The 72,089-nt window shown below is 45.0% G+C and overlaps 1 protein-coding gene and 1 long non-coding RNA gene across 2 annotated transcripts; both read right to left on the bottom strand.

Moving 5' to 3' along the window:
• Window positions 1–30,376: 30,376 nt before the first annotated feature.
• On the bottom strand, window positions 30,377–42,067 carry LOC141213270 (dynein axonemal heavy chain 12-like). The gene is made up of 4 exons (XM_073665165.1): window positions 42,025–42,067; window positions 40,607–40,889; window positions 35,941–36,058; window positions 30,377–30,954 (listed from the first exon to the last, which is right to left on the bottom strand). The coding sequence occupies exons 2-3, from the start codon at window positions 40,862–40,864 to the stop codon at window positions 35,972–35,974; spliced, it is 345 nt and encodes a 114-aa protein (XP_073521266.1). The 5' UTR covers window positions 40,865–40,889; window positions 42,025–42,067; the 3' UTR covers window positions 30,377–30,954; window positions 35,941–35,971.
• A 376-nt stretch (window positions 42,068–42,443) lies between these two features.
• On the bottom strand, window positions 42,444–54,204 carry LOC141213269 (uncharacterized). The gene is made up of 3 exons (XR_012282785.1): window positions 54,122–54,204; window positions 46,104–46,210; window positions 42,444–42,621 (listed from the first exon to the last, which is right to left on the bottom strand). It is a non-coding gene; the product is annotated as an uncharacterized lncRNA (long non-coding RNA).
• Between the last annotated feature and the right edge of the window lie 17,885 nt (window positions 54,205–72,089).

Genomic DNA, 72,089 nt, shown 5'->3' with positions numbered 1-72,089 from the left:
CAAATTCCAGTCTGGCTTTTTTATGATTTTTTTTCAACAATGGTGTACTCCTTGGTCGTCTCCCATGAAGTCCACTTTAGATCAAACAACGACGGATGGTGCAATCTGACACTGATGTTCCTTGAGCTTGAAGTTCACCTTTAATCTCTTTAGAAGTTTTCCTGGGCTCTTTTGTTACCATTCATATTATTCGTCTCTTTGATTTGTTATCAATTTTCCTCCTGCGGCCACGTCCAGGGAGGTTGGCTACAGTCCCATGGATCTTAAATTTCTGAATAATATGTGCAACTGTAGTTACAGGAACATCAAGCTGCTTGGAGATGGTCTTATAACCTTTACCTTTAACATGCTTGTCTATAATTTTCTTTCTAATCTCCTGAGACAACTCTTTCCTTTGCTTCCTTTGGTCCATGTTGAGTGTGGTACACACCATGTCACCAAACAGCACAGTGAGTATCTGTAGCCCTATATACAGGCCCACTGACTGATTACAAGATTGTAGACACCTGTGATGCTAATTAGTGGACACAACTTGATTTAACATGTCCCTTTTGTCACATTATTTTCAGGGGTACCATCATTTCTGTCCAGGCCTATTTCAAGAGTTTAATTTTTTTTAAATTCTGTGGAAGCAGGGTTGAAAAGCAATGTCTGTCTTTCATTTGTTCATTTTCATCGATTTTTAATTTATTATTACTTTTGTCAGATTCAAGTTTTTTCTGTGACCATTGTGGGTTTTTCTTTCATTAAACGAGGGGTACCAACAATTTTGACCACGTGTGTATATAGTATATACAGAGCTCCTGTGTATGTCACTGGTGATCACTGTATTACCTATACACTATATACAGAGCTCCTGTCTATAATGTCACTGGTGATCACTGTGTTACCTGTACACTGACACTATATACAGAGCTCCTGTGTATAATGTCGCTGGTGGTAATAACAGTGTTGTTAGTTTTGTGGTTTTGTATTCATGATCAGTACTGTAGTATTTGGTCACCTTGGGGTGGTAATATATGGTCTGGTCATAGTTTGGCCATATTTGTTCCTTGTATGTGGTATTATTCAGTCACTATGTAGTGGTAATATGTGATCTAGTGAAGGTGTGGCGATATTTGTCCCTTTTGTATGTGGTATTATTGGTGTTGATATAGTGGACTGTGCTGTGTATGGCGGTCATTTTGTTCTCGCTGATCTTAACTAGGAAAAGATTTTTTTCCATTAGGCCACAGCCCCACCATCAGTATTTGGTCAGTATTTTTCTCAGGAGTGGGTGCCGAAACCAGGAATGGTTGATAAATGCAGAATTGGTGACTTGTTTCTATTATACCTTTTCTCTGATTGTTCATCACCTGTTTTGGCTCCCACTCCTGAGAAAAAATACTGACTGGATACTGACCGAATACTGATAGCAGGGCCGTGGCCTTAGCGATTAAATACTTGGACCAGAGCGGCAGAGATGCACTTACAGGGGTTCTCCGGTGAAAACAAGTAATCACCTCTCCACAGGATCAGTGATAATATTGATTGGTGGGGGTCTGACTGCTTGCACACACCGGCAGAATGTGGAGCTTTTCTCCCCATTAGACTGGAGCGGCATGTGAGATGCGACCACTGATCCATTCATTCTCTCAGTGGCTGTGAGCGCTGCTCTTTTTTGCAAGTCTCTAAGAGAATGAATAGAGCTGCGGTCAGACGTCCCACCTGCCGCAGCATTTTAAAATAGGGATAAGTGTTCTGTCAGGGATAAAACTTCCCCATTCTTCCGATAGGTGCGTTTTCCAATGTTCGGACACAAATGCTCAATAAGTGATCACCTATCCTGTAGAGCCCATGGATCGGTGATAACTTGTTTTAACTAGTGTTGAGCGAGTATGTTCTGTCCGAGTATGCTCGGGCCGAGCGCCGAGTATTTACAGCTGCTCGGTGATATGGTTGAATCGCTCCCGTGTGCATGATTTGCAACTGTTTGACAGCTTTAACCCCTTAACGACATGTCACGTATTAGTACACGCATGTCGTTATCCTCCGGTTCAGTGAGGGCTCCGGCGCTGAGCCCGCACTGAACCAAGCACATGTCAGCTGATTATTACAGCTGACATGTGCCCGCAACAGGCGCGGGTGGAATTGCTATGAGCGCCATCTAGTGGTCGGTGCTCATAGGACAGGACCATTTCTGCTGCATACAGGGGATCTGCTGGTTCCCTGTATGTAGCAGAGGTGATCGGACAGTTGCTGCTTCAAGTCTCCTATGTAGAGTACAGAAGCAAGCAAAAAGTGAAAAAAAAAGTTTTAAAAAATATGAAAAAAAATAAAAAAATTTAAAAGTTTAAATCACCCCCCTTTCGCCCCATTCAAAATAAAATCATAAAATAAACCCCACATACACATATTTGGTATTGCCGCGTTCAGAATCGCCTGATCTATCAATATAAAAATAGAATTAATGCGATCGGTAAATGGCGTAATGAGAAAAAAAATTCTAAACGCCAGAATTACGTTTTTTGGTCACCGTAAAATTGCAATAAAATGCAATAACGGACGATCAAAACATCGGATCTACCCCAAAATAGCATCTATAAAAACTTCAGCTCGGTTCACAAAAAATAAGCCCTCACCCTGCCCCAGATCCCGAAAAATGGAGACGCTACGGGTCTCGGAAAATGGCACCATTTTTTTTTTTTTTTACCAAACTTTGGATTTTTTTTTCATCACTTAAATAAAAAAGAACCTATACATGTTTGGTGTCTACGAGCTCTTAATGACCTGGAGAATAATAATGGCAGGTCAGTTTTAGCATTCAGTGAACGTGGTAAAAAAAATAAAAAAAAACCTCAGTGGTATTGCACTTTTTTTGCAATTTCACGGCGCTTGGAATTTTTTTCCCGTTTTCCCGTACACGGCATGGTAAAACTAGTAATGGCGTTGAAAAGTACAACTCGTCCCGCAAAAAATAAGCCCTAACATGTCCATATTGACTAAAAAATAAAAACGCTATGGCTCTGGGAACAAGTGGAGCAAAAAGCGAAAATGCAAAAACGGAAAATGCTCCGCGGCTTAAGGGGTTAATACATGTGAGGAATGTCTATTTCTTACACATTCCTCACATGTATTAAAACCGTCAAACAGTCGCAAATCATGCACACGGGAGCGATTCAACCATATCACCGAGCAGCTATAAATACTCGGAGCTCGGCCCGAGCATACTCGCCGAAAGGGTTAACAGAACATACTCGCTCAACACTAGTTTTAACCAAAGAAGCCCTTTAATGCAAACATGTCCATCCCAGTTAGAGTGTCGCCCAGTAGATGTGCAGGAGCCGCCAGTCAATGCTCCACTATAACAGCGAGAGCGGATAACAGATATTTGCATCTTGCTGTAGGTGGGCCCCTAGAGTTAATTTCCCCTGTGGGCCCCAGACACCGCAGTCCGACCCTGGTCATCAATATCAGATCAGTGAGGTTCCAACACACGGCCCCCTCACCAATAAGACAGCAGCTGGAAATACTCAGCGTAGAGCCCAAACAGCACAGCGCTGTACACTGTGTAGTGGCCGATCTTGGTACTGCAGCTCCTATTGAAATGATTGTGATCTGAGCTGTAGTACCTGAAACCAGCCATTGCACAGTGTGCGGAGCTGTGCTATTCCAGCTCGTAACACTGTGTACATCATCTTGCAGAAGTAGCTGATGTCTGGGGATTTCAGGTGTCAGACCCCCACTAATCACTGTATGAGTTCTGCTCTACTCCTTTATTAAAGGGGTGGTCTTGTGTTCCTCTCATCAGAAGCTGAAGATTTACAGTTCTGGCCGGTGGCTTGGCTGAGCCGCTTGTCTGAATTGTGCCCTCTTGCATTCTGCGGGCAGAGGCGGCTTTGCCTCTGCAGAATGGGACAGGCACAGGGGCGCTGAAGTCCACCAGTCTGCAAGTGAGCGCTTCTTGCCAAGGAGACCAGCCACTTCTCAGGTGGTCAGTAACCATAGCAATGAGCTGTACACTGCAGAATTAAAAATCTTTTCCTTCTTGAGAACAGAGAAGATTTTGAATAAGAAGGAAATTGCAAAGTTTCTTGTTTTTACAAGCTCTTTGCAATCTTAGCCTTTTAATACATTCATTTTATTTAGTTATATATTTATTTTACTCTCTTATATAGCGCCGTTAGATTTTGTAGCACCTTACAGACATTATCATCACTGTCCCCATTGGGGCTCACAATATGAATTCCCTATCAGTATGTCTTTGGAGTGTGGGAGGAAACTGGAGAACCCGGAGGAAACCCACACAAACACGGGGAGAACATACAAACTCCTTGCAGATGTTGTCCTTGCTATTATATGAACCCAGCCCCACAGCGTTAATCATTGACCCACCATGTTGCCCACATTCCTCGGCTTTTTTAAGATTTTCTGCAATGAATAAGAACACTGAAGAAAATCTAGATTGATCAACATTTCCTATCACAAATGCAGTTGCTGCAAAACTTGTCCATAGTCCTGTTCCCAGCTGAAAATTGGATACAATTGTATCTTGTGTAGACAATGCTCTGTGAGCTAAATAGCCGGGATCCACTGCTACAAGGCAGGAAACAGATTCTGCTGATGGGTTCTGCTCCCAGAGCATTATTCAGCCTGGACATCTCAGCTCAGAGCAAAACCAGCTATAAGGCTGTGTGCACACCTAGCAGATTTGATGCAGATTTACATGCGTTTTTTCTGCCAGAGAGAAGCGTTTTCACATGCGTTTTTTCAAGCACTTTTCCAAGCAATTTTGAGCATCACTTGGAAAAGTGCTTGACAAGTTGATCACACAATATAAATCCATGCAACCGACATGGATCTATAATGTGTGAACAACTTAGATGCTTTAAATGCAGCATCTATAGTAAAAAAAAGAAAACGTTAATAAATAAAAAAAACAACGGTATATTCACCTCTCCGGCGGCCCCCGGTCTGCTCTCCGGTCTCCTCCGGTCTGCTCCCGGCCGCGTCTTCTCTCTTCAGCGTCCTGCAGTGTACGGTCAGGACCTGCGGTGACGTCATTTAGTCAGCTGATGGTCACGTGACCATCACCTGATGCCGACGTCAGCGGTCATGCGACCATCACCTGACTAAATGACGTCACCGCAGGTCCTGACAGTACAGACAGCAGACCGGAGGAGACCGGAGAGCAGACCGGGGGTCGCCGGAGAGGTGAATATACAGGTTTTGTTTGTTTTTAACTTTTTTATTTATTTTTTTCACCGCGTGGTAGCCGGGATGAAGAGGAGTTGTAGTCTCGTCTTCCTCCCAGATACCACATGCATCGCGAATAAGCTTCAGCGTAATCGCAGTAGAAATGGTCATGCTGCGTTTTGCAAAGTAATGCGAATTCGGCGCGCAAATTAGCGCATCATGTGCACAGCACATCCGAATTCACATGGCTTTGCATGGCAGACTGTTCTACAAACGTTTTCGCGGCCGTAAAAATGCCGCAAAAATGCTACAAAAACGCTACGTGGGCACATGGCCTAAGGCTGTGTGCCCACAATGCGTTTTTTAAGCGTTTCAGCATGGTAAAAACGCTGCAGAAACGCTTAAAAACGCATGTTAGAAGGTCTGCCATGTTCCCCAATGATAATCCGCATGTGCTGTGCACATGCTGCGGAAATTTCCAGTGCGGATTATCATTGCGGAAAAAAACGCAGCACTACCAATTATTTCGCGTAAGCGCTGCTTTTTCGCCGCCATTGACTTGCATTGGAACAAATGGATTCCGCTTCACTAGATAAGCACATGCGGAATACATGCGTTCAATGTGCGGATGGTACCCGCTTGTGGAGGATGGGAGACTCTCCTCCGGACCCGGGTACCATAGAACCTGTCAAAAAAAAGAATAAAATATAAAATAAATGTTATATTTACCTTCTGACGGCCCCCGCTGCGCTCGTCCTCCCATGCCGGCAGCTCGCGATGGACTGAAGGACCTGCGCTGACGTCATAGTCATGTGACAGCAGGTCCTTCAGTGTACCGCGATCTGCCGGCAGCCAGGACGGAGCGAAGCAAGACTGCGGGGGCCATCGGAAGTTAAGTAGAGATTTATAGATGGTGGCCTGATTCTAACGCATCGGGTATTCTAGAATATGTATGCGGCAGACCGGGCGCAATCAGCAGAGCGGTGTTTAAATTTGGCGCCAAAATCGCTGATTGGTCGCGGCCAACAACCGCGACCAAACAGCAAAGCGGTGTTGAAATTTGGCGGCTATATCGCTGATTGGTCACGGCCGGCAGTCGCGACTAATCAGCAGGGCGGGGTTTAAATTTTGCGCCAATAATGCTGATTGGTCGCGGCCAGTGAACGTGACCAATCAGCAGAGCGGGGTTTAAATTTTGCGCCAATAATGCTGATTGGTTGCAGCCGCCGGTCGCGACCAATCAGCAAAGCGGTGTTTAAATTTGGCGCCAATAGTGGTGACTGGTCACGGCCACGACCATTCAGCAGAGCGGTGTTTAAATTTGGCGGCAATAATGCTGATTAGTCGCGGCCGGCAATTTGGCGCCAACAATACTGATTAGTCGCGGCCGGCAACCGCGACCAATCAGCAGAGCGGGGTTTAAGTTTGGCGCCAAAATTGCTGATTGGTGGCGGCCGGCTGTCTCGACCAATCAGCAGAGCGGGGTTTAAATTTGGCGCCAATAATGCTGATTGGTCGCAATCGCCGCCCGCGACCAATCAGCAGAGCGGTGTTTAAATTTGGCGCCAAAATCGCTGATTGGTCGCGGCTGGCCACCGCGACCAATCAGCAGAGCGGTGTTTAAATTTGGCGCCAATACTGCTGATTGGTCGCGGCCGGCAACCGCGACCAATCAGCATAGCGGGGTTTAAATTTGGCGCCAATACTGCTGATTGGTCGCGGACGGCGACCGCGACCAATCAGCAGAGCGGTGTTTAAATTTTGCGCCAATATTGCTGATTGGTCGCGGACGGCGACCGCGACTAATCAGCAGAGCGGTGTTTAAATTTGGCGCCAATACTGCTGATTGATCCCGGCCAGCGACCGCGATCAATCAGCAGAGCGGTGTTTAAATTTGGCGCCAGTAATGCTGATTAGTCGCGGCCGGCATCCGCGACCAACTAGCGGAGCGGGTTTAAATTTGGCGCCAAAATCGCTGATTGTCGCGTCTGGCGTCCGCGACCAATCAGCACAGCAGTGTTTAAATGTGGCGGCAAGATCGGTGATTGGTCGCGGCCGCTATTTAAATGTGGCGCCCAAATCGGTGATTGGTCACGGGCAGCGGCCGCGACCAATCAGCAGAGCGGTGTTTAACTTTAGCGCCAAGATCACTGATTGGTCGCGTGTGGAGAGCGAGACCAATCAGCGAATCGTATTGGTGAGGACCGGGGAGCGGAATCGTATTAGTGAGGACCGGGGAGCGCCGCTGCCTGTGCGGCTACTTCCGCTGCGAGAAGCCGGGAGATGAGCGACTGCTCGCAGCTGAAGTATCCGGACCCGCAGCGCCGCTCCCCGGTCCTCCCTTGACACCCTAGCCGCTGATGTCCCCACAGTATCCGCATGGTGTTACAAAGGTCCGGACATTTGTGTTAAAAATCGGTGATTGGTCGCGGGCGCTGCCCGCGACCAATCACCGATTTGGGCGCCAAATTTAAATATCGGCCGCGACCAATCACCGATCTTGGCTCCACATTTAAACACCGCTGTGCTGATTGGTCGCCGACGCTTGGCGCGACCAATCACCGATTTTGGCGCCACATTTAAATAGCGTCCGCGACCAATCAGTACAGCGGTGTTTAAATGTTGAGCCAAGATCGGTGATTGGTCGCGGCCGATATTTAAATTTGGCGCCCAAATCGGTGATTGGTCGCGGGCAGCGTCCGCGACCAATCAGCACAGTAGTGTTTAACTTTTGCGGCAAGATCAGTGATTGGTCGCGGGCCAAGACCGCGACCAATCACCGATTTGTGCGGCACATTTAAATAGCGGCTGCGACCAATTGGATGTCAGCGCCGCTCCCCGGTCCTCCCTTCACACCCTAGCCGCTGATGTCCCGACAGTATCCGCATGGTGTTACAAAGGTCCGGACAATTGTGTTAAAAATCGCTGATTGGTCGCCGACGCTGGGCGCGACCAATCACCGATTTTGGCGCCACATTTAAATAGCGTCGGCGACCAATCAGCGATTTTTAACACAAATGTCCGGACCTTTGTAACACCATGCAGATACTGTGGGGACATCAGCGGCTAGGGTGTGAAGGGAGGACCGGGGAGCGGCGCTGACATCCATGCGGCTAGGGGGTGAAGGGAGGACCGGGGAGCGGCGCTGACATCCAATTGGTCGCAGCCGCTATTTAAATGTGCCGCACAAATCGGTGATTGGTCGCGGTCTTGGCCCGCGACCAATCACTGATCTTGCCGCAAAAGTTAAACACTACTGTGCTGATTGGTCGCGGACGCTGCCCGCGACCAATCACCGATTTGGGCGCCAAATTTAAATATCGGCCGCGACCAATCACCGATCTTGGCTACACGATTTTGGCTCCCGGCTGTATCTCCGTCCCGCAGATGGGTCCGGCGGTCGATGTCCTTCTGCTGGTACCGGCCGGGAGATGAGCGCCTCGCGGCGCTCATCTCCCGGCTGCATCGCCGCTGAGCTCCGTCCCGCAGATGAGCCGCTAACGGCCGCCATCTTTTTTCAGAAATCCCGCGGCGCTGATTGGCCGCTGCCGGACCAATGAGCGACGCGGGATTTCCAGGACAGACGGACAAACAGACAGACAGACAGATGGGAAAAGACAATTATACAGTAGATTTTTTTATTTTTAACCAGTCTTTGGGGTCACACTATATAAATCCATGCCGTTTTCATGGATTTCTATAGTGTGACCAAATTGACAAGCACTTTCCAAGTGATGCTAAAATCGCTTGTAAAGCGCTTGTCAACCCGCATGTGGAAATGCATCTGAAGAACGCTTCACTTCTGCATGTCCCTGGCAGGAAAAACGCATGTACAATCCGCATATGCAATCCGCATGTACAATCCGCATATACAATCCGCATATACAATCCGCATGTACAATCCGCATGTACAATCCGCATGTACAATCCGCATGTACAATCCGCATGTACAATCCGCATATACAATCCGCATGTACAATCCGCATGTACAATCCGCATGTACAATCCGCATGCGTTTTTTCTGCCAGGGAGATGCAGAAACGCTCAGGAAAAATCCGGAGCATTTCTGCATCGTGGGCACATAGCCTAAGTCTCTGCATTTGTCTGCTTACACATCTGTACATTTCTGAACACATTCAGGAAAAATTGCAGTACATTTGTTAAAATTGGGCATATAGCATACTATAGGTGCTTCTCACAAAATTAGAATATCATCAAAAAGTTAATTTATTTCAGTTCTTCAATACAAAAAGTAAAACTCATATTATATAGAGTCATTACAGACAGAGTGATCTATTTCAAGTGTTTATTTCTGTTAATGCTATTATCTCAGTAAATTAGAATACTTTATAACACCAGCTTGAAAAATGTTTTTAAAATCTGAAATGTTGTCCTACTGAAATATATGTTCAGTAAATGCCCTCAATACTTGGTCGGGGATCCTTTTGCATCAATTACTGCATCAATGCGGCAATGTGGCATGGAGGCGATCAGCCTGTGACACTGCTGAGGTGTTATGGAAGCCCAGGTGGCTTTGATAGAAGCCTTCAGCTCGTCTGCATTGTTGGGTCTGGTGTCTCTCATCTTTCTCTTGACAATACCCCATAGATTCTCTATAATAGATTCTCTATGGGGTTAAGGTCAGGTGAGTTTGCTGCCAATCAAGCACAGTGATACTGTTGTGTAAACCAGGTATTGGTACTTTTGGCCGTGTGGACAGGTGCCAAGTCCTGCTGGAAAATGACATTTCCATCTCCATAAAGCTTGTCGGCAGAGGGAAGCATGAAGGGCTCTACAATGTCCTGGTAGACGGGTGCGCTGACTTTGGTCTTGATAAAACACAGTGGACCTACACCAGCAGATGACATGGCTCCCCAAACCATCACCGATTGTGGAAACTTCACACGAGACCTCAAGCAGCTTGGATTGTGGCCTCTCCACTCTTCCTCCAGACTCTGGGACCTTGATTTCCAAATTAAATGCAAAATTTACTTTCATCGGAAAACAACACCTTGGACCACTGAGCAACAGTCCAGGTGTTTTTCTCCTTGGCCCAGGTAAGATGCTTCTGGCGTTGTCTATTGGTCATGAGTGGCTCGACACAAGGAATGTGACACTTGTAGCCCATGTCTTGGATACGTCTGTGTGTGGTGGCTCTTGAAGCAATGACTCCAGCAGCAGTCCACTCCTTGTGAATCTTCCCCAAATGTTTGAATGTCCTTTCCTTAACAATCTTTTCAAGGCTGCGGTTATCCCGGTTGCTTGTGCACCTCTTCCTACCACACTTTTTCTTTCCACTCAACTTTCCATAAATATGCTTGGATACAGCACTCTGTTAACAGCCAGCTTCTTTAGCAATGACCTTTTGTGGTTTACACTCCTTGTGGAGTGTGTCAATGACTGCCTTCTGGACATCTGTCAAGTCAGCAGTCTTCCCCATGATTGTGGAGCCTACTGAAACAGACAAAGGGACCTTTTTAAATGCGTAAGAAGCCTTTGCAGGTGATTTTTGTTAATTATTCTAATTTACTGAGATAATGACTTTGTGTTTTCATTGGCTGTAAGCCATCATTATCAACATTAACAGAAATAAACACTTGAAATAGATCACTCTGTAATGACTCTGTATAATATATGAGTTTCACTTTTTGGATTGAAGAACTGAAATAAATTAACTTTTTGATGATATTCTAATTTTGTGAGAAGCACCTGTATGTTTGATGCATCTCATTAGCTAAGCTCAACCTCTTCCTTGCTTCACCTCAATTTGAGCCATAAATTGTGATATTTCATTTTGGTGCATTTTATGACTCCTTTTTGTCACACTTTTCTCATAACTATTTTTTTTATAACTGAGGGAAAATAACAAAATCTTATTTGTTGTACTCAAGTTTTCACAGAAACATCTGATAAAGTGTTGACTTATTTTTCTGAGTTAAACTCTTCCTTTTGGCCCTCTATATATTTGAGTTTGACAGCCCTGATGTAGATGGATGATGATGTGGCAAGAAGGGGCAGAGGGGCAGAGCCTCCTGGCTCTCAGCTTCGCTCTCCACTGCTCACAGGAGACAGCAGTTACTTCACAAATGTAACTGATAGAAAAGATGTCACGTAAGAGGGGGTCAGGGGTGCGATGTGCTGCAGGAGGGGGAAGATTAGCCAGGGGAGTGGTGTGCTGCAGGGAGAGGAGGATTATGCAGGGGAGTGATGTAATGCAGGATAGGGAGAATCATGCAGGGAGCGATGTGCTGCAGGAAGAGGAGGATTAGGCAGGGAGCGCTGTGCTGCAGGAAGAGGAGGATTAGGCAGGGGAGTGATGTAATGCAGGAGGGGGAGGCTTAGGCAGGGAAGCGATGTGCTGCAGGAAGAGGTGGCTTATGCAGGGGAGTGATGTAATGCAATAGGAGAGGATTAGGCAGGGAGCGATATGCTGCAGGAAGTGCAGGATTTGGCAGTGGGCGATGTGGTGCAAGAGGGGATTTGGCAGTGGGTGATGTGGTGCAGGAAGGGGGAGATTTAGAAAGGGCACAATGTGCTGCAAGGAGGGGAGGATTAGACGGGAGCAATGTGCCGCAAGAGGGGGAGGTTTAGACAGGGGAGTGATGTGCTGCAGGAGTGGGAGAATTAAGCGGTGAGAAACATGCTGCAGGATGGGGAGGGTTAGGCAGGGGAGCAATGTGCTGCAGGTGGAAGGAGAATCTGTGACTACAGCCCAGTGTTTAAGGTTTATTGGAGCCTGTCTTTTATATATTTTATTGTTTTTTTTCTGACAAAACTGCATAACATCTGACATGAAGTCCGCTTAGCAGTCACTGTCCCTGTAGATTGTTACTGTCCAGGTTCACCGCGGTCTCTTTTTGTTTTTAGTGCCAATCTGACAGCAGTGAAGGTTCCGCTGATAATGGCGGTCGGGTTCCGAATAGAATGTTCATGTCTGTTCTCATTGTAGTAACATCACGGAATATGCTAATTTCTTCTGACCACACCTGATGACTGAATAAAGGCGCCTCACCCACTTGTCTATGTCATCACTTTGTGTTGTCACAATGATCTAAGGGGATAAAAAAACGCTCCTGGCAGCTTTACAGTCATTCGTCCCTTCGTGTTAAAGGAGCAGGATGATAGAGCCGCACCATGCCAGCCAGAAGAAAAGAAAGTGGAGCCCTTCAAGATGATGAAGCAAGAAAGCAGACTGTGGAAGGCCATCCAGGACCAAGAGCATCATGAGGGCCTGGTAACGTATACTACACAACTGTTCTGTATATGCTCATGCCATGTAAACCTATGGTGGCCGATTCATCAAGGCTGGTGGATTTCTATACCAGCATTCATGAAGCGCCTATTGGAGGAACGTGCACCAAATTCATTAAAAAGACTAAACCTCTTAATGAACTTGACTCATCCTTAAAGGGGTTGTTCCCTTTCAATAAATGAATGTCCCTAGCTGCAGGTCATTTAATTAAAAAAAAGAGGTTCCACCATCTCAGAGCTGCAGCAGCTCAGTGCGCTCAGCTGGGCAGTCCGTCTGATTACATTTGTTGGCTGCGGCAGTATTGAGGTGATGTCAGTGCCATACACAATCCCAGGAATGGGTCAGGACAGCACAGTTTGATTCTTTATACCTGCAGCCAGGGTCATTCATTTATTGAAATATCCCCTTAAAGCTGACGTACTAGACCTCAAGAAATGTACTCCAGTCAAAAGATGGAGTCAATTTCAGTCCTAATTTACACCACTTTTCCAGCCTAATTTGTAATAAGTTTTCAGGTAAAGCTAAGCCACAAGCGGTCCAGATAAGCTCTGTTCACTATTTAAGAAGTTAAAAGAGTGGGTGTAAAAAGGTCAGAGTATTTAAATGTAAGTTGCGCAGGAATTTACTGAGATTCAAACAGTTGTGCAACACATTTCCGGTGAAAACTGCTTGATGAAAAATGTTCCTTGAATAATATAACATTTCAGGTTAGTGGTAATAGATTTTATTATGGGACGTTGATCCAGGGAACTAGTCTGATTGCCATATGTGGAGTCGGGAAGGAATTTTTCCCCTAAAATGGGGCAATTAGCATCTGCCTCATGGGGTTTTTGCCTTCCTCTGGATCAACACATTAGCTTTTAGGTTGAACTTGATGGACTTGTGTCTTTCAACCTTAAAACTATGAAACTGTCCCTGTATTGAGGTTCAAGGGTGAAGCCCAGGGTTCATTTGGAACCATCAGAAATGGTGTGTTTTGCGCCCAGTCTGTCCAAGGAAGCCTGTTTGAGCCAACGGCCTCAGAAATATCCTAACATTTCAGAAAGTAGCAATAGTTAGGGTGGCTGAACCATTCTAGCCTTAAGTTTGCCCCTCCAGTCAGCATCTACTATGTAGATGCAATCAAGGCCCTGCAATAAGTCTTTATCGCTGTACAGAGCTGAAAGAGTGAAGGCCAGAGTTCCTTTGGAACCTGTAGGATAGACTGGCTTTTGCCAAGTCTTTCCAAAGAAGCTTTTTTGAGCCATAGGCCTCAGACAGGTCCTAAGAAGAAAGTGGCATTAGATAGGTTTTTCTTTAGTTAGGATTGATTCAACTACTCAAGCCTCAAGCGCACTCCTCCGGCCAGCAGCTACTCTGTAGATGCAACCCTGGGCCTATGGTAAGTATCTATCCCTGTACAGGGGTGTAATGGTAAAAACCAGGGTTCCCTTGGGATCTGCAGAATGGAGTAGCTTGCGCCAAGTCTGTCCGAGGAAGTCTGTTTGAGCCAACAGCCTTAAACAGATCCCAGTATTTAGGAAAAAAAAGCTTTAGTTAGAGTTGAATCAACCACTATAGCCTCAAGCTCGCTCCTCCGGCCAGCAGCTACTCTGTAGATGCAGCCCTGGGCCTATGGTAAGTATCTATCCCTGTACAGGGGTGTAATGGTAAAGGCCAGGGTTCCCTTGGGATCTGCAGAATGGAGTAGCTTGCGCCAAGTCTGTCCGAGAAAGCCTTTTTGAGCTGATGGATTTAAACAAATTTCAACATTTAGGAAAAAAGCATTAATCTATTTCAGTTAGAGTTAATTCAATTACTCTAGCATAAAGATCCTAATTCACTTTGTCTAAAGGAAGTTAGTTGGCAAATTTTTATTGTGTGAGTAATGAGGTTATGAAACTCTCTACCATATGAAATTGAAATACTTAATTTTCTAAAAAAAATTCAAGGAGGGCATGTGTGTGCCTTTCTTAAATAATATAAAATTGCAGGTTATCCGTACTAGATTTTGTTATGGGACGTTGATCCAGGGAACTAGTCTGATTGCCATATGTGGAGTCGGGAAGGAATTTTTCCCCTAATATGGGGCAATTAGCATCTGCCTCATGGGTTTTTTGCCTTCCTCTGGATCAACACATTAGCTTTTAGGTTGAACTTGACAGACTTGTGTCTTTCAACCTTAAAACTATGAAACGGTCCCTGTATAGAGGTTTAAGGGTGAAGCCCAGGGTTCATTTGGAAACATCAGAAATGGTGTGTTTTGCGCCCAGTCTGTCCAAGGAAGCCTGTTTGAGCCAACGGCCTCAGAAATATCTTAACATTTAAGAAAGTAGCAATAGTTAGGGTTGGCTGAACCATTCTAGCCTTAAGTTTGCCCCTCCAGTCAGCATCTACTATGTAGATGCAATCAAGGCCCTGTAATAAGTCTTTATCACTGTACAGGGCTGTAAGAGTGAAGGCCAGAGTTCCTTTGGAACCTGTAGGATAGACTGGCTTTTGCCAAGTCTTTCCAAAGAAGCTTTTTTGAGCCATAGGCCTCAGACAGGTCCTAACAAGAAAGTGGCATTAGATAGGTTTTTCTTTAGTTAGGATTGATTCAACTACTCAAGCCTCAAGCGCACTCCTCCGGCCAGCAGCTACTCTGTAGATGCAACTCTGGGCCTATGGTAAGTATCTATCCCTGTACAGGGGTGTAATGGTAAAAACCAGGGTTCCCTTGGGATCTGCAGAATGGAGTAGCTTGCGCCAAGTCTGTCCGAGGAAGTCTGTTTGAGCCAACAGCCTTAAACAGATCCCAGTATTTAGGAAAAAAAAGCTTTAGTTAGAGTTGAGTCAACCACTATAGCCTCAAGCTCGCTCCTCCGGCCAGCAGCTACTCTGTAGATGCAGCCCTGGGCCTATGGTAAGTATCTATCCCTGTACAGGGGTGTAATGGTAAAGGCCAGGGTTCCCTTGGGATCTGCAGAATGGAGTAGCTTGCGCCAAGTCTGTCCGAGAAAGCCTTTTTGAGCTGATGGATTTAAACAAATTTCAACATTTAGGAAAAAAGCATTAATCTATTTCAGTTAGAGTTAATTCAATTACTCTAGCATAAAGATCCTAATTCACTTTGTCTAAAGGAAGTTAGTTGGCAAATTTTTATTGTGTGAGCAATGAGGTTATGAAACTCTCTACCACATGAAATTGAAATACTTAATTTTCTAAAAAAAATTCAAGGAGGGCATGTGTGTGCCTTTCTTAAATAATATAAAATTGCAGGTTATCCGTACTAGATTTTGTTATGGGACGTTGATCCAGGGAACTAGTCTGATTGCCATATGTGGAGTCGGGAAGGAATTTTTCCCCTAATATGGGGCAATTAGCATCTGCCTCATGGGGTTTTTGCCTTCCTCTGGATCAACACATTAGCTTTTAGGTTGAACTTGACAGACTTGTGTCTTTCAACCTTAAAACTATGAAACGGTCCCTGTATAGAGGTTCAAGGGTGAAGCCCAGGGTTCATTTGGAAATATCAGAAATGGTGTGTTTTGCGCCAAGTCTGTCCAAGGAAGCCTGTTTGAGCCAATGGCCTCAGAAATATCCTAACATTTAAGAAAGTAGCAATAGTTAGGGTTGGCTGAACCATTCTACCCTTAAGTTTGCCCCTCCAGTCAGCATCTACTATGTAGATGCAATCAAGGCCCTGTAATAAGTCTTTATAACTGTACAGGGCTGTAAGAGTGAAGGCCAGAGTTCCTTTGGAACCTGTAGGATAGACTGGGTTTTGCCAAGTCTTTCCAAAGAAGCTTTTTTGAGCCATAGGCCTCAGACAGGTCCTAACAAGAAAGTGTCATTAGATAGGTTTTTCTTTAGTTAGGATTGATTCAACTACTCAAGCCTCAAGCGCACTCCTCCGGCCAGCAGCTACTCTGTAGATGCAACCCTGGGCCTATGGTAAGTATCTATCCCTGTACAGGTGTGTAATGGTAAAAACCAGGGTTCCCTTGGGATCTGCAGAATGGAGTAGCTTGCGCCAAGTCTGTCCGAGGAAGTCTGTTTGAGCCAACAGCCTTAAACAGATCCCAGTATTTAGGAAAAAAAAGCTTTAGTTAGAGTTGAATCAACCACTATAGCCTCAAGCTCGCTCCTCCGGCCAGCAGCTACTATGTAGATGCAGCCCTGGGCCTATGGTAAGTATCTATCCCTGTACAGGGGTGTAATGGTAAAGGCCAGGGTTCCCTTGGGATCTGCAGAATGGAGTAGCTTGCGTCAAGTCTGTCCGAGAAAGCCTTTTTGAGCTGATGGATTTAAACAAATTTCAACATTTAGGAAAAAAACATTAATCTATTTCAGTTACAGTTAATTCAATTACTCTAGCATAAAGATCCTAATTCACTTTGTCTAAAGGAAGTTAGTTGGCAAATTTTTATTGTGTGAGCAATGAGGTTATGAAACTCTCTACCACATGAAATTGAAATACTTAATTTTCTAAAAAAAATTCAAGGAGGGCATGTGTGTGCCTTTCTTGAATAATATAAAATTGCAGGTTATCCGTACTAGATTTTGTTATGGGACGTTGATCCAGGGAACTAGTCTGATTGCCATATGTGGAGTCGGGAAGGAATTTTTCCCCTAATATGGGGCAATTAGCATCTGCCTCATGGGGTTTTTGCCTTCCTCTGGATCAACACATTAGCTTTTAGGTTGAACTTGATGGACTTGTGTCTTTCAACCTTAAAACTATGAAACGGTCCCTGTATAGAGGTTCAAGGGTGAAGCCCAGGGTTCATTTGGAAACATCAGAAATGGTGTGTTTTGCGCCAAGTCTGTCCAAGGAAGCCTGTTGGAGCCAACGGCCTCAGAAATATCCTAACATTTAAGAAAGTAGCAATAGTTAGGGTTGGCTGAACCATTCTAACCTTAAGTTTGCCCCTCCAGTCAGCATCTACTATGTAGATGCAATCAAGGCCCTGTAATAAGTCTTTATCACTGTACAGGGCTGTAAGAGTGAAGGTCAGAGTTCCTTTGGAACCTGTAGGATAGACTGGCTTTTGCCAAGTTTTTCCAAAGAAGCTTTTTTGAGCCATAGGCCTCAGACAGGTCCTAACAAGAAAGTGTCATTAGATAGGTTTTTCTTTAGTTAGGATTGACTCAACTACTCAAGCCTCAAGCGCACTCCTCCGGCCAGCAGCTACTCTGTAGATGCAACCCTGGGCCTATGGTAAGTATCTATCCCTGTACAGGGGTGTAATGGTAAAAACCAGGGTTCCCTTGGGATCTGCAGAATGGAGTAGCTTGCGCCAAGTCTGTCCGAGGAAGTCTGTTTGAGCCAACAGCCTTAAACAGATCCCAGTATTTAGGAAAAAAAAGCTTTAGTTAGAGTTGAATCAACCACTATAGCCTCAAGCTCGCTCCTCCGGCCAGCAGCTACTCTGTAGATGCAACCCTGGGCCTATGTTAAGTATCTATCCCTGTACAGGGGTGTAATGGTAAAGGCCAGGGTTCCCTTGGGATCTGCAGAATGGAGTAGCTTGCGCCAAGTCTGTCCGAGGAAGCCTTTTTGAGCCAATGGCCTTAGACAGAACCCATCATTTAGTAATAAAAAAGCTTTAGTTAGAGTTATAGCCTCAAGCTCGCTCCTCTGGCCAGCAGCTACTCTGTAGATGCAACCCTGAGCATGTGGTAAGTCTCCATTCCTGTAAAGGGGTGTAATGGTAAAGATCAGGGTTCCTTTTGACCTGCTTATGCCAAGTCTGTCAAAGGAAGCCTTTTTGAGCTGATGGCTCTAAACAGATCCTAATGTTTAGGAAAAAAGCTTATGTGTATTTCAGTTAGATTAAAAGTAAAGCCAACAAAAGAGAATTTAACTTTCCTCAAAAAATCAATTATTAATATAGCATTTACCTGCCCAGATCTCAGAACTAATGCACTATTAGGATGTAGCAATCCCATATAATTTTGTGTGCAGTTTTAATACTATGTAATCACCCCCCTCCATTAATTGGTAATATGTGAGTGGTTGTCGCATCAGTATTTTGCACCTGTATTGCTGTCATCGTTATTATATGGTATGATTAGTACTGAGACCTAGGCAGGTAAACACTGTTGCCCTTTTTTCCTGTGTTAATTCTTGAATTTTGGTGGGAATTTAAATTTGTCTTTGCTTTAATGTTAGTGTAGGGACTCGCAAGTATGAGGACCCTTGACGCGGGTTGCGAGCTTGTGTATTTTGGCCAAAATATTTACTAATACCTCATATATATCATATATATTTTTTGCACGTTATTTTTATTCAGGGTGCAGCCAGACCCATCAATGTTGGCCTTGTAAACTAGGGTGTCTGTCTTCATGGGGTGTACTTAAAAAGTGCTGGGCAGCCCGCCTAATCTAATAGTTTGGGCTTCACTAATAGGCTGTAAGCCAGACATTGTGCACTACCTATGTGTGACCAGTGCCCTATACAAGGCTTATTTGTGTGCAGTTTTAATACTAAGCAATCACCCCCTCCATGAATTGGTAGGTTGTGAGTGGTTGTCTCATCAATATTTTGCACCTGTGTTGCTGACTTCTTCATTATATGGGTTTGCTGCATCCTTGTAATTATTGTTGCTGTATTTGCTGTGTTAATTCTTGAATTTTGGTGGGAACTTTAATTCCTTGTTTTTGTGACTTTGCTTTTAATGTTAGTGTAGGGACTCGCAAGTATGAGGACCCTTGAGCAGGTTGCGAGCTTGTATATTTTGGCCAAAATATCGACCAATACCTCATATATATCATATATATTTTTTACATGCTATTTTTATTCAGGGTGCAGCCAAGCCCATCTACAGGTGCATCTCACAAAATTAGAATATCACCAGAAAAGTTAATTTATTTCAGTTCTTCAATACAAAACGTGAAACTCATATATTATATAGAGCCATTACACACAGAGTGATCTATTTCACGTGTTTATTTCTGTTAATATTGATGATTATGGCTTACAGCCAATGAAAACTCAAAAGTCATTATTTCAATTAATTAGAATACCTTATAACAACAGCTTGAAAAATGTTTTCAAAATCCAAAATGTTATCCTACTGAAATGTATGTTCAATATATGCCCTCAATACTTGGTCGGGGATCCTTTTACATCAATTACTGCATCAATGCGGCAATGTGGCCAGCCTGTGGCACTGCTGAGGGGTTATGGAAGCCCAGGTGGCTTTGATAGAAGCCTTCAGCTCGTCTGCATTGTTGGGTCTGGTGTCTCTCATTTTCCTCTTGACAATACCCCATAGATTCTTTATGGGGTTAAGGTCAGGTGAGTTTGCTGCAAATCAAGCACAGTGATACTGTTGTGTGTAAACCAGGTATTAGTACTTTTGTCAGTGTGGACAGGGGCCAAGTCCTGCTGGAGAATGAAATTTCCATCTCCAAAAAGCTTGGCGTAGCTAAGGTTTTGGTTCAGGGGGCCGAAACTTCTGAGTGGGCCTCTAACCAGGTAACCCTGATTACAACTATAGCGGCGCACCCAGATAGTGGATGTAGGAAAACCTCAGCAGATGACCGCGCTGTTACTAAAAATAATCTCTATACAAAGACCAGCACTGATATTACCGCCATATGGTGACATATATTGATAGATGCCAGTCCTGCAAAACATATAAGAGATCACAGCTCAGTTATATATAGTACCTTACAGCTGACGTTCTTTCTGATTAAATTGTTCACTTTTCCCGTCTTTTCCATCTGGCCCAGACCGACACGACAACTTCTCCAGCCAGGGCTCAGAGTCTCAGGTATGCAGAGATCACAACAAAGACACATTTGACTCCTTACATTTCAGGCACTGACCACATCTATCCCCAACCTGCACAAACTTCTCATCCTGCTGATACCCCAATACTGAGCCTCTGCTGCAAAATGTGTCCCTATTACTGCACCTACTGTGTGCCCTCTAGATGGTAAAACAAACCTCTAAAATAAAGTAATGCCGTGTGCAAGTGTCCTAGAAAACAGTGCCCGCATTGTGCCCCCTAGAAAGTAATAGTGCCCCTTAGATAGTCACGATAACCTGAGTTCCCCTATAACAATAAGTGCCCACCTAAGATTTAATAATGTCCTGAGTCTCCCCCCATGTAGAGCTCCGCTCTAACCATTATGATGTTCTCCTATTCACGATATAATTCCCCCTCACTGTATAGTACCCCCACAAAGTATACTGACCCCTTAGTAGCCCCCAAGCTGATGGCTCCAACACTGTATGATAGCCTCCACACTATACAAAGACCCCACATTATCTCCCACACTGTATGATGGCCCCCACACTGTTCAAAGAACCCACATTATCTCCCACACTGTATAAATAGCCTACATATAGTATAATGCACCAGATAGTCCTCAATATAGTATAATGCACTCCCCATAGTCCTTCGTATAGTATAATGCGCCCCTATAGGCAGAGTCTGTAGTAAAATGCTCCCCCCATTGACAGAGTCTGTAGTATAAAGCTCCCCCCCATAGGCAGAGTCTGTAGTATAATGCTCCCCCCCTCCTCATAGGCAGAGTCTGTGGTATAATGCCCCCCCATAGGCAGAGTCTGCAGTATAATGCCCCCCCCATAGGCAGAGTCTGTAGTATAATGCTCCCCCCTCCTCATAGGCAGAGTCTGTAGTATAATGCCCCCCCCCTCCTCATAGGCAGAATCTGTAGTATAATGCCCCCCCCATCTCATAGGCAGAGTCTGTAGTGTAATGTGCCCCCCCTCCTCATAGGCAGAGTCTGTGGTATAATGCCCCCCCCATCTCATAGGCAGCGTCTGTAGTATAATGCCCCACCTATAGGCAGAGTCTGTAGTAAAATGCACCCCCCATAGGCAGAGTCTGTAGTATAATGCTCCCCCTCTTATAGGCAGAGTCTGTAGTACAATGTCCCCCCCATAGGCAGAGTCTGTAGTATAATGCTCCCCCCCTCCTTATAGGCAGAGTCTGTAGTATAATGCCCCCCCATAGGCAGAGTCTGCAGTATAATGCCCCCCCATAGGCAGAGTCTGTAGTATAATGCTCCCCCCTCCTCATAGTCAGAGTCTGTAGTATAATCCCCCCCCTCCTCATAGGCAGAATCTTTAGTATAATGCCCCCCCATCTCATAGGCAGAGTCTGTAGTATAATGTGCCCCCCCTCCTCATAGGCAGAGTCTGTGATATAATGCCCCCCCCATCTCATAGGCAGCGTCTGTAGTATAATGCCCCACCTATAGGCAGAGTCTGTAGTAAAATGCACCCCCCATAGGCAGAGTCTGTAGTATAATGCTCCCCCTCTTATAGGCAGAGTCTGTAGTACAATGTCCCCCCATAGGCAGAGTCTGTAGTCTACTGCTCTCCCCTGCTCATAAACAGAGTCTGTAGTATAATGCCCCCCATAGGCAGAGTCTGTAGTAGAATGCCCCCCCATAGACAGAGGCTTTAGTATAATGCTCCCCCCCTCCCCATAGACAGTCTGTAGTATAATGCCCCCCCTCCCCATAGGCAGAGTCTTTAGTATAATGCCCCCCCTCTCTGTGGGCAGAGTCTTTAGGATAATGCTCCCCCATAGGCAGAGACTGTAGTATAATGCACCTCCCCCTTCCCATAGGCAGAGTCTGTCATATAATGCCGCCCCCCACCCGGCAAAAAATAAATAAACAGTACTCATCTCTCCTCCTGGTTCCCTCGCTGCTCAGAGCACCCAGCACGCACACATCTTCAGCACAGCGGGCTGGGCGCCAAGTGATGATGTCAGAGACGTCAGTCACAGAAGGGACTAATGGGAGAGAGATCCGCGCTCCCTCTCTCATCAGTAAACTTGCGGCGGTGGCGGGCAGTGGGGCCCAATGCTGGCACCAGGGGCATGCTAGATACAGTTACACTGGCGTAGCCCTGGATGGGCCCCCTAAGAGCGAGGGGCCCGGGGCCACCGCCCCCTTTGCCCCCCTGGTAGCTTGATACTGTGGCAGAGGGAAGCATGAAGTGCTCTAAAATTTCCTGGTAGACGGCTGCGCTGACTTTGGTGTTGAAAAAACACAGTGGACCTACACCAGCAGATGACACGGCTCCCCAAACCATCACTGATTGTGGAAACTTCACACTAGACCTCAAGCAGCTTGGATTGTGGCCTCTCCACTCTTCTTCCAGACTCTGGGACCTTGATTTCAAATGAAAATTGGAACTCTGGACATCTGTCAAGCCAGCAGTCTTCATCATGATTGTCATGATTGTGGAGCCTACTAAAACAGACTAAGGGACCTTTTTAAATGCTTAGGAAGTCTTTGCAGGTGTTTTTTGTTAATTATTTTAATTTACTGAGTTAATGACTTTTGTGTTTTCATTGGCTATAAGCCATAATCATCAACATTAACAGAAATAAACACTTGAAATAGATCACTGTGTTTGTAATGACTCTATATAATATATGAGGTTCACTTTTTGCATTGAAGAACTGAAATAAATTAACTTTTTGATGATATTCTAATTTTGTGAGATGCACCTATATGTTATGGCCTTGTAAATTAGAGTGTCTATCTTCATGGGGTGCACTTAAATAGTGCTGGGCAGCCCGTGTTCTTGCCTCAGCAGCGAATTTAGCTATCCAGGGAATCTAGTCACTTTATGTGTATATCAGTTCTGACATTATGTTGCTTGCATTTGAATCCTGTCTCTTTTTTATTGTTTGATAACTGCACTGTCTGCTAGTGATTTAATGTATTTGCTCTAGTTTCAATTTGCAATGCATTATGGGAAAGTTCCAAGAGCATTGTGAGACAGTTCTTGTTGCATTGTGGTCCTGTTCTTGTCACAGTTTGGGCAGCGACCATTATTTCCTCTTCTCTTCTGATGGAGAAGTTCCCTTATCACTCATCTTGTAAAGTGGCACAGAGCGGTAGTCGTGACTGAACGTCGGTCTGATTTCGCTCTGGCACTTTACAGACAATGGGTGTCCCAGTCCCAGTGTGCTCTAGGGTGTGGGGTGCAGCACACTCTCTTGTAGGCCGCAGGCCTCCACTGCCTTCAGGCTTCTGTCCTCAGAAGCCGCCGCTCACAATTTAGGGGACACGAAGTTCTTTGTAACAGTCAAACATATACTTGACAGTTCAAGTTCATCAGGTGGGTACAGATGGGATAAGGCACAGCAATTCACATTATCCTCCTTCTTAGCATAACTCCTCTTCAGCCCTGTTGCTAGCTCATCCTGTATTTCTCGTCCACCTCTGCAGTGCACCCGGGACTGGCCTTCAACTTCCATCTATGCAGGTCCCTGTCCATCTTCCTTTGTACTTCAGAGCACACAAAGTGTCCGGCAGCTCCTATGCCAGACCTTAGGCTCTGGACGTGACTGGAGCGACTGCTCTGGATCCCAGTAATGCCTCCCACTGCCTGGAACATTGAGTACTATATACAGTGGGTACGGAAAGCATTCAGACCCCTTTACATCTTTCACTCTTTGTTTCATTGCAGCCATTTGGTAAATTCTAAAAAGTTCATTTTTTTTCTCATTAAAGTACACTCTGCACCCCATCTTGACTGAAAAAAAAACAGAAATGTAGAAATTTTTGCAAATTTATTAAAAAAGGAAAACTGAAATATCACATGGTCATAAGTATTCAGACCCTTTGCTCATATTTAAGTCACATGCTGTCCATTTCTTGTGATCCTCCTTGAGATGGTTCTACTCTTTCATTGGAGTCCAGCTGTGTTTAATTAAACTGATAGGACTTGATTTGGAAAGGCACACACCTGTCTATATAAGACCTCACAGCTCACAGTGCATGTCAGACCAAATGAGAATCATGAGCTCAAAGGAACTGCCTGTTACGATGTTAGTAGATACCCTGAAGTCCAATGGCGTGGGCCAAAAGCAGAGACTGAGACAAGAGTAGTGTGAAAGTCTATTTTAAACTCAAGTGCAAAAGATCACAGCAAACAGTTTATGAAGGTAAGTTCATTCCAAACAATACTTCTTAGAACCTAATCTGTAAGGCACGGCCTTCATTACTATTAGGGTATGTAAACGTTAACGATAGTCCAAGTTTACTTAGGTACAGTAATATGCAAACAGAAATAAGGATAGTAAGCAGACGTAGGTATTCCTCAGTTGATTGTGGACTCACGTAGTGCAGAAGAGAAGACAAACTGGAATATGGATCTGGATATTGAAGAATGCAGGAGGTGCAGCGGAGGAAACAGCGATGTCTTAAACCAGAATGAGGGAAATTATGCCAGAATGGGGACAATATGCCAGAGAGGGGCCCATGATGGGGGAAAATGTTATAGCATGAGGTCTGACCCAATTCCCAACTCCATTTGCTGAAATGCAGCCCCAAACTTACAGGACCCTTCACCGTGGTTATGCATCACTATTGACCACAGACACTCATTATTGTTCTGCTCTCCAGCCCTTCAGTGAACAAACTCCCTACAGTAACAACCACATTTTTCATATTTTGGCTCAACCGCGCACATCTTGCCAATCCCCCCCCCTCCTTCCCCATTTTCTCTGTTTTAATGCAGTGACTCAGCGTCACTTGGCCTTGTTTTGATGTGGAAGATATGGCTTTTTCACCATAATTCTGCTATGAAGACCACTTCTGGCCAGTCTTCTCTGAACAGTAGATGAGTGAAGCTGAGTCCCACTGGTTGCTGCCAGTTCTGAGCTGATGGCACTGCTGGACATCTTCCGCTTTTGAAGGAAAGTAACCATAATGTGTCATACATCTGCTGCACTAAGTTTCCTTGGCCGACCACTGCATCTATTGACCTCAACCTTGCACATTTTCTTGTGCTTCTTCACTAGTGCTTGAATGACACATCTTGAACCCTCAATCTGCTTTGAAATTTGTGCCTTAGAGACCTTGCTGATGTAGTATAACTTCCTTGTGTATTCTTGCTCAGTCTTGCCATGGTGTATGACACCTGACTGCATTATTACAAAATCCCTGACTTTGCGCAGGTGTACCTAGAAGAATTGACGCTGTTTTAAAGTGAAAAGTTGGTCACACCAAATATTGATTGGATCTAGATTTTTCGTTTGTTCATTCACTTGTATTTTGTTAATTGATTAAATAGATCATTAACATTTCTATTTTTGAAGCATTCTTACTTTACAGCATTTTTTCTACACATTTCTAAAAATTATTTTTATGTGTCTTTTATTTGCTCATTAATAATCTGATATACCTTTTGGTATTTTGTGTATAGTTGTTTTTTTTGCTGTTGGGGTAAATTGTAGGATATTGATTTCAGAGGGGTTTCCTGATCCTTTGATTGTAGGAATGAGTGGTATATATGTGCTAATAAATTAGGACAAACGTAGGAAATTTAGGAAAAAAATTGGACATATCGGCAGTAATAACATGCTGATTGTGATGTCATGAAGATGACTTGAATTTCCACCATTAAGAGAACAGCATTGCTGGTCATTTATATTAAGTAAATTGGATATTCATTCTTCTCGATTGTGATGTCATGAAGATGACTTGAATTTCAACCAATCAGAGATCAGCATGTTTCAGGTCACCCAGATAGAACAGTCCATGAAACATGAGTCACGGCCACTGTGAGGTCATAATGCTGATTAGAATTTCCACCAATCAGAAAACAGAATTGCCCAGAAGAACCACCCAGGAGGTATGAGTCATCGCCACTGTGAGGTCATAATGCTGACCAATCACAGAGCAGTCATGCCCAGATTTTCCACCAATCACAGAGCAGGCACCCCCAGATTTTCCACCAATCAGAGATAAGCAGTGGGTATAAATAGCAGCCACACCCAGATTTTCCACCAATCAGAGATCAGCAGTGGGTATAAATAGCTGCTGCCGCCTGCCCGGCTTAGCCTTGCACTGGTTGGGTCTCTCTCTTTTTCTCTCTCTTGGTATCTCCCGGTATCTATCCCTCCCCCAAATGTGTAAAAGATAGAACCAATATTTGTGTTGTTTGTCCGTTTTATGAGCCTTTGATTAACCCCTTCCCACTCTTTGCTATATATATATATATATATATATATATATATATATATATATATATATATATATATATATATATATTTATTATGTGCAGGTGGGCCTTAAAGGGATTTTCCAGGACAAACATTTTGATGGCTTATCCCCTGGTTAGCTCATTAATATCAGATTTGTGGTGGTCCGGCACACGGCACCTCCACTAATCAGCTGTTTGCAGCTTCGGCCGAGGTCAGATGTAAACAGTGTTGAGGAGCTGAAAAATCACTGATCTGTTCACTCTGTAGTGGCCGCTCCCTGGTGCTGCAGATCAGCTCCTATTACATGAATATTAGCTGATCTGCAGGACCCGCAGTACAGTGAATGGAGCTGTGATGTTCAATCTTCACACTATTTACACTTGAGCGCTGCAATCAGCTGATGGGTAGAGCCGGTGCCGCGTGTCGGAGCCCCACCGATCTGATATTGATAACCCATCCCCAGGATAAATCATCATTATTATACTACTCATACATGAAGAAAGCGAGGTGGCACACCGATTTAATAAAATCTTCTTTTATTCCATTTCCATTAAAAATACAGGGAAGCGGCGCCTTTTGCGGACGACGGCCGTTTCGCGTGTCTATCACGCTTCTACGGGTCGAGGCATATGGTCATGGGGGTGTGCAGGGGTTAAAATACTCCCGACCCCACCCCCTGCACCAAACAGCCATACAAAATGTTACAACAAAAAATACATTAAAAACAACCACCCAGGAGGTATGAGTCATCGCCACTGTGAGGTCATAATGCTGACCAATCACAGAGCAGCCACACCCAGTTTTTCCACCAATCAGAGCAGCCATACCCAGATTTTCCACCAATCAGAGATCAGCAGTGGGTATAAATAGCCGCTGCCGCCTGCCCGGCTTAGCCTTGCACTGGTTGGGTCTCTCTTTTTTCCCTCTCTTGGTATCTCCCGGTATCTCTCCCTTCCCTCTCTCTTCTCTCCCTCCCCTCTCTCTTCTCTCTCTCTCTTTGACCCAATGGCCCTCTTAAGGGCTACCCCAAATGTGTAAAAGATAGAACCAATATTTGTGTTGTTTGTCCGTTTTATGGATGGAGCGAGACATGATGTCCCAGATGTGTCCCGGATTCAGGTCTGGGGAACGGGCGGGCCAGTCCATAGCTTCAATGCCTTCATCTTGCAGGAACTGCTGACACACTCCAGCCACATGAGGTCTGGCATTGTCCGGCATTAGGAGGAACCCAGGGCCAACCGCACCAGCATATGGTCTCACAAGGGGTCTGACGATCTCATCTCGGTACCTAATGGCAGTCAGGCTACCTCTGCCGAGCACAAGGAGGGCTGTGCGGCCATCCAAAGAAATGCCACAGAACACCAGGATTGGCAAAGTCGCCACTGGCGCCCTGTGCTCTTCACAGATGAAAGCAGGTTCACACTGAGCACATGTAACAGACGTGACAGAGTCTGGAGACGCCGTGGAGAGCGATCTGCTGCCTGCAACATCCCTCAGCATGACCGGTTTGGTAGTGGGTCAGTAATGGTGTGGGGTGGCATTTGTTTGGAGGGCCGCACAGTTCCCTTTATTTTTTGAGCAGTGCATATACATATATAAAATGTTCCTCCCCCACCATGTGACATACTGCATACCTCATAGGGACAGCAGTCAGGAAGCACCAGTAGTACCAGCAGCTCCCACAGTACAATGCAAATGTAGCATTCTCAGCGTGTACTGACCAATGCTGTCCACCAGGTGGCATCAGCAGGAAATTACAGGGATGAGACAAGCACTGCATGACAGCCCCGCCCCAATCTGCCCTATACCAGACACGCCCCCTACCAACGCCCCACCCCCGCTGCCATGACAACCGAATTGTTTAATGGCAGAATGAGACCTTATATGAGCAAAGAAGTAGCGGCCGGAGAGCGGGGTCCGCACAGGTGAGCGCCCCCATAACACAGTGTATGTACTGCACGTCAGCTCTATGGCAGACTGTCACCTGTGCTGGATCCAGTACGTGTTACACTTATATCTGTACAGAGACACAGAGGACGCAGCGGGGCCCTGTTGCTATATATTTGTGTGTGTGTATATATACAGTATATATATATGTGTGTGTATATACAGTATATATATATATATGTGTGTGTCTATATACAATATATATATGTGTGTGTCTATATACAGTATATACTGTATATGTGTGTGTGTATATACAGTATATATATATGTGTGTGTCTATATACAGTATATATGTGTGTGTGTCTATATACAGTATATATATATATGTGTGTGTGTGTATATATACACAATATATATATGTGTTGTGTATATATACAATATATATATATATATATATATATATATGTGTGTGTGTGTATATATATATATATATATATATGTGTGTGTATATATACAGTATATATATGTGTGTGTATATACAGTACAGAAAAAAGTTTGGACACACCTTCTCATTTAAAGATTTTTCTGGATTTTCATGACTTTGAAAATTGTACATTCACACTGAAAGCATCAAAACTATGAATTAACACATGTGGAATTATATACTTAACAAAAAAGTGTGAAACAACTGAAAATATGTCTTATATTCTAGGTTCTTCAGAGTAGCCACCTTTTGGTTTGATGACTGCTTTGCACACTCTTGGCATTCTCTTGATGAGCTTCAAGAGGTAGTCACCGGAAATGGTCTTCCAACAATCTTGAAGCAGTTCCCAGAGATGCTTAGCACTTGTTGGCCCTTTTGCCTTCACTCTGTGGTCCAGCTCACGCCAAACCATCTCGATTGAGTTCAGGTCTGGTGACTGTGGAGGCCAGGTCAACTGGTGTAGCACCCCATCACTCTCTTTCTTGGTCAAATAGCCCTTACAAAGCCTGGAGGTGTGTTTGGGGTCATTGTCCTGTTGAAAAATAAATGATGGTCCAACTAAATGCAAACCAGATGGAATAGCATGCCACTGCAAGATGCTGTGGTAGCCATGCTGGTTCAGTATGCCTTCCATTTTGAATAAATCCACAACAGTGTCAGCAGCAAAGCACCCCCACACCATCACACCTCCTCCTCCATGCTTCACGGTGGGAACCAGGCATGTAGAGTCCATCCGTTCACCTTTTCTGCGTCGCACAAAGACACGGTGGTTGGAACCAAAGATCTAAAATTTGGACTCATCAGACCAAAGCACAGATTTCCACTGGTCTAGTGTCCATTCCTTGTGTTCTTTAGCCCAAACAAGTCTCTTCTTCTTGTTGCCTGTCCTTAGCAGTGGTTTCCTAGCAGCTATTTTACCATGAAGGCCTGCTGCACAAAGTCTCCTCTTAACTGTTGTTGTAGAGATGTGTCTGCTGCTAGAACTCTGTGTGGTATTGACCTGGTCTCTAATCTGAGCTGCTGTTAACCTGCGATTTCTGAGGCTGGTGACTCGGATAAACTTATCCTCAGAAGCAGAGGTGACTCTTGGTCTTCCTTTACTGGGGCGGTCCTCATGTGACCCAGTTACTTTGTAGCGCTTCATGGTTTTTGCAACTGTACTTGGGTACACTTTCAAAGTTTTCCCAATTTTTCGGACTGACTGACCTTCATTTCTTAAAGTAATGATGGCCACTCGTTTTTCTTTACTTAGCTGCTTTTTTCTTGCCATAATACAAATTCTAACAGTCTATTCAGTAGGACTATCAGCTGTGTATTCACCTGACTTCTGCACAACACAACTGATGGTCCCAACCCCATTTATAAGGCAAGAAATCCCACTTATTAAACCTGACAGGGCACATCTGTGAAGTGAAAACCATTTCCGGTGACTACCTCTTGAAGCTCATCAAGAGAATGCCAAGAGTGTGCAAAGCAGTCATCAAAGCAAAAGGTGGCTACTTTGAAGAACTTAGACTATAAGACATATTTTCAGTTGTTTCACACTTTTTTGTTAAGTATATAATTCCACATGTGTTAATTCATAGTTTTGATGCTTTCAGTGTGAATGTACAATTTTCATAGTCATGAAAATACAGAAAAATCTTTAAATGAGAATGTGTGTCCAAACTTTTGGTCTGTACTATATAATCAAAAGATGTCAGCAGAACATCGGATGGAGTCAGTTTATTATCTGCAATGGAGCAGCTTAACATTGTATGTACCTTTGACAATGCTATGTAGTCCAAACCATCAGAGCAGTTAAAGACCACACACTGCACGGCCAGCGCCTTGGCCAAATCTTTGGTGGTCTCAGTTTTTCCTGTGCCGGCCGGACCTTCTGGAGCTCCACCAAGATTTAGATAAAAAGCACCGATCTACCAATGAAACATGAAAGAACTGGTATGAAATATCAATAATAATTGCTAATAAGTTTCATGCATCATACAAAAGTCAAAAACATTTCTGAGCATAACCCATCACATCATAGCAGAGTCCGCTAGCATCGGTCAGTGAGCGGAGTGATGACCAGGCGTGGGGAGCTGCCCAGGTACTCATAGGCGGACTTCACATTGCAGTTGATGATTCGCACTCTCGCATTCTCATTCTCCCAGTAATAGCGGAGTTGGGCAAGCCACCGGAAGTCTGTTCATGAGAAACTCCTGAGGAATGTAGGAAAAGATAGTCAACCTCTAAGACACTGCAGAATCACAAGGGAGAGTTTCTAAAGGGAAGGCAAATGCACATACATTATAGGACAAAACTCCTAGTCACCGAATTCTGCTTTTTTCATTTAGTTCCATTGCCCACGGTGTATAACATCCGGACTCTCAGCCCCCAGTTTATAAAATCCGGCCTCTCGCCTCCCCCGGTGTATAACATCCACCCCTCGCCCCTAGTTTAGTATAACATCTCTCCCCTCGCCCCCCCCGCCAGTGTATAAAATCCATCCCCTCAACCCCACTGTATAACATCCAACCCCAAGCGCTACATTGCATAACATCTGGCCCCCAGGGTATAACATCCGGCCCCCAGCCCCGGTGTATAACATCTGTCCCCTCGCTCCCTCCCCCTGGTGTATAGCATCCGGCCTCTCGCCCCCCCGGTGTATAATATCCGTCCCCTCGCCCCCCCCCCGCCAGTGTATAAAATCCATCCCCTCAACCCCACTGTATAACATCCAACCCCAAGCCCTCCTTTGCATAACATCTGGCCCCCAGGGTATAACATCCGGCCCCCAGCCCCGGTGTATAACATCTGTCCCCTCGCTCCCTCCCCCTTGTGTATAACATCTGGCCTCTCGCCCCCCCGGTGTATAATATCCGTCCCCCCGCCCCTGGTGTATAATATCCGTCCCCTCGCCCCTGGTGTATAATATCCGTCCCCTCACCCCTGGTGTATAATATCCGTCCCCTCGCACCTGGTGTATAATATCTGTCCCCTCACCCCTGGTGTATAATATCCGTCCCCTCGCCCCTGGTGTATAATATCCGTCCCCTCGCCCCTGGTGTATAATATCCGTCCCCACGCCCCCCGGTGTATAATATCTGTCCCCTCACCCCGGTGTATAATATCCGTCCCCTCACCCCGGTATATAATATCCGTCCCCTCGCCCCTGGTGTATAATATCCGTCCCCTCACCCCTGGTGTATAATATCCGTCCCCTCGCACCTGGTGTATAATATCTGTCCCCTCGCCCCTGGTGTATAATATCCGTCCCCTCACCCCTGGTGTATAATATCCGTCCCCTCACCCCTGGTGTATAATATCCGTCCCCTCGCACCTGGTGTATAATATCTGTCCCCTCGCACCTGGTGTATAATATCTGTCCCCTCGCCCCTGGTGTATAATATCCGTCCCCTCACCCCTGGTGTATAATATCCGTCCCCTCGCACCTGGTGTATAATATCTGTCCCCTCACCCCTGGTGTATAATATCCGTCCCCTCACCCCTGGTGTATAATATCCGTCCCCTCGCCCCTGGTGTATAATATCCGTCCCCTCGCCCCTGGTGTATAATATCCGTCCCCTCGCCCCTGGTGAATAATATCCGTCCCCTCGCACCTGGTGTATAATATCTGTCCCCTCACCCCTGGTGTATAATATCCGTCCCCTCGCCCCGGTGTATAATATCCGTCCCCCCGCCCCTGGTGTATAATATCCGTCCCCTCGCCCCTGGTGTATAATATCCGTCCCCCCGCCCCTGGTGTATAATATCCGTCCCCTCGCCCCTGGTGAATAATATCCGTCCCCTCGCACCTGGTGTATAACATCTGGCCTCTCGCCCCCCCGGTGTATAATATCCGTCCCCTCGCCCCGGTGTATAATATCCGTCCCCCCGCCCCTGGTGTATAATATCCGTCCCCACGCCCCCTGGTGTATAATATCCGTCCCCTCGCCCCTGGTGAATAATATCCGTCCCCTCGCACCTGGTGTATAATATCTGTCCCCTCACCCCTGGTGTATAATATCCGTCCCCTCGCACCTGGTGTATAATATCCGTCCCCTCGCCCCTGGTGTATAATATCCGTCCCCACGCCCCCCGGTGTATAATATCCGTCCCCTCACCCCGGTATATAATATCCGTCCCCTTGCTCCTCAGTGTATAACATCCAGCCCTCGGACAGTATAACATCTAGCCCCTCGTACCCCTAGGGTATAACATCTGGCCCCTCGGCCTTGTATAACATTAAGACTCTCGCCCCCCACCAGTGTATAACATCAATCCCCACGCCCCCCGGTGTATAACATCCGCCCTCCCATGCGGTGTGCTGTTACTAACATATGACAGAACGGCTGGTGGTGCAGAGCTCTCTCATACCAGCGCGGTCCTGTAATAGGAGCCACCGGGGTAACAAGTCTGGATATTACATTTCTTCCCTCCTAAATCTTCCCCCATCACATGTGAGTGATATTATTAAGGAGTGGAAGGAACTGCAGCACCTCAGGAGACCCCGGAACATTACAGAGCGGGGTCACTGAGTGCTGAGGAGCAGAGGGCAGAACGCTCTCCTGACTCCATAACTGCAGAGTCCAGATCTACTTTGGTAACAACATCACCACAAACACTACGCCCCCGCCTGGAGCTTTATGGCCGAGCAGCTGCATGCAGCCTTACATCACCAAGCACGATGCCGAGCGTCGGATGGAGTGGTGTGAAGCCGCCACCACAGGACTCTGGAGGAGACCTGTTCTGTGCAGTGACGGATCACATTTCTCTATCTGGCATCTGATGGACGAGTCTGGATTTGGTGAATGCCAGGAGAACGTTACCCTATTAACTGCATTGTGCCCGCTGGGCAGTTTGGTGGTGGAGGTATGGCCTTGTTTTTAGGGGGTGGTCTAGGCCCCTTAGTTCCAGTGAAAAGATATCTTAATGCTTCAGCACAAGACATTTTAAACAATTGTAGCTTCCAACCCTAAGGGAATAGAAGAGCAGAACTGTTTCCCACACGTTCTCAACCTCAACCCCACTAAACACCTTTAGGATGATTAATTAGAACAAATACTGGAGAATGGCAGCATAAATATGTCACCGCCACATAGGGAAGAACAATGTCAGGCACACATCAATTACATTGCCATATGTCTGCTCAGGCTTAGAATGGCTGACCACTCGGAGAATGACATAATACCTACAAAGAAACCGAACAAAAGGTCATTAAAGCAATTGACATAAAACCCCTTTATTAGTCCATCCATGGTTATAGAACGACACTGCACAGAGGAGGGCGCACACACCATTGATAGAAAATATTACAAACCGCACCTAGGCCATCCAAACCACTGACTATAAAGAAGATCAATTGTGGCAATGAGTCATATACAGGGGATGCCGACACCTACAGATGCCAAAACATTCCTATATAGGGACCACCATCTCAATATGCAGAAATGACTACTGCCCCATAGACGTCATTGTAAGTACACCCCAAGATTGCTTTACTGTGACAAGATCAATTGTGTCCTATGAAAACTCAAAGAAAAGAGGGGGGAACAGAACATAGATATGGAAAGAACATAGGAATATGGTGAAATGTATGAAGGTGCTCGGCATACTGAGCTGTGATATCTGTAGAGGGACGGACTCCATATTAACATCCTGGATATGGATTAGAATAGGAGGCCATAAAAGCCCCTGTAGGTGTAATGTGGAGGGGGCACAATACCTTTCTCCATGTAGTGTATAATAAATAGAACATGGTATTGGAAAGTTTGCTGCCAGCCATGATGTTTGCACAAACCTGTTTCGATCATTTCCCTGACCACGTCACGAGCGTGCCCCTCTATGGTGACGAGAGCCCCCAATGTGCTGCGAGTCTGCTGGGACAATTTGCCTCCTCGCAAATTGCTCCAAATACCCAGATGTACCTCTATAAAACCCTGCTACAAACAGCATGGAAAACTCAATGCAGATGGATTAATTTTATGCTGGTATTATGGGAAATCCCATACAATGTCTTCCCTTATTGGTAGATATGACGAGAGTAGAGATGAGCGAATGGATTTGCAGGACTCTGGTCCAACAGTCGGGTCAGTATTCCACGGCCTCAGGACCGGAGCCCCGTGAACCGGCATCTCCGGCTCCTCTTTTGATGTCGATGTCATAGTTGTGGTGTGAGGCACAAATGACATCACGCCTGGCCGGCTAATCAAAAGAGGAGCCAGGGATGCCGGCATGTAAGAGGCGGTTAGCAAGGCTCCCATCCAACAGCCACAGACTACTAACCTGCTCTCTTAGACCAAGGTCCTGCAAATTTAGTTGCGCATCTCTAGACAAGATGCATGAATCAATGCAAAATCCCAACAATACTATGGAGCCTTTTGGGTACCTTCAAGATATTGAGCCGCTGTACAACTGCAACCCCCAGGAGAAGACCCCTGGGCAAGAACACTACATGGGCTCTTTGCAGTCTAATAACGTACTGTGAAATAAGCTGCTTGCATCTTTGGATGTGAATGTGGGTCCCCTTACCTCTGTTGCACCAATGGTATATCCCCCCCTGGAAACTCCTATAAGCTGCGTCTCTGGGTATGACAGTCTATTAGCAGGAGAACTCATGAAGTCTGTCTATGAATGTATATATATGTATTTCTCCCAGAAAATTATTACAATTACACGTTTTGTTGTTCACATGTTTATTTCATTTGTGTATATTGGAACAACACAAAAAGAAGATATTAGTCAACAATTTTGGTTCTCAAGTCCTCAGACAGTTCTCTTCTCCTCTTTCTGTTCTCCCTGCTTAGTGTGGCACGTAACAACGCAAAGACTGAGTCAACTTTTCCCCTTTGTATCAGGTTTCAGGTGTGATTTTCATATTGCCCGCACCTTTTACTTGCCACAGGTGAGTTTGAACGAGCATCACATGCTTGAAACAAAATTGTTTACCCACAATTTTGGAAAGATGCCAACAATTTTGTCCGACCCATTTATGGGGTTTTGTGTGAAATTATATCCAATTTGCCTTTTTTTGTGTTGTTCCAATACATACAAAGGAAATAAACATGTGTATAACAGAAAATACACATGCAATTTTTTATGGAAAAATACTTCATTTTCTGGAACAACTTCAAGGGTGCCAACACTTCCGGCCATGACTGTTTATAGTGAAGCAACCTTGATCAGTAAAGGAGCTTATGCCGTACCTCCGGGCCACTGCCGATAGCTTCATGCACTTCACTTGTCCAGAACATGAGACACACAGAGCACGACCTGTCCCGGCCATTCCCTCACCCAGTCTTTTCTTGCAGTCGCAGGGTATGCCTTTTAAAAAAGAAAGTTAAATTACGTTGACAGAAGCATTTAAGAGAGGGACAACCTTACTAGCATTATCTAGCAAATTCATTTCTACCGATTGCAGGTAGAAGATCTGCTACCTGGCTCTATTGCAAGAGATACATCATCCACAAATCATTCACTGCCGCCAAATAATCTTATACAAATATAAAAGAACTAGATGGTGGCCCGATTCTAATGCATCGGGTATTCTAGAATAGGTATGCGGCCGACCGGGTGCAATCAGCAGAGCTGTGTTTAAATTTGGCGCCAAAATCGCTGATTGGTCGCGTTCGGCAACCGCGACCAATCAGCAAAGCGGTGTTTAAATTTGGCGGCAATATCGATGATTGGTCGCGGGCGGCGGCCGCGACCAATCAGCGAACCGTGTTAGTGAGGACTGGAGAGCGTGTTTAAATTTGGCACCAAAATCGCTGATTAGTCGCGACCAATCAGCCGAGCGGTGTTTAAATTTGGCGCCAATACTGCTGACTGGTCATGGCCGCCGACCGCGACCAATCAGCAGAGCGATGCAGAGCGGGGTTTAAATTCGGCGCCAAAATCACAGATTGGTCGCCGGCCGTGACCAAACAGCAGAGCATTCTTTAAATTTGGCGCCAAAATCGCTAATTGGTCGAGGCCGGCGACAGCGAACAATCAGCAGAGCGTTGTTTAAATTTGGCGCCAATCTCGCTGATTGGTCGCGGATGGCGGCCGCGACCAATCAGCAGAGCGGCGTTTAAATTTGGCGCCAATCTCGCTGATTGGTCGCGGCTGGCGGCCGCGACCAATCAGCAGTGCGGTGTTTAAATTTGGCACCAAAATCGCTGATTAGTCGCGGCTGGCGGCTGCGACCAATCAGCAGAGCAGGGTTTAAATTTGGCACCAATAATGCTGATGGGTCTTTGCCGGCGACCGCGACCAATCAGCACAGCGGGGTTTACATTTGGCCCCAATGCTGCTGATTGGTCTCGGCCGGCGACCGTGACCAATCAGCAGAGCGTTGTTTAAATTTGGCACCAAAAACGCAGATTGGTCGCGGCCGGTGGTTGCGACCAATCAGCAGAGTGAGGTTTAAATTTGGCGCCAATACTGCTGACTGGTCATGGCCGACAACCGCGACCAATCAGCAGAGCGTTGTTTAAATTTTGCGCCAATACTGCTGATTGATCTCGGCCAGCGACCGCGATCAATCAGCAGAGCGTTGCTTAAATTTGGCGCCAATCTCGTTGATTGGACGCGTCCGGCGTCCGCGTCCAATCAGCACAGCAGTGTTTAAATGTGGCGGCAAGATCGGTGAATGGTCGCGGCCGCTATTTAAATGTGGCGCCCAAATCGGTGATTGGTTGCGGGCAGCGGACGCGACCAATCAGCAGAGCGGTGTTTAACTTTAGCGCCAAGATCACTGATTGGTCGGGTGTGGAGAGCGCGACCAATCAGCGAATCGTATTGGTGAGGAGCGGGGAGCGGAATCGTATTAGAGAGGACAGGGGAGCGCCCCTGCCTGTGCGGCTACTTCCGCTGCGAGAACCCGGGACATGAGCGGGCGCTCGGAGCAGAAGTATCCCGACCCGCAGCGCCGCTCCCCGGTCCTCCCTTCACACCCTAGCCGCTGATGTCCCCACAGTATCCGCAGGGTGTTACAAAGGTCCGGACATTTGTGTTCAAAATCGCTGATTGGTCGCTGGCGCTGCCCGCGACCAATCACCGATTGGTCGCGGGCAATCACCGATCTTGGCTCCACATTTAAACACCGCTGTGCTGATTGGTCGCCGACGCTGGGCGCGACCAATCACCGATTTTGGCGCCACATTTAAATTTAAATAGCGGCCGCGACCAAATGGATGTCAGCGCCGCTCCCCGGTCCTCCCTTCACACCCTAGCCGCATGGATGTCAGCGCCGCTGCCTGTGCGGATAGTTCCGCTGCAAGAACCCGGGACATGAGCGGGCGCTCGCAGCAGAAGTATCCGGACTCGCAGCGCCGCTCCCCGGTCCTCCCTTCACACCCTAGCCACTGATGTCCCCACAGTATCCGCATGGTGTTACAAAGGTCAGGACATCTGTGTTAAAAATCGCTGATTGGTCGCTGGCGCTGGCCGCGACCAATCACCGATCTTGGCGGCAAATTCAAACACCGCTGTGCTGATTGGTCGCCGACGCTGTGCGCGACCAATCACCAATTTTGGCGGCACATTTAAATAGCGTCCGCGACCAATCAGTACAGCGGTGTTTAAATGTTGAGCCAAGATCGGTGATTGGTCGCGGCCGATATTTAAATTTGGCGCCTAAATCGGTGATTGGTCGGCGGCAGCGTCAGCGACCAATCAGCGATTTTTAACACAAATGTCCGGACCTTTGTAACACCATGCGGATACTGTGGGGACATCAGCGGCTAGGGTGTGAAGGGAGGACCGGGGAGCGGCGCTGCGGGTCGGGATACTTCTGCTGCGAGCGCCCGCTCATGTCCCGGGTTCTCGGAGCGGAAGTATCCGCACAGGCAGCGACGCTGACATCCATGCGGCTAGGGCGTGAAGGGAGCACCGGGGAGCGGCGCTGACATCCAATTGGTCGCGGCCGCTATTTAAATGTGCCGCACAAATCGGTGATTGATCGCCGACTTGGCCCGCAACCAATCACTGATCTTGCGGCCAAAGTTAAACACTACGGTGCTAATTGGTCGCGGACGCTGACAGCGACCAATCACCGATTTGGGCGCCACATTCAAATATCGGCCGCGACCAATCACCGATCTTGGCTCCACATTTAAACACCGCTGTGCTGATTGGTCGCCGACGCTGGGCGCGACCAATCACCGATTTTGGTGCCACATTTAAATAGCGTCCGCGACCAATCCGCACAGCGGTGTTTAAATGTGGAGCCAAGATCGGTGATTGGTCGCGGCCGATATTTGAATGTGGCGCCAAAATCGGTGATTGGTCGCTGTCAGCGTCCGCGACCAATCAGCACCGTAGTGTTTAACTTTTGCGGCAAGATCCGTGATTGGTTGTGGGCCAAGACCGCGACCAATCACCGATTTGTGCGGCACTTTTAAATAGCGTCCGCAACCAATTGGATGTCAGCGCCGCTCCCCGTTCCTCCCTTCACACCCTAGCCGCATGGATGTCAGCGGCGCTGCCTGTGCGGATACTTCCGCTCCGAGAACCCGGGACATGAGCGGGCGCTCGGAGCAGAAGTATCCCGACCCGCAGTGCCGCTCCCCGGTCCTCCCTTCACACCCTAGCCGCTGATGTCCCCACAGTATCCGCATGGTGTTACAAAGGTCCGGACATTTGTGTTAAAAATCGCTGATTGGTCGCTGGCGCTGCCCGCGACCAATCACCGATTTGGGCGCCAAATTTAAATATCGGCCGCGACCAATCACCGATCTTGGCTCCACATTTAAACACCGCTGTGCTGATTGGTCGCGGCTGATATTTAAATTTGGCGCCCAAATCGGTGATTGGTCGCGGGCAGCGCCAGCGACCAATCAGCGATTTTTAACACAAATGTCCGGACCTTTGTAACACCATGCGGATACAGTGGGGACATCAGCGGCTAGGGTGTGAAGGGAGGACCGGGGAGCGGCGCTGACATCCATGCGGCTAGGGTGTGAAGGGAGGATCGGGGAGTGGCGCTGACATCCAATTGGTCACGGACGCTATTTAAAAGTGCCGCACAAATCGGTGATTGGTCGCTGTCTTGGCCAGCAACCAATGACTGATCTTGGCGCCAAAGTTAAACACTATTGTGCTGATTGGTCGCGGACGCTGACCGCGACCAATCACCGATTTGGGCGCCAAATTGAAATATCGGCCGCGACCAATCACCGATTTTGGCGCCAAATTTAAATATCGGCCGCGACCAATCACCACAGCGGTGTTTAAATGTGGAGCCAAGATCGGTGATTGGTCGCGGGCAGCGTCGGCGACCAATCAGCACAGCGGTGTTTAAGTTTTGCGCTAAGATCAGTGATTGGTCGGGTCCGAAGACCGCGATCAATCATCGAATCGTCTTGGTGAGGACCGGGGAGCGGCGCTGCCTGTGCGGCTACTTCCGCTGCGAGAACCCGGGACATAGCGGGCGCTCACAGCAGAAGTATCCCGACCCGCAGCGCCGCTCCCCGGTCCTCCCTTCCGCATGGAAGTCAGCGACGCCGGCGGTCCTTCCGCTGCTACCGGCCGGGAGATGAGCGCCTCGCGGCGCTCATCTTCCGGCTGCATCTCCATCCCGCAGATGGGTCCGTCGGTCGGGTTCCTTCTGCTGTTGCCGGCCGGGAGATGAGCGCCTTGCGCCGGTCATCTCCCGGCTGCATCGCCGCTCAGCTCCGTCCCGCAGATGAGCCGCTAACGGCCGCCATCTTTTTTTAGAAATCCCCCGGCGCTGATTGGCCGCTGCCGGACCAATGAGCGACGCGGGATTTCCTGGACAGACAGACACACAGACACACAGACAGACAGACAGACGGGATAAGACGATTATATATATAGACTAGATTAGTTCCAATTAATGCTTTTGGTCTGTAGGTAGATCCGTACCATTCGTGACCGAGCAATAACATCATGCACGCTCCTTAACATGACATCTTCCCCTTGGATGAGCCACTTCTCCACGGCCCCCCGAGCCTCGGAGGTGGAGATGGTCTGGATGAGCTCTACGCGTTCCCCCTCGGTGCTGTACATGGCTTTGATGTCCAGGTTAGGAAGGAGCTCCAGCTTTGCGATGCCTTCAAAGCCCTTCTTTAGATGTGGTTGGACCCGCAGAGGATCTTTAGTCTCAGAGAGAATTTCTAGCATTTCGTCGTTGGACAGGAAGAAAAAGCTAAAGTGAAAATGCACAATATGATAAAGATGTCATTAAAGTATTGGGTCAGGCGCCATTTGTATTAGTGTCTATGTGAGAAAATAGAAAAGCAAAGCTTTAAAGTAAAGATTCAGTCCCCATACACATTGGATTAAAATAGTTTAAACCTGACGATTGCAGCAGGACCGGCCTACCCACTGATGTGTATGGGGGTCTCCTGACTCTCCCCCGATAGAGGATGTCAGGGCCAGAAGGATCGGGCAGATGGGATTTCAATACCCGGTCTTTTGGTTCTCAGGGGAGATAACCCGCTGCCGGAGGTGTCCAGTACCGACTTTCTCCTCTCTCCCCATTAAAACCACATGACTGTTCAGCAGAATAGGTGGGAGTCAGGAGAAATAGCCAAATAACCATTCAGACCACGGGTATCTCATATGTCATGCGTATGGTTAGCTTAAAGGGGCTATCCAGCTTTGGGAACTTTTTTTTATTTAACTGAAATGTGTATTCCCATCTCCAGGATTCTACCCCAATATGTAGTATGCGTAATAATAATAATATTAGCAAATACCTCCAATTAGAAGTTTAGTATAGTTCTTCTGATTTGTTTTGTCGCTTACCCCATGTGCAGGGCATTGCAGTAGCTTAGGTTACGACCACTAGCAAATAACTGTCACTATATGAGTGGTCGTAACCATGGATACCGAAGCTACTGCAATGCCTTGCACATGGGGAAAGCGACATAGTGAATCAGAAGAACTATACTACACTTCTAATTGGAGGTATTTGCTAATATTATTATTATTACTACGCCTTCTACATATTGGGATAGGATCTTGGAGATGGGAATACCCATTTAATTGCGAGTATTTGCGACAATTCAGTTTCATTAAAAATGTTGCACCGTTAGGCTTTTTGTTTCCTGCACATTCAGCTTTGATGTGATCTGTGGTCATAAATCGGCTAAGAGGAGCTGAAAAAAGACCGATTAAAAATAAGTCCAATAGCCAGCGCAACACAGAGCCAATAGAAGGCAAACAGTGCAAAATTATTAATGAAATCCAATTACAAAAATGATTTCAATGCGTTTAAATAAGAAAAAAAAATATTTAAGGAATATATACAATCATTGCAACAAGTGAAAGGACTATACCGTGGGAAAAAAGCCTCTTCTTCTCCAGATAGGCATTCAGCCCTTTCATGGTTTTATCCAGAAGCACATTGCTGTCCTGAAGTTTCTCCAGAAGTCCGGTCAGAGAAGTGGCGCTTAAAACCTAAAACAAAGTAGATAGCCCATAAGTAAGATTCCATTATATAGTTATAGAGACTGAAAAAAGGTCACATTCATTGACTATTGTGCCAATAGTTTATATTAAAAGAAAAATTAGAACCTATTTGGATAGAAAATAGAAGATGCGGGAGGCTGGAGTCCAGGCAGTGCGGAGCCCCATAACCCGGGATCCTTGTGATGGAAGCATCAGGACACGGACTCTTGGAAAACATCAATCTTGGATGCAAGATGACCGTGCTTTCTTGTATCAGTCCACCATGAAGCATCCATTTACCTTCGGGTCTTTAACGCAATGTTTCATGATCTCTCTCCAGTTTCTGTCCACAGTCTGGAATAAGCGTCCTTCTTCAGGCATTTGCTGCATGATGTCCTCAGAAGAGAAGATTAAAGCCACTGGGTCGGCACCTTCAGCCATTCATCAATGGTTTCCTGGATCCTTATCAGTCGTTCCTCCCATTGCTTAAAGGAGGAGAGCAAAAAGTTAATTACACATAAAATGAAAAGGATAGAAAAAAAATGCTATCATTTTAGAAGATAAATTATCAATGGATATGAATTCTGAATTGTTGGACATTTGTAGGGAAAGTTTGGTGAGACTCCTTGATACCATCCCCTTTACATGTAAGCTGGAGCCGCATGTAACTTTAGCCTCGGAGATCCTAATGAAACCTTAGCTTCTGCTAATAAGCAAGTGAAGATATTAAGCTGAGTGACAACATTTACTGTGGGTGGGAACTCCTTAATCCCTTCAGGACCGGATAATTTTTTGTTTTGCATTTTTTCCTTCCCTTCTTCAAAAAGCCATACATTTTTTAATTTTTCCATTGATATAGCTGCAAGAGGCTATGTAATGTGCTGTAGCTTAACCCCTTCCCAACATATGACATACTGTTAAGCCATATGCCATGTTCCTGCAGATGTGCAAAATTTGGACCTGGGCCCCCACCAGCATGTTGGTCAGATGTATGGGCCCTTGTAGCATTCTAGATCCGATAATGATGCGCGTGTTCGTCCCTGCCTTGGATGTTTCCCATTGTAGCCCCATCCTATAATAATGTCTCTCATTCTAGGCCCCTTCCTGGTATAATGTTCCCCATCCTGCGCCCCTTCCTGTTATAATATCCCCGATCCTGGGCCTCTTCCTGTTATAATATCCACCTTCTGTGTATAATACCCCCCATCCTGAGCCCCTTTCAGCAATAACGTCCCAATCCTGGGCTCCTTCCTGGTATAATGTCCTTGGTCCTGGGCCTCTTACTGTAATAATGTCCCCCATCCTGGCCCCTTCCTGTAACAATGTCCCCAATCCTGGTACAATGTCCCCCATCCTATAACAATGTCCTCCATCCTGGTATCCTGTCCCCCATCCTAGGCCCCATTCTGGTATAATGACCTCCATCCTTGTGCCCTTCCTGGTGTAATGTCCTTCATCCTGGCCCATGTCATGGTATAATGACCCCCATTCTGGTATAATGCTCCCTATCCTGGGCCCTTTCCTTGTATAATGTTCCCCATCCTGGGCCCCTTCTTTATATAATGCTCCCCATCCTGGGCCCCTTCCTTGTCTAATTCTCCCCATCCTGAGCCCCTTCCTTGTCTAATGCTCCCCATCCTTGGCCCTTTCCTGGTATAATGTTCTGTCGTTCTTTTCTAATACATTAAATAAACAAAAATAAATGATTCTTCTTACCTTCCTGCGCTCCCACGACATGCGGCGTCTTCTTCTGTAGCTGATTTCAGTGTGCCGGCAAGGGCAGCGCATGACGTCACTTCCATGCGTCGCTCGTGACTGGCACGCCGACATCAGCTACTGGCCTTTGATTGGCTGGCGGCATGCATTGCAGCTCAGGGACCCGGCATGTCCCTGCGCAGCAATATACTTCAGCCGAATGTGCGTCCTCAGACTGTGGAAGTGCCATAAATATATGAGATGGGAATACCACTCTGCCACTGTGCGCTCCTTTATGCACTTTACCCTCCTTTTTGGCACTCTTTGTGGTAAGAGACTACCTTAAAAAATGTTTTATGTGACATGTATCTGATTATTTGTGGGCAGGAGCATTATTTAGATGGATACCTGATGCATATGGCAAGTGTAAATCCAATGACTATGGAATACTTATGGATTACTTTTTGATATATTATTACACTCATTGGATTGTCTTGATATACTAACCTTATGCTATATTATCTATATTGCTCATGTCCCACTGTGACCATATGCGTCACCATATATGTATACTTTGTAACATATCTTGCTACATTGGTAATCTAATTAGTGTCTTTATACTATCCGTATTATGTCATTTCTCTTTTTACTATGTACGTTTTTTAACTTGATGGAATAAAAATTTATATTTTTTACGCCAATTAACTCTTTCTTCTCCTATGTACCCATGTGTTTCATGAGTTGGCTCAGTTTGGCAAATCTGGGATATATTTCCCCCCGGATATGCCAACTTTACCCCTATAGGGTCTATTTAGTTGTATCACTCTGAGTCTATGTCTGATCCAGAGATACAATAATGAACATGAATCCTTATATATCACGGATCTTGCAGCCGCCTTTACCTGCTTGGACATAAGTGTTACATAGTTACATAGTTTAAAAGGCCGAAAAAAGACAAGCGTCCATCCAGTTCAGCCTATTTCTTGTGCACTGCAGCTATTCCGCAGCGTTGATCCAGGGGAAGGCAAAAAAAAACCATGCGGTATAGGCCAATTTACATCACTGAGGAAAAATTCACTTCCCGACTCCAATCTGGCAGTCAGATTAAATCCCTGGATTAATTAACTATCACTAAGCATAAGATGTAATTTTATTGTTCTCAAGAAAGGCGTCCAGTCCTCTCTTGAACTCATTAAGTGAGTTGGACATCACCACTTCCTCTCCCAGAGAATTCCAGAGTCTCACGGCTCTGACCGTAAAGAATCCCCTTCTATGCTGGTGCAGGAACCTCCTTTCCTCCAGACGCATAGTGTGCCCCCTCGTCTTTGTCACCATCCTTGGTATAAACAGGTCATGGGAGAGATCTCTGTACAGCCCCCTGATGTATTTATACATGTTTATGAGGTCTCCCCTAAGCCTTCTCTTTTCCAACGTAAATAGGCCTAATTTGGACAACCTCTCTGGGTATTCTAGTCCCTCCATTCCCTTTATTACCTTAGTCGCCCTCCTTTGTACCCTCTCTAGCTCCAATATGTCTTTCCTGAGTACCGGAGCCCAGAACTGTGCACAATATTCTAAGTGCGGCCTTACCAGCGCTTTATACAGAGGAAGAACAATGTTCTCATCATATGCCCCTATTCCTCTTCTGATGCATGCCATGACTCTATTTGCCTTCGCAGCTGCTGCCTGACACTGGGCACTCCAATTTAATTTGCTGTTAACCAAGACGCCCAGGTCCTTCTCCATGTCAGATTTCCCCAACGGTTTCCCATTTAATATGTATGGGTGACTGCTGTTTTTCTTTCCCATGTGCATGACCTTACATTTATCGGCATTGAACCCCATTTGCCATTTTTTGGCCCAACTCCCCAATTTATCTAAATCCTCCTGTAGCTGTGCCCTATCCTCATCTGTATTAACTACGTTACAAAGTTTAGTATCATCTGCAAATATTGCTATTTTACTATGCAACCCTTCCACTAGATCATTAATAAGTATATTAAATAATATAGGGCCCAAGACAGACCCTTGAGGCACCCCGCTAGTCGAGACGCAGTTATAAAAGGAATCCAATTTGTCCGCATTAATCAACTGCAGGGCATCTTGATTGGCAAATAGATTGATCACTTTGGGGTACCAAGTGTTCAGCAACTTTTCTTCTGTCTTGGCACAAGCCAAGGATACGCTGTTCCTCAGGGATTCACATTCTACAGGACCCCTGGACCCGACAAAGAATAAAGCACTTTATCATATTAAACCTGACAGGGCACACCTGTGAGGTGAAGACCATTTCCGGTGACTACCTCTAGAAGCTCATCAAGAGAATGCCAAGAGTGTGCAAAGCAGTCATCAAAGCAAAAGGGGGCTACTCTGAAGAACCTAGAATATAAGACATATTTTCAGTTGTTTCACACTTTTTTGTTAAGTATATAATTCCACATGTGTTAATTCATAGTTTTGATGCCTTCAGTGTGAATGTACAATTTTCATAGTCATGAAAATACAGAAAAATCTTTAAATGAGAAGGTGTGTCCAAACTTTTGGTCTGTACTGTATATATCCACCCATATACAGTATACATATACACACATATACAGTATACATATATACACACCCATATACAGTATACATATACACACACATATACAGTATACATATATACACCCATATACAGTATACATATATACACCCATATACCAGTATACATATATATACACCCATATACAGTATACATATATATACACACATATACAGTATACATATATACACATATACCAGTATACATATACACACATATACAGTATACATATACACACATATACCAGTATACATATATACACACCCATATACAGTATACATATATACACACATATACAGTATACATATATATACACACATATACAGTATACATATATATACACACATATACAGTATACATATATACACACATATACCAGTATACATATATACACACCCATATACAGTATACATATATATACACACATATACAGTATACATATATATACACACATATACAGTATACATATACACACATATACCAGTATACATATATACACACATATACAGTATACATATATACACACATATACCAGTATACATATATACACACCCATATACAGTATACATATATATACACACATATACAGTATACATATATATACACACATATACAGTATACATATATACACACATATACAGTATACATATATACACACATATACCAGTATACATATATATACACCCATATACAGTATACATATACACACATATACAGTATACATATATACACACCCATATACAGTATACATATACACACATATACAGTATACATATATACACACCCATATACAGTATACATATATATACACACATATACAGTATACATATATATACACACATATACAGTATACATATATACACACATATACCAGTATACATATATACACACCCATATACAGTATACATATATATACACACATATACAGTATACATATATATACACACATATACAGTATACATATACACACATATACCAGTATACATATATACACACATATACAGTATACATATATACACACATATACCAGTATACATATATACACACCCATATACAGTATACATATATATACACACATATACAGTATACATATATATACACACATATACAGTATACATATATACACACATATACCAGTATACATATATATACACCCATATACAGTATACATATACACACATATACAGTATACATATATACACACCCATATACAGTATACATATACACACATATACAGTATACATATATACACACACATATACAGTATACATATATATACACACATATACAGTATACATATACACACCCATATACAGTATACATATATATACACACATATACAGTATGCATATATACACCCATATACAGTATACATATATATACACACTTATACAGTATACATATATACACACCCAGTATACAGTATATATATATATACACACCCATATACTGTATATATATATATATATATATATATACACACCCATATACAGTATACATATATACACACATATACAGTATACATATATACACACATATACAGTATACATATACACACACATATACAGTATACATATATACACATATACAGTATACATATATACACACATATACAGTATACATATATACACACACATACAGTATACATATATATACACATATACAGTATACATATATACACACATATACAGTATACATATACACACACATATACAGTATACATATATACACATATACAGTATACATATATACACACATATACAGTATACATATATACACACATATACAGTATACATATACACACCCATATACAGTATACATATATACACATATACAGTATACATATATACACACATATACAGTATACATATATACACACATATACAGTATACATATACACACACATATACAGTATACATATATACACATATACAGTATACATATATACACACATATACAGTATACATATATACACACATATACAGTATACATATATACACACATATACAGTATACATATATATACACACATATACAGTATACATATATATACACACATATACAGTATACATATATACACACATATACAGTATACATATATACACACATATACAGTATACATATATACACACATATACAGTATACATATACACACACATATACAGTATACATATATACACATATACAGTATACATATATACACACATATACAGTATACATATATACACACATATACAGTATACATATATACACACATATACAGTATACATATATACACATATACAGTATACATATACACACATATACAGTATACATATATACACACCCATATACAGTATACATATATACACACATACAGTATACATATATACACACATATACAGTATACATATATACACACACATATACAGTATACATATATACACACATATACAGTATACATATATACACACATATACCAGTATACATATATATACACCCATATACAGTATACAAATATACACCCATATACAGTATACATATATACACACCCATATACAGTATGCATATACACACATATACAGTATACATATATACACACCCATATACAGTATACATATATATACACCCATATACAGTATACATATATACACACATATACAGTATACATATATACACACACATATACAGTATACATATACACACATATACAGTATACATATATACACACCCATATACAGTATACATATACACACATATACAGTATACATATATACACACCCATATACAGTATACATATATATACACACATATACAGTATACATATATATACACCCATATACAGTATACATATATATACACACATATACAGTATACATATATACACACATATACAGTATACATATATACACACATATACAGTATGCATATATACACCCATATACAGTATACATATATACACACATATACCAGTATACATATATATACACCCATATACAGTATACATATATATACACACTTATACAGTATACATATATACACACCCAGTATACAGTATATATATATATATACACACCCATATACTGTATATATATATATATATATACACACCCATATACAGTATACATATATACACACATATACAGTATACATATATACACACACATATACAGTATACATATATACACATATATACACACATATACACACACATACCAGTATACATATATATATACACACGCCCATATACAGTATACAGTGCTGGCCAAAAGTATTGGCACCCCTGCAATTCTGTCAGATAATACTCAGTTTCTTCCTGAAAATGATTGCAATCATAAATTCTTTGGTATTATTATCTTCATTTAATTTGTCTTCAATGAAAAAAACACAAAAAGAATTGTCCTAAAGCCAGATTGGATATAATTCCACACCAAACCTAAAAAAGGGGGTGGACAAAAGTATTGGCACCCTTTGAAAAATCATGTGATGCTTCTCTAATTCGTGTAATTAACAGCACATGTAACTTACCTGTGGCACCTAACAGGTGTTGGCAATAACTAAATCACACTTGCAGCCAGTTAACATGGATTAAAGTTGACTCAGCCTCTGTCCTGTGTCCTTGTGTGTACCACATTGAGCATGGAGAAAAGAAAGAAGACCAAAGAACTGTCTGAGGACTTGAGAAACCAAATTGTGAGGAAGCATGAGCAATCTCAAGGCTACAAGTCCATCTCCAAAGACCTGAATGTTCCTGTGTCTTCCGTGCGCAGTGTCATCAAGAAGTGTAAAGCCCATGGCACTGTGGCTAACCTCCCTAGATGTGGACGGAAAAAAAAATTGACGAGAGATTTCAATGCAAGATTGTGCGGATGGTGGATAAAGAACCTCGACTAACATCCAAACAAGTTCAAGCTGCCCTGCAGTCCGAGGGTACAGCAGTGTCAACCCATACTATCCGTTGGCGTCTGAATGAAAAGGGACTGTATGGTAGGATACCCAGGAAGACCCCACTTCTTACCCCGAGACATAAAAAAGCCAGGCTGGAGTTTGCCAAAACTTACCTGAGAAAGCCTAAAACGTTTTGGAAGAATGTTCTCTGGTCAGATGAGACAAAAGTAGAGCTTTTTGGGAAAAAGCATCAACATAGAGTGTACAGGAAAAAAAAAGAGGCATTCAAAGAAAAGAACACGGTCCCTACAGTCAAACATGGCGGAGGTTCCCTGATGTTTTGGGGTTGCTTTGCTGCCTCTGGCACTGGACTGCTTGACTGTGTGCATGGCATTATGAAGTCTGAAGACTACCAACAAATTTTGCAGCATAATGTAGGGCCCAGTGTGAGAAAGCTGGGTTTCCCTCAGAGGTCATGGGTCTTCCAGCAGGACAATGACCCAAAACACACTTCCAAAAGCACTATAAAATGGTTTTAGAGAAAGCACTGGAGACTTCTAAGGTGGCCAGCAATGAGTCCAGACCTGAATCCCATAGAACACCTGTGGAGAGATCGCAAAATGGCAGTTTGGAGAAGGCTCCCTTCAAATATCAGGGACCTGGAGCAGTTTGAAGTGACCGCGGGCAAGGCCGCGCATTGGTATCTATGATCTGGCCCAGCAAGATCCCCACACACAGACTCTATCTTGACAACCGTATCTTTACTCGCATACATTTTTAACAAAGCAAAGAAAAAAAAACAATAAATGACAACCGTAAATATGCACAGTAATAACGTGTACTGATAAGCTGACCCTCACTGTCCCTACTCACACGTTACCAGTCCTTTACTCCAGAAGGATGTGTCCCCCGTCGCAGGCCTGTCTGTCTTTGCAGGAAGGCGTCCCAGCCGGAAAAAAAACAGGAACAGCAGAATTCGAGGAAACAAAGGAAGGGATACTTCGGCCTCTCGCCAGAGGTCCCGCTTACAGTCTCTCTGATCCGGATAGAAGCTCTGGTGGGTCCCCTTATGTAGTCCACACTCCAGTAGCAGGGAGTGTAACAGCTGAATCCTTCAGCAGTGCAGGAGCTGGGGAAGGCTCCGAGGATATGGTGTCAGATAGAAGAAATCACGTTGAGAGTCTCTCCTGCGCCACACACGAGGGCCTGCACACCGTCCTGGCTCTTTTCACAGACCACAGCAGACTCTGCGCGCGCTTTTTCCTGCTTCCCACTTTGGTCACGTGACTCTCTAGGGCGGGACACAGGAGGCTCAGTCTTTTTCTCTGTCATCACACCCTGCGCAGGTGCAACCTCTGGCCACAAGGTGGCAACATCATCCTGTGTAATCACTTCTGTAACAGGCTCTATATCAATTATCACAGAACAGCCAGAGACGGCCAGCTCACTACAAGTTTGCCAAAGAAGAATGGTCTACAATTCCAGCAGAGCATTGTAAGAAACTCATTGATGGTTACCGGAAGCGGTTGTTCGCAGTTATTTTGGCTAAAGGTTGTGCAACCAAGTATTAGGCTGAGGGTGCCAATACTTTTGTCCGGCCCATTTTTGGAGTTTTGTGTGAAATGATCAAGGTTTTTATTTTTGCTTCATTCTCTTTTGTGTTTTTCCTTGCAAGCAAATTAACTGAAGATAATAATACCAAAGAATTTGTGATTGCAATCATTTTCAGGAAGAAACTGAGTATTATCTGACAGAATTGCAGGGGTGCCAATACTTTTGGCCAGCACTGTACATATATATATACACACACATACAGCATACATATATACACCCATATACAGTATACATATACACACATCTACAGTATACATATATATACACCTATATACAGTATACATATATACACACCCATATACAGTATACATATATACACAGTATAGATATACACACACATATACAGTATACATATATATACACACACATACAGTATACATATATACACACCCATATACAGTATACATATACACACCCATATACAGTATACATATATACACACCCATATACAGTATACATATATATATACATACAGTATGCATATACACATATACAGTATACATATATATATATACATACATATAGAGTATCTATAATATAACGCTACAAGCGTCCCTCTGTCTGAAGCCTTTATAGTCTGCGCTAGTGCGACACGCCTGCACAGTCTGGCTCCAGACTGAAGAACGCATGGAGCCGTTACAGGTAAGAGGAGTGTATGGTGCTGGAGATCACGGTATGCGTATACACTGAACACATACCGCGATCTCTGGCGCCATACTTACATACTTACCTGACCGGGATGAGCGCTACCGCGGCGCTTCTGTTCGGTCCGGAGTCCGGGGGAAGAGGGAGGCATTGAAATCGGCACATGCGCATAGCGCTATCCGGCGCCATTTTACTGAAGACACATTTGCAATGTGTCTTCAGCAAAATGGAGCCGGACAGCGTGGTATGAGCACACGCGTACTTCGGCGCCGCACTCCTCCCCCGGCCTCCAGCAGAACGGGAAACAGCGCTGGAGCACAGGGAAGAAAGGTGAGTATAAGTGTTTATTTTCTTGTATGTGTTTGTAGCATGATAGGGATGAGGGGTGCCATACATACCAGGATTGGGGGGTGAGGGGTGCCATACATACCAGGATTGGGGGGTGAGGGGTGCCATACATACCAGGATTGGGGGGTGATGGGTGCCATACATACCAGGATTGGGGGGTGAGAGGACCATACATACCAGGATTGGCGGGTGAGGGGACTATCCATACCAGGATTGGGGGGTGAGGGGTGCCATGCATACCAGGATTGGGGGTGAGGGGTGCCATGTATACCAGGATTGGGGGTGAGGGGTGCCATGCATACCAGGATTGGAGAATGAGGGGTGCCATGTATACCAGGATTGGGGGGTGAGGGGACCATGCATACCAGGATTGGGGGGTGATGGGTGCCATGTATACCAGGATTGGGGAATGAGGGGTGCCATGCATACCAGGATTGGGGAATGAGGGGTGCCATGCATACCAGGATTGGGGAATGAGGGGTGCCATGTATACCAGGATTGGGGGTGAGGGGTGCCATGCATACCAGGATTGGGGGGTGAGGGGTGCCATGTATACCAGGATTGGGAGGTGAGGGGACCATGCATACCAGGATTGGGGAATGAGGTGTGCCATGCATACTAGGATTGGGGGGTGAGGGGACCATACATACCATGATTGGGGGGTGAGGTGTGCCATGCATACCAGGGTTGGGGGTGAGGGGACCATACATACCATGATTGGGGAATGAGGTGTGCCATGTATACCAGGATTCGGGGGTGAGGGGACCATGCATACCAGGATTAGGGGGTGAGGGGACCATGCATACCAGGATTAGGGGGTAAGGGGACCATGCATACCAGGATTAGGGGGTGAGGGGTGCCATGCATACCACAATAGGATGGGGGCAGCACAAATACCAGGATGGGAGACCATATACCAATAAAAATGCTCGCCACCTGGGCGTAGAACGGGTTCAATAGCTAGTACATATATACACGCATATATACAGTAATACAGCATATACATACACATATATACTGTATATACACACACACACACATATATACAGTAATACAGCATATACATACACATATATACTGTATATACACACACACATATATATATCTGGCGACAGGGCCCCGCTGCGTCCTCTGTGTCTCTGTACAGATATAAGTGTAACACGTCCTGGATCCAGCACAGGTGACAGTCTGCCATAGAGCTGACGTGCAGTACATACACTGTGTTATGGGGGCGCTCACCTGTGCGGACCCCGCGCTCCGGCCGCTACTTCTCTGCTCATATAAGGTCTCTCTTTCTGCCATTAAATAATTCGGTTGTCATGGCAGTGGAGGCGGGGCGTTGGTAGGGGGCGTGTCTGGTATAGGGCAGATTGGGGCGGGGCTGTCATGCAGTGCTTGTCTCATCGCTGTAATTTCCTGCTGATGCCACCTGGTGGACAGCATTGGTCAGTACGCGCTGAGAATGCTCACATGGTGGGGGAGGGGCAGCTTATATATGTATATACACAGTCACAATGCAGTTAGGGTTATGTTCACACAGTGTTTATTTAAACGTTTTTTTCCACATTATAAAACTCAGAGTTGTCAGGAAAAGCATTGCATGTATTTTTGATGTATGCCTCATACAAAATACATTTTTGAAGATTTTTTTTAATCTTCCATCCTATACTCGGGCACTGGCTGTATATTGTTGTGGCCCCGGGACTTGCTTAGATCCGCTGGGTGGCATTGCCAGCTGCATTGCAGTAAATGGGTGACCTGAAATCCCACATTTATCCTGTGACCAGTTAGGGACTGTTTTTTCTTAAAGAAGGGGCTCATGTTATTAATCCCAGACAATCCATTAATGGAGTTTCCAGTAGTATAATAATGATGATTTATCCTGGGGATGGGTTATCAATATCAGATCGGTGGGCTCCGACACGCGGCACCGGCTCTACCCATCAGCTGATTGCAGCGCTCAGATGTAAATAGTGTGAAGATTGAACATCACCGCTCCATTCACTGTACTGTGGGTCCTGCAGATCAGCTAATATTCATGTAATAGGAGCTGATCTGCAGCACCAGGGAGCGGCCACTACACAGTGACCAGAGCTCTGATGTTCAGCTCCTCAACAATGTTTACATCTGACCTCGACCGAAGCTGCAAACAGCTGATTAGTGGAGGTGACACGTGCCGGACCACCACAAATCTGATATTAATGAGATAACCAGGGGATAGGCCATCAATATGTTTGTCCTGGAAATTCCCTTTAAGGCCCACCTGCACATACTATGTATATAATATATATATATATGGCAAAGAGTGGGAAGGGGTTAATCAAAGGCTCATAAAACGGACAAACAACACAAATATTGGTTTCTATCTTTTACACATTTGGGGTAGCCCTTAAGAGGGCCGGAGAGAGAGAGAGAGAGAGAGAGAGAGAGAAGAGAGAGAGAGAGAGAGAGAGAGAGAGAGAGAGAGAGAGAGAGAGAGAGAGAGAGAGAGAGAAGAGAGAAGAGAGAGAGAAGAGAGAGAGAAAGAGAGAGAGAGAGAAGAGAGAGAGAAGAGAGAGAGAGAGAGGAGAGAGAGAGAGAGAGAGAGAGAGAGAGAGAGAGAGAGAAGAGAAGAGAGAGAGAGAGAAGAAGAGAGAGAGAGAGAGAAGAGAGAGAGAGAGAGAGAGAGAGAGAGAAGAGAGAGAGAGAGAGACCAAGAGAGAGGAAAAAAAAAGAGAGACCCAACCAGTGCAAGGCTAAGCCGGGCAGGTGGTAGCGGCTATTTATACCCACTGCTGATCTCTGATTGGTGGAAGATCTGGGTGTGGCTGCTCTCTGATTGGTGGAAAATCTGGGTGTGGCTGCTCTGTGATTGGTCAGCATTATGACCTCACAGTGGCGATGACTCATACCTCCTGGGTGGTTCTTCTGGGCGGTTCTGTTTTCTGACTGGTGGAAATTCTAATCAGCATTATGACCTCACAGTGGCCGAGACTCATGTTTCATGGACTGTTCTATCTGGGTGACCTGATACATGCTGATCTCTGATTGGTGGAAATTCAAGTCATCTTCATGACATCACAATCAGCATGTTATTACTGCTGAGATGTTCAGTTTTTTCCTAAATTTCCTACGTTTTGTCCTAATTTATTAGCACATATATACCACTCATTCCTACAATCAAAGGATCAGGAAACCCCTCTGAAATCAATATCCTACAATTTACCCCAACAGCAAAAAAACAACTATAAACAAAATACCAAAAGGTATATCAGATTATTAATGAGCAAATAAAAGACACAATCACATAAAAAGAATCTTTAGAAAGGTGTAGAAAAAATGCTGTAAAGTAAGAACGCTTCAAAAATAGAAATGTTAATGATTTATTTAATCAATTAACAAAATACAAGTGAATGAACAAACAAAAAATCTAGATCCAATCAATATTTGGTGTGACCAACTTTTCACTTTAAAACAGCGTCAATTCTTCTAGGTACACCTGCGCAAAGTCAGGGATTTTGTAATAATACAGTCAGGTGTCTGGTCATACACCATGGCAAGACTGAGCAAGAATACACAAGGAAGTTATACTACATCAGCAAGGTCTCTAAGGCACAAATTTCAAAGCAGATTGAGGGTTCAAGATGTGTCATTCAAGCACTTGTGAAGATGCACAAGAAAATGTGCAACGTCGAGGTCAGTAGATGCAGTGGTCGGCCAAGGAAACTTAGTGCAGCAGATGTATGACACATTATGGTTACTTTGCTTCAAAAGCAGAAGATGTCCAGCAGTGCCATCAGCTCAGAACTGGCAGCAACCAGTGGGACTCAGCTTCACTCATCTACTGTTCAGAGAAGACTGGCCAGAAGTGGTCTTCATAGCAAAATTGTGGTGAAAAAGCCATATCTTCCACATCAAAACAAGGCCAAGTGACTCAACTATGCATTAAAACAGAGGAACCAGGGTGTAGAAAATTGGCAGGATGTGCTCTGGACGGTTGAGTCAAAATATGAAAAATGTTATTACAGAAGAGATTTTGTTCACTGAAGGGCTGGAGAGCAGTACAATAATGAGCGTCTGTGGGCAATAGTGATGCATAAGCACGGTGGAGGGTCCAGTAAGTTTGGGGCTGCATTTCAGCAAATGGAGGTGGAAATTGGGTCAGAATTATTGGTTCCCTCAATGCTGAGATATAGAGGCAGATACTTATCCATCCTGCAATATCATCAGGGAGGTGTCCGATTGGATCCAAATGTTTTCTTCAGCAGAACAACAACCCCAAACATACAGCCAATGTCATTAAGAATTATCTTCAATGTAAAGAACAAGGAGTCCTGGAAATGATCTGGTCCCACCTAGTGGAGTAACTAGAGTCTGATAGGCCCCCACCGGCATGTTGGTCAGATGTATGGGCCCTTGTAGCGTTCTGGATCCTATAAAAAAATATGTGTTCTCTCCCTATGTAGTAATGTCCCCCATCCTGGCTCCTTCTTGTAATAATCTCCCACATGCTGTGTTAGAACCTTGCTCTTAGGTTTTTTTTCCTTTGCTGGTCACATGACCTTGTTGGCCTATTTAAGCCTGCTCCGCCCTTCTGGCTTTGCTGGACTTCATTGTATATCTACTTTCTAGCTAGCCTGTGCTCTGTGTCTTGCTCTGTTAGTTTGCTTGGTCTACTGGCCTCTATGTTCCATATATTTTGTTTGTTCGTCTGTCTGCTACTATTTCTGTTAGGAGGTGTCCCCTGTTACATCGTAGGGATTAAGCTGAGTTCTATCGTAGGGACAGATCTCCTCTCTTTCCTTAGCTCTGGTAGCAGAACATAACAGTAAGTCCAGCCAGCAAATTCTCTAAGGAAAGATTTTTCTGTTCCATCATGGTGTCGGTTCAGGATTTGGTTCATCGCCTGCAGGGACTCTCTCTGGAGGTGGCCGAGCTCCGTCAGCACGTGAGTAACTGTCCTGGAGCACATTTCTTGGAGCCTAAGGTATGTTTGCCGGATTTATTTTTTGGTGAACACCGAGAATTTTTTTTCATTTAAAAATGCTTGCTTATTGTATTTTCGTTTGAGACCTAAGTCCTCTGGGGATGAATCCCAGCGCGTAGGGTTCATAATGTCACTTTTGCGCAAAGAGCCTCAGGAGTGGGCCTTTTCTTTGCAACCTAGTGATACATGCTTCAGATCAGTGGATAGTTTTTTTTCTGCTTTGGGACTATTATATGATGATCCTGACCGTGTCGCATCAGCTGAGACTGAGTTGAGACGTTTAAAACAGGGATCAGGTAATGTGGAAAAATATTGTACTCATTTCCGTCGTTGGTCTACTCAAACAGGGTGGAACGATTCTGCTCTGAAAAGTCTATTTCTTGCTGGGCTCAGTGAAAGGGTTAAAGACCTGCTAATTGCTTATCCTACACCTGAAGATTTGCAACAGGCTATGCAATTAGCTATACGGGTGGATAGAAGACTGCGTGCAAGGGTTAATGAGAGCAAATCCTCTGCTATGTCAGTTTCTGGTTATGAGAATGTGTGTACTAACAGTGGTGAACCGATGGAGATTGGATCGGTGGCACCTCGCTCTCAAGAAAAAGACCGTCGGTTTTCTGAAGGCTTGTGTTTCTATTGCGGAAAATCTGGTCATTTGATTAAAGGCTGTGAGCTTCGTATGAAGAAAGAAAAAAAAATGGTCAGTCATGCCCGTATTGCCTGTTTAAATTCCAAGGGTGTATTTTTAGCTGCTTCCACGATTGCTCAGGAAAAATTAATGGAATTTCGGGTGTTTGTTGATTGCGGGTCTACACTGAATGTAATTGATGGGGGATTCGTGGAAAAACTCAATTTAAAACCCGAACCTTTATCATCCCCCATTGCTGTGGTTTCTGTGGATGGTTCCCCTTTGAAGAATATTACTCTCAAGGTCTGTGAATTTCCTCTCACTATTAATGGTGTTCACCATGAGAAATTGGATTTGGTAGTTTTGAATAACTTGCCTTCTCCAGTAATATTGGGATTGCCCTGGTTAAAATTTCACAATCCTGTACTGGATTGGTCTACCAGTGAAATTAAATCCTGGAGCCATAAATGTTATGACAAGTGTTGTAACGGGCGTATTGCAGCTTTGGATAGGGGAGAATTGCCTGTTCCTATTCAGGATTTTTGGAGAGTTTTTTCTGAGAAGGAATCGCAGGTTTTGCCTCCCCATAGAGACTATGATTGTTCTATTGAATTTGTCCCTGGAGCGACTCTTCCTAAAAGTCGTTTATTTAACCTTACTATTCCTGAGAGGAAGGCTTTGGAGGAATACATACAGACAAGTTTGGCCGCCGGTCACATTAGGCCTTCTAAGTCTCCTGTGGCGGTTGGATTTTTTTTTGTAAAAAAAAAGGACGGCGGTTTACGTCCTTGTCTGGATTTTCGTGAGATTAACAAAATTACTGTACGCAATCCTTACCCACTGCCATTGATTCCTGATCTGTTTAACCAGTTAATGGGGGCCAAGTGGTTCTCTAAAATTGACCTTAAGGGGGCATACAATCTGTTGCGCATGAAGGAGGGTGACGAATGGAAGACTGCTTTTAACACTCCTGTGGGTCATTTTGAGAATCTGGTTATGCCTTTTGGTCTTACTAATGCTCCTGCATTTTTTCAGAATCTTATTAATGACATCCTTAGACCTTTGATCGGCAAAAATGTGGTTGTGTATTTGGATGACATTTTGATTTATTCGCCGGATCTGGAGTCTCATTGGCGGAGCGTACGTGAGGTATTACAGTTATTAATGGACAATTCGCTTTTTGCTAAGCTGGAGAAATGTGAGTTCGCTGTACAGAGAATTAGTTTTTTGGGTTACATTATCTCCAGCGAAGGTTTTGAGATGGACCCGGTTAAAGTTCAAGCTGTACAGGAATGGCCTAGGCCTATTGGTTTGAAATCGATACAGAGGTTTTTAGGTTTCGCCAATTATTACAGAAAATTCATAAAAAATTTTTCTAGTATTGTCAAACCTCTGACCGATCTCACCAGGAAAGGTGCTGATGCGGTTCAGTGGTCTTCTGAGGCCATTGAAGCTTTTGTGTATCTCAAGGAGAGGTTCACCTCTGCTCCCATCCTTATGCAGCCTGATGTTACTAGGCCGTTTTTGGTTGAGGTTGATGCTTCCTCTGTGGGGGTTGGCGCAGTATTGTCTCAGGATAACGGGGATGGATTACATCCCTGTGCTTTTTTTTCAAAAAAATTTTCGGAGACTGAACTGAATTACGATATTGGTAATCGGGAATTATTGGCTATTAAACTCGCATTTGAACACTGGCGCCACTTCTTGGAAGGTGCGGAATTTCCCGTTCAGGTTCTTACGGATCATAAAAATCTGATATATCTTGATGCTGCCAAGCGCCTGAATGCCCGTCAGGCTAGGTGGGCACTGTTTTTCTCGCGGTTTAATTTCTCCGTTACTTACATCCCTGGTACTAAGAATGTTAAGGCGGATGCCTTGTCTCGCAGTTTTTCTCCCATAGTCGGTGCTGAGAAAGAGGAGAACATTTTACAAGAAGGTGTTGTGATAGCTGCTTTGGACTCCGTTTTGGAAAATGAGATTCTTAAAGCACAGGAGAATGCCCCTTCTAACACTCCTCATGGGAGGTTGTTTGTGCCTGGGACCTTTAGGAGAGATTTGTTTGTTGAGTGTCACGAATCTCGGTTGGCAGGTCATCCCGGAATCTCTGAGACCAAGAGACTGGTGGGTCGCAGTTTTTGGTGGCCTGGATGGCAGAAGGAAGTCATTAAGTGGGTGCGTCAATGTACTATATGTGCTAGATCTAAGTCCTCACATACTCCTGCTGCGGGGTTGCTTTGTCCTTTGGAGGTTCCCAGTGCTCCTTGGACACATTTGGCTATGGACTTTATAACTGACCTTCCCCCCTCTGAGGGTTTTACTGTCATCTGGGTGGTCGTGGACCGTTTTAGCAAGATGTGTCACTTGGTTCCCTTTGTCAAACTGCCCTGCGCTAAAACTCTCGCTAAGGCCTTTGTCAAGGAAATTGTCAGACTTCATGGCGTTCCTACTGACATTGTTTCTGATAGGGGTCCTCAGTTCGTGGCTCCTTTTTGGCATGCCTTTTGTGACAGGTTGGGAGTTCATTTATCGTTCTCGTCCGGATATCATCCTGAATCTAATGGCCAGACAGAAAGGAAAAACCAGGATGTTGAGCAGTTCTTGCGTTGTTTTGTGACAGACAATCAAGAGGGGTGGTCTGAGTTTCTGCCACTTGCTGAATTTGCTCTGAACAATCATACATCTTCTTCTGCTGGTTGTTCGCCTTTTTTTTGTTGTTCTGGGAGACATCCGTCGTTTGGGTCGTTCTCCAAGTTGGGATCTGCCGTGCCTGAGGAGGAGAATTTTTCCGGTGATTTGGAGAGAGCTTGGACGGATGTGCGTGGTAATCTTCAGGAGGCCAACAGAAAATCTAAGGACTACTTTGATAGGAAACGACAGGAGGTTTTGTTCGCTGTTGGTGACATGGTTTGGTTGTCCTCTAGGAATCTGCGGTTGAGGATTCCTTCTAAGAAATTGGGTCCCAAGTTTGTAGGGCCCTTTAAGGTGCTTCAGGTTGTCAACCAATCTGCTGTTAGGTTGGAGGTTCCTACCTCCTGGAGAATTAATCCGGTATTTCATGTCTCTCTGTTGAAAAAAGCTGTTGTATCGGATTGTGACGCCTCTGCCTCTGTTCATCCGGTGGTGGAGGACGGGGAATATGAAATTTCTCGCATCCTTAACTCTAGACTGTTTAGAGGTAGTTTGCAGTATCTTGTTGCCTGGAAAGGTTTCGGACCCGAGGATAACTCTTGGGTGAGGTCGGATGATGTTTCCGCGTCCAGACTTATCAGAGCGTTTCACAGGAGATTTCCTGATAAGCCTGGTCCTAGGGGATCCGGAGGATCCTCTTAGAAGGGGGGTACTGTTAGAACCTTGCTCTTAGTTTTTTTTTCCTTTGCTGGTCACATGACCTTGTTGGCCTATTTAAGCCTGCTCCGCCCTTCTGGCTTTGCTGGACTTCATTGTATATCTACTTTCTAGCTAGCCTATGCTCTGTGTATTGCTCTGTTAGTTTGCTTGGTCTACTGACCTCTATGTTCTATATATTTTGTTTGTTCGTCTGTCTGCTACTATTTCTGTTAGGAGGTGTCCCATATTCCTCCCAGTCCTTAGTACTTGTAGGGATTCCTTCCCCACATCTATAGGTCTCCGTACAGACTAGCTTAGGACTTTAGCAGGTCTGATCGCAGGATCAGGTCCCCTGTTACATCGTAGGGATTAAGCTGAGTTCTATCGTAGGGACAGATCTCCTCTCTTTCCTTAGCTCTGGTAGCAGAACATAACAATTGCCATATGTGGAGTCAGGAAGGAATTTTTCTCCTAATATGGGGAAATTAGCATCTGCCTCATGGGGTTTTTGCCTTCCTCTGGATCAACACATTAGCTTTTAGGTTGAACTTGATGGACTTGTGTCTTTCAACCTTAAAACTATGAAACTGTCCCTGTATTGAGGTTCAAAGGTGAAGCCCAGGGTTCATTTGGAACCATCAGAAATGGTGTGTTTTGAGCCAAGTCTGTCCAAAGAAGCCTGTTTGAGTCAACAGCCTCAGAAATATCCTAACATTTAAGAAAGTAGCAATAGTTAAGGTTGGCTGAACCATTCTAGCCTTAAGTTTGCCCCTCCAGTCAGCATCTACTATGTAGATGCAATCAAGGCCCTGTAATAAGTCTTTATCGCTGTACAGGGCTGTAAAAGTGAAGGCCACAGTTCCTTTGGAACCTGTAGGATAGACTGGCTTTTGCCAAGTCTTTCCAAAGAAGCTTTTTTGAGCCATAGGCCTCAGACAGGTCCTAACAAGAAAGTGTCACTAGATAGGTTTTTCTTTAGTTAGGATTGATTCAACTACTCAAGCCTCAAGCGCACTCCTCTGGCCAGCAGCTACTCTGTAGATGCAACCCTGGGCCTATGGTAAGTATCTATCCCTGTACAGGGGTGTAATGGTAAAAACCAGGGTTCCCTTGGGATCTGCAGAATGGAGTAGCTTGCGCCAAGTCTGTCCGAGGAAGTCTGTTTGAGCCAACAGCCTTAAACAGATCCCAGTATTTAGGGAAGAAAAAGCTTTAGTTAGAGTTGAATCAACCACTATAGCCTCAAGCTCGCTCCTCCAGCCAGCAGCTACTCTGTAGATGCAGCCCTGGGCCTATGGTAAGTATCTATCCCTGTACAGTGGTGTAATGGTAAAGGCCAGGGTTCCATTGGGATCTGCAGAATGGAGTAGCTTGCACCAAGTCTGTCCGAGGAAGCCTTTTTGAGCCAATTGCCTTAGACAGAACCCATTATTTAGTAATAAAAAAGCTTTAGTTAGAGTTATAGCCTCAAGCTCGCTCCTCTGGCCAGCAGCTACTCTGTAGATGCAACCATGAGCATGTGGTTAGTCTCCATTCCTGTACAGGGGTGTAATGGTAAAGGTCAGGGTTCCTTTTGAGCTGCTTATGCCAAGTCTCTCCGAGGAAGCCTTTTTGAGCTGATGGCTCTACACAGATCCTAATGTTTAGGTAAAAAGCTTTTGTTTATTTCAGTTAGATTAAAAGTAAAGCCAACAAAAGAGAATTTAACTTTCCCCAAAAAATCAATTATTAATATAGCATTTACCTGCCCAGATCTCAGAACTAATGCACTATTAGGATGTAGCAATCCCATATAATTTTGTGTGCAGTTTAATACTATGTAATCACCCCCCTCCATTAATTGGTAATATGTGAGTGGTTGTCACTAGAGATGAGCGTTGTTCTACTCGAACTGTTCGCCAATCTCAAATTCGAGCTGTTTTGGGCGGTGTTCGAGCCGGTCGGCGAACACGAACAATTTGAGAAAAATTCGGCTGTTCGAGGTTATGTTCGATAACTGTTCGTGGACCAAAATCATAACTGGATTTTTTCTCAGTAATGATGAAAATTAATGTTAATACGCAGTTTGAGTGTACAGCGGGGTGGGGGGAGGGGCAGGGGATGGATCTCTGCAGGAACAATGAAGATCTCCATTTTTTTTTCTCTTTCCCGCATTTGCAGTGGGGAGGTGCAATCTGTCAGCCTATCAGCAGCGCACACACGGAGCGAAGTGCTTTTTTTCACACAAGCAAGGGCATGTGTGATTGGCAGTGTATGTCACATGTCCTTGCCCTATAAGACCAAGCCATTTTCCCCGTCGCCACCATTTTCTCACTGCTGCAGCTGCGTGTTAGACGGCACCGCTGTTGCTGTGTGCGCTATACCTTGTTAATTTCAAGCCAATTTTCGCACAAATATACAGATAGCTTGGGAGTAGGGAATAGTTGTGATTGCAGTCCTTTTAAGGACTAGGTTACAGCATTTCCTACGACTTTTATCAGGCAGGTCTGTGCTCTTAAATAGATAGATTGTGGGAGTAAAGACTAATTGTAATTGGAGTCCTTTTCAGGACTAGGTTACATGAGTTCCTATCAGTTTTTGCCAGGCAGGTCTGTGCCAGTGCTGTGCAAGTTTTTTTCACAGCATTTGGCTGAATCTAGCAAAGCTAATCCTTTTTGGCCTATTGCAGAGTGTGTTAGTCAGTGGAGTAGCCTATCTGTGTTGCAAGATATACCACCTGTGTATAGAATACCAATTTTTTTACTGCACCTAGTGAAGTAAAATCTTTTGGGCATAGCATCATTCTATTAGTCCATCTATACTGACCTCCATCAGGTTGCAAACTGAATATAATTTTTTTCTGCATCTAGCTCTGAAAAAATATTTGGGCTTCTAGCGGTGTGTGGGACTTGGTCTATTAGTCCATCTATACTGACCTCCATCAGGTTGCAAATTAAAAATAATTTTTTTCTTCATTTAGCTCTGAAAAAATATTTGGGCTTCTAGCAGTGTGTGGGACTTGGTCTATTAGTCCATCTATACTGACCTCCAGCAGGTTGCAAATTGAATATAATTTTTTTCTGCATCTAGCTCTGAAAAAATATTTGGGCTTCTAGCGGTGTGTGGGACTTGGTCTATTAGTCCATCTATACTGACCTCCATCAGGTTGCAAATTAAAAATAATTTTTTTCTGCATCTAGCTCTGAAAAAATATTTGGGCTTCTAGCAGTGTGTGGGACTTGGTCTATTAGTCCATCTATACTGACCTCCATCAGGTTGCAAATTAAAAATAATTTTTTTCTGCATCTAGCTCTGAAAAAATATTTGGGCTTCTAGCAGTGTGTGGGACTTGGTCTATTAGTCCATCTATACTGACCTCCATCAGGTTGCAAATTAAAAATAATTTTTTTCTTCATTTATCTCTGAAAAAATATTTGGGCTTCTAGCAGCGTGTGGGACTTGTTCTATTAGTCCATCTATACTGACCTCCATCAGGTTGCAAATTAAAAATAATTTTTTTCTGCATCTAGCTCTGAAAAAATATTTGGGCTTCTAGCAGTGTGTGGGACTTGGTCTATTAGTCCATCTATACTGACCTCCATCAGGTTGCAAATTAAAAATAATTTTTTTCTGCATCTAGCTCTGAAAAAATATTTGGGCTTCTAGCAGTGTGTGGGACTTGGTCTATTAGTCCATCTATACTGACCTCCATCAGGTTGCAAATTGAATAAAAAAATTTTCTGCATCTAGCTCTGAAAAAATATTTGGGCTTCAAGCGGTGTGTGGGACTTGGTCTATTAGTCCATCTATACTGACCTCCATCAGGTTGCAAATTAAAAATAATTTTTTTCTGCATCTAACCCAGCCAATAGTTTTGGCCTAATACCACAGTTTGGCCACTCAGCTCTGCTCGGTCACCATCCATTGTTTTTTTGTGCAAACAACTCCAGAGTTGTGAATTAGTTAACCACCAAAATGAGTGGAAAAAGGCCTGCTGCTGGTGGAAAGGGGAATAGGCGTGTTGGGAAGGGGAAAAAAGGTTGTGTCCGTGGGGTAGGTGTTAAAGCAGCAGTAACATCTGCAGAAGAAAGACCATCTTCCAGCCAAACTAAAATGTCTACTTCTTTTAGCGGACAATGTGATAAGATCCCTTTCTTACGGCCACGCCAATCGCTACAAATTCCAGATGAGGCACAAAAACAGCAGGTGCTTCAACGGATATCAAGTGCTCCTTTAAGTGGGCTCTCCTCCACATCAACTTCAACATCACAAATACTCCAGTCCTCAAAGGTGTCACCCAAATCGCACTTGCTTCCTCACAGCTCCCAAATCTCCAGCTGCCCGTCTGAGTATGAGGTAGAACAGATGGTTGAGTCTGCAGAGCTGTTTACTCATACTATAGCCTGGGAATCAGAGGTCGACTCCAGCGCTTCTGTGAATCCAGATGAGGAAATGATCTGCACTGATGCCCAGAATCTTTATGAGTCAGATCCAGGACCAGACGCAGAAGGTTCTGACCATAATGTAGACCCTCATTCCCAAACTGTAACTCCTGTTGGTGGAGACAATGAGGAAGACGATGATAAGACTCAAATACCTGATTGGAGCGACAACTTTAGTTTTTTGTCAGGGCAGGAACAAGTTGGCTCTGAGGACGACGGGTGTGATAACGCACAGGGTGATGATGATGAGGTCGGAGATCCCACTTACTGTCAACCCACAGTCAGCCAAGAGATGAGGTCAGCAGAGGAGGTGGAGGAAGATGCTAGTGACGACGAGGTCAGGTTGCGCCTTCCTGGACAGAGACGTAGTACTGGAAGCACGTCAACAACTGCATCCTCAAACACAACTCTGCCTCTCACCACAAGTCGTGGTGGCTCTTCAGGTCGCATGGGTGCTAAGCCTTGCATAGCCTGGGCATTTTTTCAGATCGATAAAGATGACCCAACTCGTGTTATCTGTAACATTTGTCAGCAAAAGCTAAGTAGAGGCCAAAAAATACATAGTTTGAGTACTTCATGCATGAACCGGCACATGGACATGAAGCATAAGTTGCAGTGGGAAGCTCAGTGTGCTACAATGCGGTCTAGCCGGCCGGGCCAACCACCGTCTGCCATATCTTGTGCATCCGCGGCCTCTTCATCCTCTGTGACTGGGGGGACAGCAGTCACACCTGTTTTGGGGCGCAGACCTGCCACCTCTTTACCCGCAACAGCCAGCGTGATTGGCAGGTCATCATTTTCTTTGGAGGTAGTAACACCAGCTGGTCTTGAGCGCTGTCCGACATCGATAGCACCACCTTTGGATCAAGGCAACCTAACATGTCCGCCTGCATCTTCCTCACAGACCGGCAGTTTGCCGGGGACACCCTTATCAACCCCGTCTAAGCACAATAGCCAGCCCTCGGTCCCTCAGATGTGGACAAGTAAAAGACCATTTCCTCCTAGCCATGAGAAAGCTAAGAGGTTGAATTTCACCATCTGCAAGCTCTTGGCTACAGAAATGCTGCCTTTCCGCCTGGTGGACACAGAGGATTTTCGAGACCTTATGTCCGTCGCAGTGCCCCAGTACCAGATGCCCAGTCGGCACTACTTCTCAAAGAAAGGTGTGCCTGCGCTCCACCAGCATGTCGCACACAACATCACCGCTTCTTTGAGAAACTCTGTGTGTGACAGGGTGCATTTCACCACAGACACTTGGACGAGTAGGCATGGACAGGGGCGTTACATGTCGCTGACTGGGCACTGGGTAACTATGGTGACAGCAGGACAAGGGGCTGCTGTCCAAGTCTTGCCGTCCCCACGAGTCGTGCGTCAATCCTCTTTATGTCAAAGTTCCACCACTGCTTCTGCCTCCTCAACCTCCTCTCGGTCTTCCACCTGCACCCAAAGCCTGTCTGGTCATGCCACAAGCTTTCTAACTGCGCAGAAGGGATCCTGCACACCTCCTTACTATGCTGGCAGTAGGGCTCAACGTCATCAGGCGGTTTTTACATTGAAATGTCTGGGAAATGTGAGTCACACAGCTGAGGAGTTGTGGTCAGCTCTGGAGAACCAATTTCATGAATGGTTGTCTCCACTGGACCTGAAACCAGGGAAGGCCGTGTGCGACAATGCTGCAAACCTGGGTGCGGCCCTTCGCCGGGGCAATGTCACACACGTGCCTTGTATGGCTCACGTGTTGAACCTGGTTGTCCAGCAATTTTTAGCCCACTATCCCAGACTAGATGGCCTTCTGCAGAGGGCACGGTCGCTGTGTGCTCACTTCCGCCGTTCGCATCCCGCAGCTCAGCGACTTACATCTCTACAGAAGTCGTTGGGCCTGCCACTTCACCGGCTAAAATGCGATGTGCCTACCCGGTGGAATTCAACTCTGCACATGTTGCAGCGACTGTGGCAGCACCGATAAGCCCTGGTGCAATACGTTCTGACGTATAGCCTGGGCCAACGAGATTCAGAGGTGGGGCAAATCACGCTGGAGGAGTGGTCTCAGATCAGGGACCTATGCACCCTTCTGCACAGTTTTGAAATGGCGACGAAGATGTTTAGTGCTGACGATGCCATTATCAGCATGACTATTCCGGTGATTTACATGCTGGAGCACATGTTAAACAGAATTCGGAGTCAGGTGGTGGCACAAGAGGAGGTGGAGGAAGTAGAGGAGGAGGAGTTGTATGCGGAAGGGCTAACATCTGCAAGGTCCAGACGGTCGGCAGCACCAAGGCGGCAGGCATGTGAGGGTGGGGGAGATGGTTTTACCAGGGCGCATGGTAGCAGCCAAACTAGTGAGGAAGGTGCAGGAGCCCAGGAAGAAGTGGAGGACGAACTGATGGAAGACTCATCAGATGAGGGAGACCTTGATCACATTTCTGTTGTGCGAGGTTGGGGGGAGAGGACAGAGGAAGGAAGCATGATTGTTACCTCGCCACCAACACAACAGGGACTTGGTGCTCCTGGATGCGCAACACACATGAGTGCCTTCTTGCTGCACTACCTGCAACATGACCCTCGAATTGTGAGAATTAGAAATAATCCTGACTACTGGGTTGCCACACTGTTAGATCCCCGGTACAAAAGTAAATTTGCAGAAATTATTCCTGCCATAGAAAGGGATGCACGCATGCAGGAGTATCAGCAGAGACTGTTGCAGAATCTTACATGTGCTTTTCCACAAAATACCAGTGGTGCACGTAGTGAATCTCACAGTTCCAACTTGCCAACCGTGGGACCGTCAAGTGTTCAGCACTCAAACCGTGACAGAACCACAGTATCTGCTGGTAACATCAATTTTGCGGAATCATTTCACCACTTTTTTAGCCCATCCTTTGCAAGGCCACAGGAGACAAGAAGTCTGACACATAGTCAACGCCTAGAGACGATGGTACAGGAGTATCTCCAAGTAAACATTGAAGCCACGACTGTGTCACTGGACCCTTGCTCTTTTTGGGCTTCCAATCTGGATGAATGGCCGGAGCTAGCCACTTACGCCTTGGAGATCTTGTCATGCCCCGCAGCCAGCGTTCTGTCTGAACGTGTGTTCAGCGCTGCTGGTGGTGTGCTGACAGATAAGCGCACGCGGCTCTCCACTGATAATGTAGACAGACTCACGTTCATAAAGATGAACAAATCATGGATCCGAAACGACTTTTCTACCCCTGTGTCATCCTGGGGAGAGTAAAAGCTTGATGATTGGTTAAAATCACCCTACCAACCGTTTTAAGCTTTCAAATTACTAATCATGTTTATCTGTATCTTGACTGGAAAATAATTTGGGCTTTGTAGCAGTGTGCAGCACTGATCCTATTAGGCCATCTATACTAAAGCTTCACCAGATTTAAAATTAAAAATAATTTTTAGCTGCATCTAGCCCGGAAAATAATTTTGGGGCTCCGAGATGCGCAAGGCACATAAGTGCCTTCTTGCTGCACTACGTGCAGCATGACCCTCATATTGTCAGAATTCGAAGTAATCATGACTACTGGGTTGCCACACTCTTAGATCCCCCAAACTTTTCGATCAACCTTTTCATTTTAATAAAGACCAAAAAAATGGTCATTTTTGAAATTATAAGCATTAGCAGGTTGTTAGAAACTGAAATCAAACAGTTTTCAACTCAAAACTTTATTCTAGGTGATGTTACATTTTCACATAGGACCCCTTGTTCGAAAGGAGCTTCTGAACTCTCTCGTCCATTGAATTTGTCAGGTTTTGGATGGTTTCTGCTTCAATTGTTTTGCATGAGGACAGAATACCCTCCCAGAGCTGTTGCTTAGATGTGAACTGCCTCCCGCCATCATAGACACTCCTTTTAATGATGCTCCAAAGGTTCTGAATGGGGTAGAGGTCAGGGGAGCATGGGGGTCACACCATAAGTTTGTCCCCTTTTATGCCCATATCAGCCAGAGATGCAGATGTTTTATGTGCAGCATGAGATGGTGCATTATCATGCAGAAAAATGATCTTGCTGTGAAATACACGGTTCTTCTTCTTGAACCATGGCAGGAAGTGCTGTTTGAGAAAATCCACATACATTATGGAGTTCATCTTTAGCGCCTTCAGGGATCCTAAAGGGGCCGACAATCTCTCTCCCCATGATTCCAGCCCAAAACATTACTCCACCTCCTCCTTGTTGGCGCTGTAGCCGTGTTTGCGTGGGGTGTCCATCAACCAGCCATCCTCCACTCCATCCATCTGGACCATCGAGCGCTGCACGGCACTCATCCGTGAACAAAACAGTTTTGAAATCAGTCTTCATGTAATGTTTGGCCCACTGGAGCCGTTTCTGCTTGTGTGAAGTGGATAGAGGAGGTCGACAGGATGGCGCATGCACAGCTGCAAACCTCTGAAGGACCCTGCATCTTGTTGTTCGGGGGACGTTGGAGGCACAAGCAGCTTCAAAAACTTGTCTGCTGCTATGACAAGGCTTTTTTGCCGCTGCTCTTTCAACCTGACGTAATTGCCTGTAGGAAAGAGTCCTCAATTTGCCCTTATCAGCACGCACACGTGTGTACTGTGAATCAGCTACATACTTCTTGATTGCCAAGACACTTCATCCTGATCATCGCACAATGTTGATTGTAGTCATGCCTTGACCTAAACACTCCACAATTTGTTGCTTCTCAGCAGCCGACACATCCTTTTTCTTTCCCATTTTGGCAGAAAATGTAGGCTGCTTAATAATGTGAGAGAGCCTTCTTAAGTAGTCTTGCCTTTCATTGGACACACCTGCCAAACTAATTAGCACAGGTGTCTGCAATTGCTTACAGTGATATAAAGAGCCCTGACACACATCACCATCAATGAGTTTAACTGACAAACAAACAAATTCTTCCCTTATCACTCCTAAACACTTTTTGTATAATAATTTGGAACGCGGTGTACATGTGCTTTTCCACAAAACACCAGTGGTTCACGTAGTGAATCTTACAGTTCTAACTTGCCAACCATGGTCTGTATGGAGATGTTCAATAAAGGGCCCAAAATTAAGATAACATAGATGGGAGAGGTCTCTATGAATAGGAATTCCTAAGTATTTGATACCCTGTGAGGGCCAGGCAAAGGGAAAGTTGGACTGGATGGAATCCTATATGGATTTGGGGAGGGAGACATCGAGGGCCTCAGACTTCGCTGCATTGATTTTAAAATTTTACCATGTAACAAAGTGATCTATTTCAGCCATAACAGCATGGATGGATATATGTGATTGAGTGATATATACTAGGACATCATCAGCAAATAGAGAGCACTTGTACTCGGTGCCTCCCACCTCAATCCACCTAATATTGGGGTTATGGCGAATTGATGAGAGCAGGTGCTCCGTCACTAGGATGTATAAGAGAGGGGACAGAGGACATCACTGCCTTGTCCCATTGGTGATTGTGAAAGGTGATGAAAATGTTCTGACGCACCCCCTGGGCCTTGGGACACCCGGAGCCGGACCCTTTTTGGTGGATGCTGGTGGTTGTAGTCTTCGTGGCGGCGACCCAGTTCCGTGGCTCAGGGCGGTCAAACCAGTGGCGGAACTATTTATGTGGTTTTCATGTTTAAATGTCCGACTACGCCACCCGTGGATTGCGGTCAGAGTGAACCGCCGCTACAGGGCAGACCGCTGAGGCTGGTGTTGTGGGTGCAGCAGAGCGTAGCATAACTCCCCACGGGAGGAGTATAGCCTCAGGGCAGTGTATGCGGAGGATGGGGGTGATGGTGCAGGGCAGCAGCAGTAACGACACGGAGTCAGTGATGCAGTTCAGGGCCTTTACTCACAGTTCTTATTATCCAGACCACGTCTGCAGGTAACGGCTGCCCACG

This window comes from Phyllobates terribilis, unplaced genomic scaffold, assembly GCF_046119375.1.
Source record: "Phyllobates terribilis strain yellow unplaced genomic scaffold, ASM4611937v1 Scaffold_189__1_contigs__length_3638672, whole genome shotgun sequence".
Classification (NCBI taxonomy): Eukaryota; Metazoa; Chordata; class Amphibia; order Anura; family Dendrobatidae; genus Phyllobates; species Phyllobates terribilis.
Note: the sequence above shows the minus strand (reverse complement) of the source record. Positions and strands in the feature narration are given on the sequence as shown.

Bases quoted from the DNA above. Each gene is read 5' to 3' on its own strand.
- LOC141213270 (XM_073665165.1), bottom strand. From the start codon at position 40,864: ATGCTAGAAATTCTCTCTGAGACTAAAGATCCTCTGCGGGTCCAACCA. The intron at 36,059-40,606 runs GTACGGATCTAC...CTTTTTTAAAAG, and splicing joins TTATTGCTCGGTCACGAATG to GCATACCCTGCGACTGCAAG.